A 72,089-nucleotide genomic window follows, 5' to 3' on the forward strand; every position below is an offset into this window, starting at 1 on the left:
GTGGTTTTCTTTCTGACAGGCTCTCCTGAGAGATGCAAAGACTGGACAGAGTGGAACCCCATAAGCAATCCCCAGGACAGAGAGCACAAGTAATATTACATTGCCTCACTTTTTTTTAAGTCAACCTAAGTCAAATTCTAAGCTCCAACCCCATGATGACTAGAAAAGTGCAATTCGGTCATCATGGAAGTTCCCCAATCTTGGGCCACACAAAAGTCACTGGATCTTAAATAGCACAGAACCTCCACGAGGCCCCACTGGCCGTGGGACATTGGGGGTTACAGAATAAAGTGGGGTCTCCATGGTCCCAGCACTTTGGGATATGGCACCTCCCTTGCTTCTCCCCCACTCATGGGCCTCAGAAAATCTCTGATGAACCGAAAGCTCTGTGCTTCCTAATGAGTGTGGCAGGCAGACGCCCCTTCTGAAGGGTTCTCCTGGCTTTGGCAGCTGCCCCTGGGGGTATGTGCTCCCCACTACTGCTGAAACTCATCAGCCTCCCACCTGCTCCCAGCCCAGGGTGGAGGACGTCTCACCTCCCCTCTCAACACTCTCAAAAGCACCCCGGCGCTCCCTTCCTCCTCTGGGAATATCTCATCTCGTCAGATGAGAAAGAGCTTCTGCTTCTTTCTCTCAGAAATTTCTCTCAGAAAATTTTGGGGAGGGTGGAAGTGACCCGAAAAAAGGAAGTAAAACTGAAATCGCAGAAAACTAAACCTGGGCCATTGAGCCCCACAAACAAGCAGGCGGTAAGCGTTGCCCTTGACTTCTTGGCCTGGGAACCGGGTAGGATGGAGTGTTCCTGATGGAGAAGTGATAGGAGCCACCGTGAAAGGTCGCAGCTCCGGGGGCACTGGCGAAGTGTGAGAACCGAGAAACAATCATGGGTGTTTCAGGGCAGCTCCCCTGTGTGCCGTCCCACCCATCCCTCCAGTGATTCTGGGGAGAGGTTCACATGGGTTGGAGTGGGAGGGGATTGAATGGAAGAGGGAAGATGAAACGAAAGAGTCATAATGCAAAAAGCATGGCAGGAATCTGCAAACACAAGCCATCCAGCTTGGAGCCGAAAACCCAACTGGATATTTGCAAGGGCCAGAGGGATGACCAGATCTCTGCCAGCAGGGGGCTCTGAGAAGGAAGACGGAAGCCCCGCCACAGAGCACAGGTTAATGTCCAGAGCCCGCCTGGAGCCAGAAGAAATCCCATTTCCCTGGGGCTGTGCAGAACCGTGCAACAGGCACGTCGGGGCCAAAGGCAAAGGGAGACGCCAAGGCACTGGATCAAGAGGACAAACACGTGTGTCACTCAGAGACTCTGCCAGGGAACTGGGGTCTCCGCATCCTGGGACCCTGCTGCGGGAGGTTCTGGAAGAGTCCACATCCAACTGCCATTCGCCAATGCAGACCGAGACTTCTGACTCTGCCCTGTCGATCTGGTATTCCTGAAAAAAACGTGGCACTCTCTGCTTTTCCAACACAAGTAAAAACCTCTTAATACGATAAGGAAACAGTTAATCTTCTTAAATGACAAAGTATGTCAGTCTGGTGCCGATGTGATTTGACTGAGATTGAACTTAAGCAAATGTTTATGGGAACAGGAAGCAACGATTAACAAATTCATTAATTCAATTACAGCACAGGGTAGCTCCTCAATAAATGTTTGTTGTCGCTGCTGCTGATGATAATTAAAATCCTGTTTATAGATGGGTTGTGATGTATAATCATTTCATAGCTATCTAAGTCCTTATGCCTTGATGAGAACTATCATTATGAGTAAATATTGACTAAGGCTGAGCCTCACACATGCCATTGAAATTCAAGTTTATAATCTCCCCCTAACCAACAGGAATGAACTAAGCTGGGCCAGTTTGGTGGCTGGTGAAAGATCAGACATGATCCTAAGTCAGTCTGTCTTGGAGTCCTTGTTCTCTATGCCACGGACAATCTGGGCTTGTGGGACAGAAATTTTACACGAGACTTCTGGTAGTTTTTCCTCACTTAGGGGCTTCGAGGATTTCTTGTGGTGAAGGTTCTCTCCCTGGTCCAACTCCTCCACAGAGCGCCAGGAGGGGGCTGTCAGGCCAAGAGCCCTGGACGTTTCCGCGGGCTGGGGGGACTTGGACGGCCACCCCCGGAATCTGCAGAGAGGGAAGGAGGACTAGAGGGAAGGAGGACTAGGAGTAGTAGGTGTTTCTTCAGGAGATGATCTCGTCCACAGCAGGACCCCAAAAATCAATTTCAGAAATGCCAGGCCAAATGGGTAAGAGCTTAGGTAGCTGGCTTCATTCCCTGAGGCTTTCATTCACACCCTTCCTGTCGCTGAGCACCAAGCTGCAGAACGCATGGGTGCAAATGGGGCTCCTTTAGGCGCACACGTCAACTATGTATTAATTTACTGGACAGAAATGATTTCCAGGACCCCACTGGTAAGGAACTTAAAACAGAGCAGGCGGCAACTTTAAGAATCAACAAACCCGAACCCACACTTACATTTTGCCCTTCGATGCCATCCAGCCCCGAAGAAGGAGCTGAGGTGTTGGCCCCCCTGAGTCCACCAGAAGGGAGTAGCAGCCTTTCCTCTGCCGAGAGCTTGGGGGCAGGGGGTTGGGCTCTTTTACGAGCATGAGTGAGATTAGTATGAAGGGGACAATAAATATTAATGTGCTTCTCTCCTCTGTGTTTCTGTACACACACCTTCTCTCATTTGGAAGTATTTATTGAAGGGAAGGGGTAGGGTAGAAAGCATCAGGGATTGTTCAAACAGAAATTCAAAGAGAAATGAAGTGTTTGTATTTAGCTTTTGGCATTCAAAAATGAGAAACACAATCGGTTGAAAATGGACTCGGCAGAGAGGAGAGAGAAAGAAAGCACGTTTTCTCAATTCCTTTAGTATATCAGGAGCTAAGCCTAAGGGCTCAGATCTTAAGATTTTTTCTCTCCCATAATGCAGATAAAATTTGCCTTCTGAGGGCGCCTGGGTCATTAAGCATCTGCCTTCAGCTCAGGTCATGATCCCAGGGTCGTGGGATCAAGCCCCGCATCAGGCTCCCTGCTTCTCCCTCTCCCACTCCCTCTGCTTGTATTCAAGTCAAATAAATAAATTAAATAAACAAATACATAAAGAAATAAAATCTTTAAAATAACATAATAAATAAATAAATGAATAAATAAAATCTTTAAAAAAAGAATTCGCCTTCTGCTTACGACCCTTTAGGCCATTACACTTTTTGCCCTAACGAAGAAAGGAAATGTCATAGAGGAAGACACACAGATGACAGATTCTGAGCCTCCAAGAAAAATTTAGAAGTTGCCTTTTCTAGGAGGGGATCATGAGAAGAGCCGAGAGAGGCCAAGAAAGCGAGTTCCAACATCGAGATTCTCATGGCCTACTCCTTGTCCTCAGGGTAAGGTAAAGCTTGTGAAATATCCAGAAAGGTCTGGGAGATCCAGCAAGCTCTGGGCTAGTGGCACATTCCCAGGGTGGAGGAGGGAGAGGCAGCCAACCTTCCCCTTGGCCCTGAGGAATGAATAATGCCTTCTGTGGAAATGATATGACGGGTCCCCTGACATCCCCCTTCCTGTGGGGGCGCATGGGGACTCGAGAGGAACTTCATGCCTCATGCAAGAATGCAGGGGGGACCAGCACATGTGGGTTAGTTGTGATAAAGCTCTGAGGTGAGGACATGAAGAGAAGGCGCAAATGGCCCAAACCAGTCGTGGACACGAGTACACCAGCCCCCCAAAAGCTGGATGCAAGCAACCATGCCTCCGGGGTCACCAACCAAACCAGAAGACAGGAAGGCCGGCCCTCTATCTTGGACAATAGTAGGGATACAGATGACCCCACTTCCAGGAGGGCATATGCCATCTGGAGGGGGAGCAGAGTCACAGATGGGAAATCTGAGAGACCCAAAGAGGCAGAGACTCACCTATCCATCAGACTAGGTCAATGGAATTTTCCTGAAAGGCGGGGTCCCCTGCCCTCCCTGAACTATCCAGCAGACTAGGGCTTGTGATAGATAAGAACAAGAAAGACGTTTTTTATTTTCTTTAGGCAGAGGCGAGTAGCAGGAGCAAATTCGCAACTTGGGTCAGGAACTTCAGGAAACGTCTAAATCGGTTACACGTATAATTGGAAGATTCTGCACCTCGGGAAGAGTCAATGTTACCGCTTCCAAGAACATAAAATTCCATTCTTTTCATTCATTTAAAAATAAAAATAGTATTTTGTATTGTGGTGTTGGTTCTAGAGTATATTATATGCTTAAGTGTAATCCAGACAGTTCTAAGTTTTGCACGTTCTCCCATTGATGAGCATAGGTGCCCGGACTTTTCTTCTCCTCCTCCTCCTTCATGCCATGTCTGGGGCACTCCCCTACATACTCTGGGGGCAGATCAGAACTCTCCCCATCCATCCAGGGATGAAATGGGAAAGGAATAATCGGCCACGTGATAAGGCAGGGCCACGGAGAGGAAAGGAGAACTTGGGGTCCCCATGGCAAGGGGATGAAGGGCGAAAACACCCTCAGAATGAGCATTTCCCCCCAAGGTCCAGGAGAAAGGGGGCCACGTAGGGCGCCGGAGGAGGAAGAATGAAGGCTGCCATATCCAGATGAGGCACAGACGGAGCCCTCAGAACAGGTTTGAGAAGCCGCTTCCTATTCTCTGGCCCAGGGAATTATGGGTTGCCGTGGGAATTCTGTGTCAGAGGCAAGGAGCTGTACTGCCATCTGTACATCCTACTGGAAACTCCTGTGGGGCTGGGGGGGGAGACTGGGAACAGTAAGACTGCAGAGTATGACATGTCCTGGGCGTGGCCATAGTGTCCCTCCTTCCAACATGAAGGGTGAGGTCACGAGGTTACACAACACCAGGTAGCCCTCCCAACACATTTAAAAAAATATTCATCTTATTGTTTTGTTGTCATTATCCTTTGGGGCAATTCTCATAGCTAAATCATATTAACTCCAACTTTCCATTCGAATCAGAAAAAAAAGTAGATCACACATAGATATTGTTGCTCAGAAGCAAAGTCATAACAACTTTGCAAGTTACCTTACACGAGACCCATTTGTGCATGGGGGTGGGTGTATTTATGATTACTGTGGTTTCCAAAAACTGACATATATTGAAGAAGAATGGGGGAGGTGGAGGGGGGATGTTGAGGGGGTGGAGACAGGCGGGGGCAGGGTGGGATGGAGAAGAACACATCAACACCTCCAGTTCCTGGAATAGTGTCCCCCAACTTGTCTGTGACACGTTTGACTGCAGGCAGGATTCCAAATGTTTGTGCCTGGACCCCTCATTCATTGTTTGATTTTCCTACCTCAGCTCAAACAAGTGTCTTCCCTCCTTTTTGTCTCGCTCCTGAATCTCTACCACAGAACAAAAATGTAGAGACACACCAGCAGTCCAATGGAGCACAGAGGGATTATTGCAAAGAATGATCTCGAGGTTCACTGGGGTTTTAAATGTTCATGGTTGTGAGCGAGCACTTAACTGCTATGAAGGTAAGTGGCTCTTGAGCAGACACGCTCTCCAAAAAAAAAAAAAAAAAAAAAAAAAAAATCCCTTTTCTGGTGCATGGGACGGAGTAGAAGACTAATCACCTAAATTGTGAGCTACGTAATTTTATTTCAGCATCAACTCCTTGCAGCCTGAAAATCTTGACAATTTAAAACTGCTCTTCAGAGAGAAGAGAGAGAGAGAAAGAGACAATGTTCTTCCCTTTAATCTGGTGAGAATAAGCAGGGAGTAAGGGTCTGAGAAACCCTGCGTTTTGTGCTGTGCTTTTGAAAAGAGAACAAAACACGATGTCCGGAGATAAATTGTCATTTTCTGAAGCTACCGTTTTCTTACGAATTCTTGAGGAAACGTTGCCACCTTCTGGACAAAAGAGCAATAAGCAGTCATCGCAACCTTGACATCAGCCTGTTTATAACCGAGTTTACTGGGTTAGTAAAGGATTTTGCTTTGGCTTGCTTTCTTTTCTGTCATTATGCCTGCACAACATTGATATACCAAAAAAAAAAAAAGTCCCTATAAAAGCACTAATCATATGCATAATAGAACAGAAAGCCCATTTCACCAATTAAGCAGATTCTTCAAAGGCAGAATTATCAATCACACTGACGAAGTTTACCAGATTTTTTTTTTTTTTTAATCTTGTTTCCAGACATCTTAACTCTTACAGGGCTTGGAGAGGGGTAGATAGATTCTCATCCAGATTTTCTTTTATTAATGCTTTTTTTATTAATGCTTTTTATCTTTGAAAAATGAGTTCAAGTCTGCCAGCTGAAGGGTCTTGAACTTGATTTTTTAAAATATATTTGCTTCTTTGAAGTCATCGGCAACATTCTGAGCATCAAAAAACTGAAATGCCAGTAGCCCTATCCTGATCAGTTGTAAAATATTCATGTCCCCTTTATCCTTTAAGGGGGCCCCCTTGCGTTGGTCAGTCTGACTAGCAAACATATTTACAATAAATAAGGCAGTTAAGGCCGGCTTGTTTGTTTATTCGAGCACCTGTGTATTTGGACCCTTGAAGAAAAGGGAAGAGCAAAGGAACCAGCGCACCGAGCGAGAATGCACCACCGCACCAAAGAGCTGGAAGTCGTCTTCGTGGTGCGGAGGTCTCTAAGGTGAAGTCCACCAGTCTAGGACATTTATTTCTCCGCTGAATGAGCGCAAGGTTGAGGACCCGCATACGGGCTCCTCTCCATCCTCTCCATCTGTAGGTCCCTGTCCTCCCTCATTCAGAACCCAGCAGGGAAGGCAGCGCCCGCCTTCTGAGAACTTTACTCTGGTCTATGAGGCCACGGTCCGTGGTGATTGGCCGCCCTGCGCACCTGCAGAAACCCGCGCGTATTTATACCAGGTGGGAACGTGTGCTGGGGCCGGCGCTCACTCCCTGCCCCGCGTCCCTGGAGCTGCGGGTGGATGGCCCTCTGTTTCCCTAACCCCGGGTGGAGAGGAGGTGGGAGGCCGCCAGGAACCCTGTCACCCCATCCCAAAGTGGCAGCTCTGTACCAGAAGGCCACCCTAATTTCCTCTATGCTCGTCCCCTGGCTGGAGGCAGCGGCAAGTTTCCCAGCATCTCTGTGAAGGAGGTAAGTGCACGGGAAGGAGGGGAGGCAAATTTCTTTGACCAAGTGCAGGCCGTTCTTTTTGTTGACCGCCAGACACTCGCTGAGATAACTACATCAGATATCACCTGTGAGGCCAGTGCTCAGATGGTGTGTCCCGACAGATTCCCTGGAGAATGGCAGGATGGTGCGCGGGGAGGGGCGTGGGGGGGTGGGGTGGGGGGTGCTGCTTAGCGCGTCGGCCTCCTTATAAATCTCAAATTACTAGCTGCGGCGCTGACTTGAAAAGCACACAACCTCAAAGGCCCACCACTAGCAGCCTTCCAGGGGATGCGGCCTCGCACGGGGGGTTTGAGTGACTGCTCGGAAAAGCACAAAGAGAAGGAAAAGGGGGAAATAGAAGAAAAAAAAATGTTCTTTTTAGAAATATTCTTGTTTTGAATTGGGAAGTCCCTGATGCAGAAACGTCTTTGGTGCTGCTGATTATCTGGACCCGCAAGTGCTAAATTGATTCACTGTCCTGCAGACACCCAGGGGCTGAATATCAGGGAACAAATGCATTAATCACGGCACAGCCTGTGTGCCAACGTGCATAAAGACCACTGCTCCCAGCAGCAGCCATTGCGTGAGCATTTCCACAGACCACACGCTCCGAAGTAGCTCTCTAAAGTCTCATTACTGAGTGTGTGGGTTTGTTGGGGGAGGGGGTGTGTGTGAACTTGACTTTCTCTGAAACCTGTATTTAGAAAGAAATGTATTTACATTCAGGCTTGTGTTTATTTAAAAAAAAAAAAAAAAAGACTCTTTGGACCAGAGTCATTACAGATGAAACAAACACACGGACATAGATACACACATACACACACACACACACACACACACACACACACGTGCGCGCGCACAAAAGCTTTCAGGCAGACACAGAAAATAATGTTTAGCAATTACGGTCCACAGCTGCTGCAGTTCCAATGTGCGCGTGCTACACAGGTGCGGCCATTATAACAATGAATAGCGCGCATTAAAGGTGCCATCCATAGGGGTAATAATACTAGGGTTGAAAAGGTATTTTCATTTGCAGCCTGATGTTCGGCAGAAAATAAAATAAGGCGTTTCATAGCCAGTCTGATGGCTCAGCAGCCACATGGGAGGCCCAAGCCTGAGATTAATCTAGGATTCTTATGTGTGTGTCTGACAGTGGGAATCTGGCAATGGTTACCTGGACAGCCCACCAGATCTTCTGTTCTTAAAAAATAAAAAAATTTTAAAAGGCTGCCAATTAGGGAAACTGAGGTACCTCACAGTTCATAGACGTAGCAGCATCAGCCAGTATGACTTCTATCCCTGCCTACTACCCCTAGTCTCTGAATACTAGAAATATTGCTGGGGAAGCAATATTATTAGAAAAACAAAATAGGGTTCCCGTAGGTGGGGGTAGTGTAATGGTTCCCACAGGGAAGGGAGTTTAAAGAAGGATCGCTTCCTCCTCCTCGGGCCTTGTGTCTGGATGGTGCCATCGCTGTGCTTACCTCCTGTCCTAAAAATGCCCTTCCCGGGGTCTGGCTTTGAAGGTGTGACCAGCCTTCTCTGCTCACCTCTCCCTTTAAAGGCCCAGCTGCTGACGGGCACGGTATCTCATTCCACTCACTGGCCAGAGCCGCTCCCATGGCTGAACTCTTCAGCCACAGTGGGAAAATGAATCTCGGTCAATCAACACGTTCCTGCAGGCTGACAGCAGAAAGAAGCTGGAGAAAGGGAGGGCTGGGATGGTGATGGGAGAGGGAGCTTTCAAATCAGAAGACAGGGGTGGCTGGGTGGCTCAGTCAGTTTAGCATCTGCCTCTGGCTCAGGTCATGACCCCAGGGTCCTGGAATCAAGTCTCACATCGGGCTCCCTGCTCGGTGGGGAGTCTGCTTCTCCCTCTCCCTCTGCTACTCCCCCTGTTTGTGTGTGCTCTCTGTCAGATAAATGAAGTCGTTAAAAAAAAAAAAATCAGAAGACAAAGAACCAGATCTCCATGCTCCCATGTGCCACCTCAGTGACCTCGAGCAAACTGCTTAAACTTGGAACCTCTGCAAAATGGGGGCGATGCTGTCTGCTGCAGAGGGTTGTACTGAGGTTCCGATGAGACCAAGTATATGAAAATGCTTGACACCGATCATGGAATGTGGCAGACATGAGGTATACGAGATAGAGATAATTTGAGTAGCTTCCGTTTATCTGTATTCCTCTTCCTGAGTGGGTCTGCCAAGAACTTCTAAGTAATTCTAGACAAGAATGTGGACCTCTGTGTGGTCTCTACATGTTTCTCAGTGCCATAGTCTACCTCAGACCAAAGCCAACTGTTAAAAACAAAACAACAACAAAAAAAACACTTTACGTTCAGTAGGATAATTATTTTCATATTGTCTACTTTTTTTTGGAAAGATTATTTATTTATTTGACAGAGAGAGATCACAAGTAAGCAGAGAGGAAGGGAAGCAGGCTCCCCGCCGAGCAGAGAGCCTGATGTGGGGCTCAGTTCCAGGACCCCGGGACCATGACCTGAGCCGAAGGCAGAGGCTTTAACCCACTGAGTCACCCAGGTGCCCCGATATTGTCTACTTTTAACAACGCTGAAAGCAGAAGAGAAATTATTGTGCTGTGGGGGTGAGATCTGAAAGCGGAGGTCCGTCAGACCCAGGTGGCCGTGGGTCTGGCTGCCGGGCCCCAGGCGTGCTTTCCCAGGGCCCGGGTGGAGAGCCACCCCCCAGCCTGGAAGTCCGGAAGCCGGCCTGGCACGGAGAGGCCCGGGGGGAGGCAGGGGGCACGCCGCCCTCGCCAGGCTGAAAGCCGTCCTAGGGAACGGCATAGGCCCCCGCTTACCAAGGAAGGTGGGAACACCACCTCTTTTTAGAGGCCTTAAAAGTGAGGAGAGGATTGAAATTAATTTGAAACTTCCCGGGAAGCCTGCATAATGAAAACAAAGCTCGATTGCCGCGCTGGCCGGCGCGCTCTGGATCTGGAAGGGCTCACCCCGCAGAGCCCCAGTCTGCGGAAGCCCGCCGGGGAGAAAAGCCACCACAGCGCCGGCGGGGCGGGGAGGAGGATGAGGAGGGTGGCGGCAGGCGGTGCATCAAGTCGTCCTCCGTCAGCTGGCGGGGACCGCGGGTCCTTGAGGCGCGCTCCCCTGGGGTATCAACCACGTGGCGGGAAGGGGCGCTACCCTAAACCCATTAAGGACCCCAGACTCCGTGTTTAAGAAGCAGAGTCAGAAAGCAAAGCTAAGCTCTATGAACACGTAATTATAAGACCAAGAGGGGTGTAGATGTAGACGGGGGGGCCCAGGAGAGGTTTTTAAGAGGAGGTGATACCCGGACTGAGGTACCTAGGAGGGGAGAGCTTTGAACCATACATGTACGCATGCGCACGCACGCACGCACACACAAGCGCGCAGTGGCTGCCAGACTCCAAGATGGCCGCCAGAGATCCCCACCTCCAGTATTCCCAACCTTGTGCCGTCCCTGCCCATACTCTGCTGGAACTGGTCCACGTGATCCGAAGAATATGGCGGAAGTAATGGTCCATGCCTTCTGAGATGAGTTTATAAAAGATATACAGCTTGGCTGTCTCAGGGTAGTCACCCGGGGGAGAGCCCGCTGTCGTGTCTGCAAGCAATCCTGTGCAGAGGAGCCCACACGCGACAGTCTGAGGTCTCGTGCGTCTGGGAACAAATCTTCAGCCCCAGTCAGCCTTCTGATGCCTGCAGCCTGGCTCGCATCCTCACTGTACCCTCATGCAGACCCTGAGCCAGAACCCTAAGCCAGGGTTCTGACCCTCTGAAACTGCGAGAAATGAATGTTTTTTTTTTTTTTAAGCTGCTAAGTTTCGAGCTAACTTGTTACATGGCAATAGATCGCTATTACACCTAATTACACGGAAAAAACACACATTATGATGTGTAAGAGCAAGTTCTAAAGAAAAACCTACACTGGATGGGACCCTACTTTTGATAGCGTATAGACTGGTCTGTTGCATTGATAATGAAGTTTCTTTTTTATTAATCTTTCAAATGAACCATGAAAGTAATTTTTTAAATCTAAATCTCCATGATAATATCAATTAAGGTTCATAAATAGCGTTAAAAAGCAGATCAGCAGAAGCATTTTACAACCACAGGCTAATGCTCCGCGGTATTGTTCAGCTACAGAGGAGGCCAGCTCTCTCCCTGGGCGGTGCCTCGGTTGCAGGTGGGAGGCCTGGGACAGAGCGGAAACCACTTTTTCAGTGGAGAATAGTCACCAGAAGAGCCAGGCAAAAATTGCTGGAGCCCGATGATTTCCAAGGCAACTTTTAGGAGCAGAGACACAGGGCAGACACCCAGAAATGTTCAGGTTATTTCAGAGAAGAAGGTGAGAAGGGGGAGGTGTTGGCAAAGGAGGAAAACAGACCTGTTCCAGGATTCCAGAGCTGGGAGAAAGGCAGCCCTTGCCTGCTGGCCTCAGCAAGAAGCACCAGAGGTCCCTGCAAGCTGTCACAGAGGGGCCCCTCAGGGCTGGTCTGAAGACAGTCCAGCTCGCCACCCTCTCCAACGTGGCTCCAAAGCTATGTTAGCCAACTCGCCTTTTCTACCACATGGGGCACTACGTCCCCTCATTGTCAGTTGGTTAAAATGATATTAAGTAAGGGTTACCTTGTCATCTTAATACCTTTTCTCCTGGAACACATTGGTCCTCTATTGAAGACTTTATATCTGGTATAAAAGTGATGTTTGGGGGATCTGGTTGGCTCAGTCGGTTAAGCGTTGGGCTATAGGTTTGGGCTTGGGTCATGATCTCAAGGTCATGGGATCAGGCCCTGCATTAGGCTCTATGCTCAGTGGGAAGTTTGCTGGAGGATTCCCTCTCCCTTTGCCCTTCCCCACAGTCATGCGTGCACACACCCTTGCTCCCTCAAATAAATCTTTAGAATCCAAGTTTCTACTAGTGCTGACATTTTTTTTTTTTAATGGTATTTAAGTTCATACCAGCTCTTCCATTTGGGGGAGGGGCAGAGAAAAGAGGTTCTTAAAGTGTATCAGCCACAGAGGTTTGAGAAAGTCTCCCCAGCAATGCCTCTAAGACAGGATGTTCTGGTCTCGGCATCGAGGTGACCATCCAAGCCCCAGTGCACTGAGAGTGGAACAAATTGCCTTCTCAGGGGGAGGGGGCTGATCCCACCCCTCTGCACTGCCTGAGCGAAGGTGCAGAAAAGTGAAGCCTCACTCTGGTCCCCATCTAAAAAGCCCATGCACCAGCGGACACCACAGCCTTTGATAGGGTTTTGAGTGTGATCATAAAAAGACAGTGTCCACCATCACAAAGGTGGTAAAGACATTAGTGATATGAATATTAAATCATGGGAATACACACCAGAAGACTTTATCAAGTTTTTAGCTACCATGCTTAGAAGAGAGCTGTGTTTATCAAATTAGCTTTCAATCCATCCTCAGCTTTTGCTGTAAAGACCAGGCACCCAACCCACTGTGTGTTCAGATTTAGAAATACCCATCTAATCCTTTCTCACTAAATAGAACTCTATTTTCTAGGTGTAAAGATCACATTTATTTTTGCTTGCGATAGATTATCGATCTCTGATTATGCCATCCTGCCTTCTCCAAGGACAGCCCTCAGTCCTCACAGTCCAAAGTGTACTCCCACCAAATGGCTGTTTTCCTTAAGGAGAGAAGCTCCTTTTGATCTGATACTCTCCATAAAAGAGCACAAATATTGTAAAACCTAGCTAAAACCACACACAACTTTGGCAACTACTAAAGTGACCACTACTGTCAACATGAAAGATCATTAAGAGAAGTCACAAACAGAAAAAGGAACTCCTTAGTAGTGACAGTTTATATTGGTTATGGATTTAATGACCACTTAAGTGAAAAAAATTCATGTATGTTTCCTTACAGTGGCTGTATGATTCTTTGTAGTCATTCTCTGAGATACACACTTGCATCATGTCCCTCAAAATGGACCACAGAACGAGAGAACTTTGTGTTCTTTTTTTTTTTTTCTGCCCAAGTGTGGATAGACTTCCAAATGATTTTACTCTTTAGAAATGCCTAAAAGGACTTTATATGAAGTGTAGTGATTCTGTTAAATGAAGAGGGACAAATTTTGCTTCATTCCATGTACAGGCCAGCTTCTGCCACTGGCCTCTCTCAAATGGCTTTGTTGTCATTTGGTGGTGATCAAGATTGTGGTGGGAAGAGGGGGTTTTCACCAGATTTGATGACTTCCAAATTGGGCTGACACTGAAAATTCAGCATGCTGACAGTACATTGCAATGTCTTTCTCGCCTACTCCTTTATTTCATTTGTATAAATATGCAGTTCTCACTATTACTGATAGGAATGTTTGGGATAAACCACAATACCTGTGGACTCTGCTAATGTGATGTGATGTCGGAGCTACTAGAATTCCTTTAAAAAACAAAACCCCAAAACTCTAGCTTTAGCGTGCTTTCAAATAGATTTAATCAACGGGTGGTGCAAATTGTCAGAAGCTGAAGGACATGGCTGGAATGAGCAAACTTTGCTTCTTGGATGCTGCCTGTTTCTGGGAGGAGGTGTGCAAACCAGGCTTGGGGCTGCTGGTGGGGAGGGCAGGGTCTTCTGACACTGTGTAGCCTCAAACACCTCCTTAAACTTGTCTATGCCATCACCTTCACTAGTGACCTGTTTAAGTCCTCAGGGGCACCTAGGACTTACTGCCTCTTTGTTGTAAGGTCCATTGCAGGTTATTAAACTTTCAGCTTACATGGTTGATGAAAATCCTTCCTATAAAGGACTTAGCAGTACCCTGACCTTTTTAGCATAAGCTGACCCTTTCTCCCTAGTTGAGCCCACTAGGGAGGTGGCATTTTTTCTTGGCCATTGGGACATACAGTCTGTGGGAACCTGTTTAGCCACTTAGGATTGGTTTGATTTATAGCCTTAGTGTGATAGGCTTACGGTTTTTAATTTAAAGATATTGGGAATTCACTAACATTTATTCTAAGGGGGATGAGGTTATTTACTTCCATACTTTTTACGATATCCTATATTTTAGCAGCTTCAAATGTAAGGTCTCAATTTCCCATGACTGTGGCAGATCAAGTTGTAAGTTTACGAATGAGCACAAAAATCTTGATGACAAAATATATCACTGGTGAATGAGAAAGAACATGGGCTTGAGAGTCTGGTAGACCTGAGTTAAAATTCCAGATCTCTCACGTATTGTTGCCTCCCCTCTATGGGCCTCTGCTTTCTCATCTATACAATAAGAGTGGAGGCTTTCTTTATACCTCCTGGGCTCTCCCCATGATGCTCCTTCTAATGAATGCTACTTCAGATGGGTTCTTGAGACCAGGGACGATTCGGGTATTTCTAGGGCAGGCCAGGCATCAAGTAAGGGTTCAAAATGTTTGACTGATTTGAATTAAGGTGCTGTGGGGCCACTGGGAGGCTGTGAGCTTATTTTCTCTCGATTTGAGTGCTGGTGACAGATTTTCCCACCAAGTGGACTTATGACAAATAGGACTCCATGCTCCCACCAGTAAAATAGAGAAAATGGCTCCAGAGAGGGTCCTCAGGACCGCCCAAAACTAATTCCAAATTTCTAGTGCCAGCCTGAACTGTTGGGTTGGTTTGTTTAGTTAAACCTCTGCCAAGTGTGCATTTAACACCCAGAAACAAATATATAAAGCAGTGACTACGTGTATCTGGACAGAAGCTCCATTCCTCTGCTAAAGGCATCACAATCAGAAGCAGGGAAGTTCATAGGGTCTTTGTCCTTACCAGTGTTCTCAGAACCCAAGATTTCTGTCTTGGTTTTAGCTTTCTGACCAACCCCTGTGGGACCAAGGGAAGTCTAGGTAATCTGGTCACTTCCCTTTGCGACAAGAGGCATCTCTGGGTCAGTGGATTAAAGATTATCACTCTCACTTTCAAAACAGAAACAAGCTGGGCCGTTGTGCAGTTAATTACCATGCCCAGAATCTCTTCCAGAAAAGGAAAATGGGCCCTGGGGCCTTGAGGATAAGGCAGCCATTTTAAAAAAGTAATTCTCAAATAATTAATACATTCACATTGTTTGAAAGCTCTAGATAGAGATAATAAAATATAAACAGACACTTCATCACGGGTGTAAGAAAGAAGAATGGCAAAGGACCTAAGAATGGCAAATAAGCTCCTCATAATCCACTAGGAAAATTCAAATTAAAACCACAATATTAAAATTGCTAAAATTTAAAAAATCGACCATACCAAGTACTGTTGAGGATGTGAAGCAACTGGAATGCTCATACATTATTGAGTACAGTCACTGTGGAAGAGAGTTTGGCAGTCTCTCATGAGCGTCTACATATCCTTGCCACATGACACAGCAACCCAACTTCCGGGTACGGACCCTACAGAAATGAAAACATGTTCCTACACGAACACATACATACATTTTTATAGCAGCTTCACTTACAATCACCAAAAGTGGAAATAACCAAAATGTCTTTCAACAGGGGAACAGATAAACTATGTGCTAGTAAAATAAGACCATCTCAGAAGATTATGTGCAATATTCCATTTATAAGACATTCTCAGAATGACGGAACTATGGCAGTCGATAACCGATTAGTAGTTGCCATTTGTTGGGGGCCCAAGGTGTACAGAGGGAATTTTGAAGGAGAATAAAACTATTCTGTAGTCTTAGTGTGGTGTGGTGGTAGTTTCATGATGATCTCATGTATTAAAATTCACAGACCGGGGTGCCTGGGTGGCTCAGTGGGTTAAGCCTCTGCCTTCGGCTCAGGTCATGATCTTAGGGTCCTGGGATCGAGCCCCGCATCGGGCTCTCTGCTTGGCAGGGAGCCTGCTTCCCCCTCTCTCTCTGCCTGCCTCTCCGCCTACTTGTGACCTCTTTCTGCCAAATAAATAAAATCCTTTAATAAAAAAAAAAAAAAATTCACAGACCCAGACATTTCTTGAGTCAACTTTAAGGTCTGTTAACTTTTAAGTACTATTTTTAAGTAAACCCCCCCCAAATTTTTTTTTAAATTTCTCTCTCTTTTTTTTCCCCCCCAAATTGAAGTATAGTTGAATGTTTCTCTTCTTTAACCTCTGCCTAATTCCACATCATTGCCTAGAGAGACCTGGTCCGAGAGAGCTTCCTGGAGGTGGTGAGTGGCTGGATGTGTTCCCATCTCAAAATCTTTATGCCTGCACAATCAGAAAATTTCTTTCCTCCCACTTTTAACACAGAAGGTGGTTTACAATACATTCTGTTCTAAACTTTGTGCTTTCACTTAATTTATCTCAAGGACTTTCTCATATCCGTGCATAGAGAACATTCTCTTTTTTATAACTGTATAATATTTTGTTGTATGGATGTACCATAATTTATTTATTCCCTTAATGGCAGACATCTGATTTGTTTCTACAATTTTACTACCAAAAACATTAATGCAAGGAATAATTTTGTGCATATATATACACACACACATATACATACACCTATATACACACATATATATGTATATACATGTGAAATTATATATATATATATAATTTATCCATGAATAAGTCCCCAAAATGCAATTGTTGAGTCAGAAGTATAAACGCATTCATAAATTTTAATAGAGGGTGCTAAATTGCCCTCTATAGAGGCTGTATGAATTTATACTCCCACCAGCGACATTGATAATCAGAGAAGCCATTTTTGAGAGCTAAGAACAAAGAGGAAATGAAAAACCATGGAACAAATTATATTTGGAAAAGTATTTGTTTCAGAAATTAAATGCTAGGTAACCTTTCCTTCAACAAACGTTATCGTGTCAACTGTATTCTTTAGCTGAGGGCTTACTTCAGACGAGATGCAGTAGAAAATGTAAGAAACAGCCCTATCCCTCAGTTTATAGTGTAGGAGAGCAACCAGACGCTCAGAAATACATTAAGAGTTGGGAGCACGTCCAGCCACGCACCACCTCCAGGAAGCTCTCTCGGACCAGGTCCCCTTGCTGTGTTGCTGTAGCAAAGTCTTTCAACCCATCATATTTCAAATTATTTTCCCCTTTTGAGAAGCTTCTCAAGTCAGGGGCCCATTAGTTTTCATCACCACATCTTTTGGGGAAACATCTCTGCTTATAAATAAGTGTAAATAATACCCAGTGCTGTAACCCCTGGCACAGTGCCTGGCATTTAGTAGAAAATCAATTATCCAGTCGCTACCCTGGATGGAGCTAGGAGGGGGGAATTTAAAAGCCTAGGATCCTGTCACAGCCATAACTAAGGTTTGGAGTTTGCAACCTCCAAATTACGCACCAAAATTTCATAATGTCAGTGAGCTGGTAAAGTTTCTGCTTGCCTATTGTTGCAACATCTCTCCCTCTCCCCCTTCCCCCAAAATGCAAAAATTTCAAGGGCCCCCAGAACCACTGGACAAACAAAATGCCACGTGACATGGAGATTTGTAAATGATAGCGATGGTCCCTGTTTTTCCAAATACAAGGAGGAACCTTTGTCTTTTTGTTCTATTTTTGCCATATTTTGTTCTTTTTGCCATTCCTGTGCAATCATACTGTTATTGCGCTTTTTTTTTTTTTTTACAAGATTAAGACTTCATAAAATCACAGTATTCTAGAACTGCACAGACCCTGGGAGCTCCCAGTTTCCTCCTCATCCTCAATACTGCTTCTATCTTAAAGAGATTCCTCTAGAACTGCTTCAAACGGTGCAAAATCTTACCTTTTCACTTAAGGACAATCTTGCAAATGCGTTGGCAGTTTTTCAGAACCTGGTTTCTGTTGGGGGGTGGGTAGTGATGGTGATGGTGGTGGTATGAGCTTTGGCAGTATCCGTATTGGCCCTTGATTCATAATCCTGCACTTTATTTGCCAAATGTAGACACAACCCAAATGCTAAAAGAGCCCAGCGGAAGGGGGCTGGTCCCCCCAGCATTGTGTGTTTTGCAGAGAGGAAATGAGTACCCACGAGGCCAGCTTTTTCCCCTCACCCTATCTCCTGAATGCAGTTTTTCCAATAATTTAATAACATTCACAGGGATATTAGATTAATTGGATTTTAATTCCAAATGACTGTGAAAGCAGAAAAATGAGTCACCAGCTCATACTAATGAGAAGATCTATTAAGGGCTCTTCTCTGATAGACACGTACAGCAGGGTTATAAATATTTCATATCCAATTAATTGAATTTTGCCCCCTATATATGACACTGCCCTGAAACATCAATCAACTCGGACCAGAGAAAGCACGAAGGGATGGAAGAAAAACCAAGAACTTCCTTGGAATAGCAACTACATGGCCACCAGCCTTCCCCACCCGCAGCCCCGGCAGGGCCCCCCCGCCCCCAGAGAACCCCTGCCATTCGCGCAGGGCCTGCAGAGAGGAGCTGGAAGCATTCACACCAACTGCAGCTGGTTCCATACGGCAGGGAAATTAATGTTAATTAATCAGACAGCAGTTTTATACAGGGCTATGTGCAGAAGGTTATTCGAGTCCTGCTGCAAATAGATTTATAGGTGTAATTGCCATGTTGAATGACCCTCTGTAAATAGGCTCATTAAACTGGCCATCAGTCAAAAAGTCTAATTGAAGCCACGCAGTCGCCTGCAATCGAGAACAGGCAGCTCTCGATAAACAGAGCTCACCCGTGGCAGCCTGCACTCTGGATGGTTTAGATAGGACTGCTGGCCATTCGTCAGGTGGTCTCCAGCTTCTCCTGCCTCCTGCAGCTCATCATCTCCGTGGGAAGGCAGAAGCACGTTTCCTGCGCAGGCTTCCCCTCTCTGCCTCCCCGTCTGCCACCGAGAGCCCATGGAAGTCTGGTAGGGTGAGCGAGCGCAGAGTGGGAACCCTGCGTGTGGCAGGCGAACAGAATTTTCTAAGCAGCATGAATGATCACCGTCTCCTGGTCCATCATCTTGCCAGAGCAGCCCTAGCTGGGCTGGGACGAGTGGTTGGGTGTGCACAGCCCCATTCCCCTCCATTCCCGCAGCCATTTACAAACTGCTTGTCAAATTCCTCTTCTTTCTTTTTACCATACTCTTGTATGAAGATTAAATACAAATTATTTTTCTCTGTAATGCAGAAAAAAAAAAAAACCAACCTGTTGGGAATCGGAAAGCTTTTGGGGGTGAACTGTGTGTATTTAAATCTTCTCTGTCGACATTCATTACAGCATTTTCTTTATGTAAAAGGGAAAATTAGAAATAACCTCAATGTCCATCAATAAGGGTCTGGGTATTCAAATTGTGATATTTATAGGCCATGAAATACTAAACAAATATTTTAAATGACTTTTAGGGAGATCCATATTTATTAATCCAGATAGCTAGCCATGATATGTTTGTGTGGCGAAAACAGACCACAGAGCATCAATAGCATGACCGTACATCATGTGTCTTTATCTGTGACTGAAGATGCTGAGAAAATGTAAATTATTTTTTCTTGGAGTTCATCTAGTCCCTTCCATCTCTCATTTAGTAGTTAGTGGGGTGAAAAGAAAAAAACAAATGTCCAATATTGATTGAACGCAGTCCAGTCTGATCATGTAAACAGTCCCTTTAGCCAACACTCTATCTCTTTTAGGAAACTTGTGTTTCTTGATAGCTCCCTGTGATAACTAATTTTAGGTGCCACCTTGACTGGGCCACAGGGTGCCCAGAGGTTTGGTGAAACATTCCGGGTGTGTCTGTGAGGGTGTTTTTGGATGAGATTTAGAGTTTGTACGTAGACTGGGCGAAGCAGATTGCCCTCCACCGTGTGGGTAGCCCTCATCCAGTACACGAAATGCCTGACTGGGACAAAAAGACTGAACAAGAAAATCTGCTCTCTCTCTGCCTGCCTTCAAGGAGGACACTCATCTTTCTCTTTCTCAGGCATGAGCTGAAGGCTGTGTGTTACAGTACTGGAAGGGTCGGGTCTCTCAAGGTCTTTTGAGTCTGTCTCTAACACCTTGCCCCCTTACCCCCCACCCATATCCTTAGCCAGCCCTGGTTGCTGCTGGTCTATTTCTCCATTTACCCAGAGCTCGATCTCCTCCTTAGCTGACTTGAGTCTTCACAGTCCTCAGACACCAGATCTCTGCAAAGGTCAACTGGTCTGCAGGCTCAGGACCCATCCCAGCCTCTGCAGCTCAGTCCTTCAACCCTCTTAGGAAAACTCCCAAAACAGGTTCTCTGGACTTCCATTCAGGGTCCACCTCACATGGGAATCCGGGGAATTAGGAAACAGACTCCTGTTATTATAGTACTATCGGTTACTGACTTTGTCTGTTAGTATGGTTGCTTGATGTATTTGGGTGCTCCCATACTGGGTGCATAAGTATTTACAATTGTTATATCTTCTTGTCGGATTTTTCCCTTTATGATTATGTAGTGTCCTTCTTACAAGTGGTAGCATCTCTTGTCGCAATCTTTGTTTTATTTATTTAAAGATTGACTTATTTTTAGAATTCACACAAGTGAGGGGAGGGGCAGAGGGAGAGGGAGACAGAGGATCTTCAGCAGACTCCCTTCTACCTGGGATCATGACCTGAGCTGAAATCAAGTCGGGTGCTCAACCAACTGAGCCACCCAGGCACCCTGCAGTCTTTGTTTTAAAGTCCATTATGCCTGATATAAGTACTGCTACCCCAGCTTTTTCTTTTTTTCGCTTTCATTTGCTTGGTATGTTTTTCCATCCCTTTACTTTCAGTCTGTGCTTTAGGTCTGAAAGGCATCTCTCATAGGCAGAATATAGATGGGTGCTGTTTTTCATCCACTGAGTCTCCCTCTGATTTTGTTGAGAGTATTTAGTCCATTTACATTTAAGATAATTACTAATAGGTATGTTCTTATTGCCATTTTGTTAATTCTTTACCAGTGTTTTTGTAGCTCTTCTCTGTTCCTTCTTGCTTCCTTTATGCCTTTCTTTACTGTTTTGATTGGATTACTTTCTCATTATTTTAATTACTTTTTTGATATCTATTACAGGCTTTTGATTTGCAGTTACCATTGGGTTCATATATAATATTTTATGTGTATTGCAGTCTATATTAAGTTGATGGTCACTTACATTGAACACATCCTGAAAGCACTAAATTTTTACTCCCTCTATGATTTTAAATATATACAACAACATATTTTATGTCTTTTTATCATATGTATTCCTTAACTGATTTTTTAAAAGAATTTATTTTTATTTATGTATTTATTTGAGAGAGAATATGAGCAGAGGCAGGAGCAGAGGGAGAGGGAGGAAAGAGAAAGAATCTCAAGCAGACTCCACACTAACTGTGGAGCCCGGCATGGGGCTCAGGGTCTCTACCCTGAGATCACAACCTGAGCTGTGGATCACAACTGAGATTTGGAAACTTAACGGATTCAGGGACACGGGCATCCTGCTTGACTGACTTTTGTAGATACAATTGATTTTACTACTTTTGTATTTTAACCTCCATACTGGCTGTATAAGTGATTAATCTACTACCTTTATTATATATCTGTTTTAACCTGTGAAACTTTTTTCCCTTTCATTATTCTTTCTTCTACTTATAACTTTTTCATTCAAGTTCAATAATTTCTTTTAAAATTTGTTGTAAAGATGGTTTAGTCGTGATGAATTCCTTAGCTTTTTTCTGGGAGACTCTGTCTCTCTGTTCTGAATGATAACCTTGCCAGGTAGAAATTTTTTCCTCCTTTCAGCACCTTGAATGTATCATGCCACTCCCTTTGGCTTGAAAATTTTCTGATAACCTTATGGGCTTTCCCTTGACTGTAACAGTTTTTTAATTGTTGCTTTCCAAATTTTCTTTTTTATCATATTTTTTGCCTTCTTAATTATTATGGATCTTGATATGGACCTCCTTGGGTATATCTTGTTTGGGGCTCACTGTGATTCCTTGACTTCAATTTTTCTTTCCTCAGATTTGGGAAGTTTTCAGCTATTGTTTCTTCAAATAAGACTTCTGCCCCCTTCTCTCTCTCTCTCTTTTCCTTCAGGGATCTCTATAATGCAAGTGTTAAACACGTAACGATGTCACTGAGTTCCCCTATCCTATTCTCATTTTTTATTTTTTCCTTTACTACTCAGCTTTATTGCTTTCCATTACCCTATTTTCCAGATTGCTGATCCATTTTCTGTATCTTCTAATCTGTCGTTGATTCCCTCTAGTGTGTATTTTTTATTTTAGTTATTTTCAGGTTTTACTGGCTCTTTTTTATATTTTCTCTCTGTTGACGTTCTCACAGAGATTATCCACTCTTTTCTCAAGTCCAGTGAGTACCTTGCTGACCATTACTTTTTTTTTTTTTAGTTATTTTTTTCATCATGTTAGGTGTACACTTTAATCCTCGTCATTTATTTTGCCCAACCCCACCCACATCTCCTCTGGTAAACTTCAGTTTGTTCAATTACTTTGAATTCTTTATCAGGCATATAGTTTATCTTCTTTCACTTTTAGCTTTTTTATTGTGATTTTTGTCTTATTCTTTCATTTGGGACATATTCATCTCATTTTATTTAAGTCTCTGCCTTTGTTTCTGTATATTAGATAGGTCGGGTCGTTCTCCTAGTCTTGAAAGAAGTGGCCTTTTGTAGAAGAGATTCTTTGGTGGCCTATAGCACAATCTCTCTCTATACTCACCAGAATCAGGCATTTCAGGGCTGTCTCCTGTGTAGGTTCCATGTGCCCTGCTGTAAGTCAGGCAGATTGAATGAGGTGAGTTTATGGTGGAACACTGGAGCAGGCCAGGCAGTGCTAGCTAAGTAGATGAAGATTGTTAGTGCTGCCCCCCACCCCAAGCATCCAGCTATCTGGGGACTAGGCTGGGGGAAAGAAGAAAAATGGAATCCACCAATACTTTTGTTCTAGGAGAAATTTCCTGAAGATTCCTCCCCTCCAGCACATGTTCTTAAATTAGTGAATAAACCTTCTCCATAGATACTCCAGGTGTATTTCAAACTGCTGCTTCTGTTCTGTGACTCTGGCCAAGTTATTTATTATGCTGGTTCTCTAAGGGTGGAAGTTCAATTTCCTATTATCCTCCAGCACTCCCAGAGTTAAGCTGGCTGATTTTTAAAGCTCCCAAAGATAATCCCCATTGATTTTCAAGACCTGTTATGGGGATGTGTCTTTCCATATCTTTCTACCTTCTGGTTAAATTTATTCTTAAATATTTTAATTTTAATGCTATTGTAAAGAGGATTCTTTTTTTCTTTGTTTTTCAGATAATTCAGTATTAGTGTATAAAAACTCTACTGATTTGTAGAAAATTTTGTGTTTTAGTTTTGTTTAATTTTGTCCTGCAACTTTACTGAATTTGTCAATTAGATCTTTTTTTTGGTGGAGACTTTAAGATCTTCTATATATAAAATTATGTCATCTGTAAGTAGGGAGTTTTAATTCCTCCTTTCCAACTCTAATGCCTTTTATTTCTTTTTCTTGCTTGATTGCTGTGGCTGGGACTTCCAGTACTATGTTGACTAGGGTGAGGGTGAGCTCATTTTTCTTCTTTTCTTTTCTTTTTTTTTTTCCATAAAGATTTTATTTATTTGACAGACTGAGATCACAAGTAGGCAGAGAGGCAGGCAGAGGGGGGGGGGAAGCAGGCTCCCTGCTGATCAGAGAGCCCGATGCGGGGCTCGATCCCAGGACCCTGGGATCATGACCTGAGCTGAAGGCAGAGGCTTTAACCCACTGAGCCACCCAGGTGCCCCACATTATCCATCTTTTTGATGACAGTCATTCTAAGAAATAAACAGATATCTCATTGTGATTTTGATTTGCAAATCGCTGATAAGTAATGTTGAATTGGTACAAGTGAGGTAATTGTTCCAGTACCTGTTGGCCTAGAAAACAACTCTATTTAATATTTCTGCCCATTTTTCACTTGGATTTTTTTTTCTTTTTTTGCTATGAGTATATGTCTTCTTTGTATATTTTAAATATTAGGGGTGCCTGGGTGGTTCAGTCAGTTAAGCATCTACCTTCAGCTCAGGTCATGATCTCAAGTTCCTGGGATCAGAGTCCCTGCTCACTGGGGAGTCTGCTTCTCCCTCTCCCTCTGCCCTTCCCTGACTTGTGCTTTCTCTTTCTCTCTCAAATAAATAAATGATTTTTTTAAAAATTTTTTTAAAGATTTTATTTGTCAGAGAGAGTGCGCGCGAGAGAGAGCAAGCACGCAAGGAGGCAGAGTGATAGGCAGAGGCAGAGAGAGAAGCAGGCCTCCCACCGAGCAAGGAGCCCGATGCGGGACTCAATCCCAGGTCACTGGGATCATGACCTGAGCCGAAGGCAGTAGCTTAACTTCACTGAACCACCCAGGAGTCCCTAAATGAATTTTTTTTTTAATAAAACATTTTGAATATTAAACCCTTATCAGATGAATGATTTGTAAATATTTCCTTCATTTAATACATTGCCCTTTCCTGCTTGAAGATGATTTCCATTGCTGTTCAAAAGCTTTTCTAGTTTGATGTAGTTCCAACTGTGTGTTTTTGCTTTTGATGTCTTTGATTTTAGTGTTCTAGAAGGAGTTCTAAGATTTCAAGTCTTATCTATAGGTCTTTAATTTTGAGTTGACTTCTTTGTATCATGATAGGCAGTTGTCTAATTTCATTCTTCAGCATGTGGCTGTCCAGTTCTTCCAGCCCCATTTTTTGAGGAGACTAACCTCAAAATTCTTCATTTCTTCAATTCTTCATTTCCTTGTCATCAATTTACTTGCCATGTATGAATGGACTTCTTTATGGGCTATCTATAGGTCTGATTTTATGTCAATATCATAATATTTTGATGAATATGCTTCTGTAATATAGTCCGAAATCAAGAAGTTTGATGCTTCCACTTTCTTCTTTCTCAAGACTGTTTTGGCTGATATTTTGGGTCTTTTGTGGATCCATACAAATTTTAGGATTGCTTGTTGTATTTCTGTGAAAAAGTTATTGGAATTTTGATAGGGATTGCATTGAATCTGTGGATCACTTTGGATTGTGTTGACATTTTAACAATATTCTCCCAATCCATGAACACAGAATATCTTACTATTTATTTGTGTCTTCAATTTTTTTTGTCATTAATTTCACAGTTTTCTTTTTTTTAAGATTTTATTTATTTATTTGACAGAGAGAGCACAAGCAGGAAGAGTAGCAGGCAGTGGGAGAGGGAGAAGCAGGCTCCCTGCTGAGCAAGGAGCCTGATATGGGACTCAATCTCAGGACTCGAGGATCATGACCTGAGCCGACGGCAGACATTTAGCAGACTGAGCCACCCAGATGCCCAAGTTCAGAGTTTTCATGTGTACAGATATTTAACTCTTTGGTTAAAATTGTTCCTAGGTATTTTTAAAATTTATTTTAAATGAAAATTTTTATTGAGATATAATTCACATATAACATTGTTTTCGAGTATACAATATAATTCAATATGTATGTATAGTGTGAAATAATCACAATAAATCTAGGTATTTATCACTCTGCGTAGTTATAATAATTTTTCTCATGATGAAATTTTAGGATCTCTTCACCATGATGTATGTACATTATATATCCTGTGACTTTTATAATAGGAAGTTTTTACCTTTTGAAATCCACCTATTATTCCCACTCCCAACCCCTACCTCTGACAACCACTAATTTGTTCTTTATTTCCATGAGTTTTTTTCAAGATTCCATATATTATTGAAATTACATGGTATTTGTATTTCTTTGAATTATTTCAGTTAGAATAATCCCCTCAAGATTCATTCATGTTCTTACAAATAGAGACTTCCTCCTGTTTCGTGGCTGAATAATATTTTATATGTGTGCATGTATAGATATATATGTGTGTATGAGTATATATATGTATGTACCACATTTTCTTTTCCACCCATCCTTGGATAGACACTTAGGTTGCTTTCTTGTCTTGGCTATTGTAAATAATGCTGTATTCAATATGCAAGTGCATTTATCTTTCAGAGTTAGTGGGGGTTTTGTTGTTGTTGTTGATAAATACTCAGAAGTAGAATTGCTACATTACATAGTTCTATTTCTTTGAGGAACCCTCACATCGATTTCCATAATGGCTGCACCAAATTAAATTTCTACCAGTAAGGCACAGTGTTTCCTTTGCCACATTTCTGCCAACACTAGTTCTTTCCTCTCTTTTTGATGATAGTCATTCTAACATGTATGAAATGCTATCTCACTGGGGATTTGATGCACATTTCCCTGATGATTAGTAAAGCAAACACATTTTAATGTGCTCATTGGCCATTTATATGTCTTCTTTAGGAAAATGCTTATTTGGTTTCTCTGCCCACGTTTATTCAGATTGTTTATGTTTTTGCTATTGAGTTGCTTGTGTTTTGTTTTTTCCCTTTGGATATTAACCCTTTATCAGACATGTTGTTTGCAGACTTTTCTCCTATTTTGTACATTGTTGATGGTTTCTTGTATTGTGCAGAAAATTTTTTAGTTTGGTGTAGCCCCAATTTTTTTTTTTTTTGTCTTGCTTTTTTGGTGTCAAATCAAATAATCATTACCAATGCTGATTAAAGAAGCTTACCCCCTAAAACTCCTTTTGTGAATATTTTGGTTTCAGGCCTTATATTCAGTCTTTAATAGATTGAGTTAATTTTTGTGTATAGTGTATAACAGCCAATCTTTTCCATGTGGCTGTCAAGTTTTCCCAGCACCATTTATTGAAGAGACTATCACTTCCCCATTGTGTATTCTTGACTTTCTGTCATAAGTTCATTGACTCTATATGAGTTAATTTTAAGGGCTCTCTATTCTGTCTCAATAACCCATGTATCTATCTTTATGTCAATACCATTTTCTTTTGATAAATGTAGTTTTGTAGCATAGTTTGAAATCTGGAAGTGTGCTGCCACTAACTTTGTTCTTAAGGTTGCTTTGTCTATTTGGGTTTTTTTGTTTGTTTTTTGCTCCATACAAATTGTATGTCTGTTCTATTTCTGTGAAAAATGCCACTGGAGCACTGATAGAGATTGCACTGAGTCTGTGTGTTGGTTTCAGTAATACACACATTTTCACAATATTATTTTAATTGATGAGCATAGAGGATCTTTCCATTTACTTGTGTTATCTTCAGTTTCACTAATGGCTTTTAGTAGTCAGTGTATTTTTTTTCACCTTGGTTAAAGTTAATACTAGTATTTTATTCTCTTTGATGTGATTGTAAATGGGAATGTTTTCTTAATTGTTCTCTGATCATTCATTATTACTGAATAGAAATGCAATTTTTCATATATAGATTTTGTATCCTGCAACTCTACTAAATATTTTAGTTCTAATAGGGTTTTCTTGGGTGGTGTATTTGGGTCCATATAGTTATCATGTCATCTGCAAATGGACAGTTTTACCAATTTGTGTGGCTTTTATTTCTTAGCTCATTGTTGCAGCTAGGCCTTCCTGTACTATGATGAAAAAAAGTGGTGAAAGTGGACATCCTTGTGTTCCTAATCTTAGAGGAAAAGTTTTTGTTTTTTCACCAGTAAGCAGGATGTTAGCTGTGGGTTTTCCCACATATAACCCTTACTATGTTGATGCATGTTCCCTATAAAGCCACCTTGTTCAGAGTTTTTATCAGGAACAGATGTTATATTTTTTCTCATGCTTTTTATGTACCTACTGAGAAGATCAAATAGATTTTATTCTTCCTCTTATTGGGATGTATCACATTAATTTGTGGATATTGAGCCATCCTTACATCACTGTAATAAAACAATTATGGTGAATGATTTTTCTAATGTTTAGTTTAATTTGGTTTACTAATATTTTATTGAGGATTTTGCATCTGTGTTTCCTCAGGGGTATTGGTCTGCAATTTTCTTAGTGTTTTTTTGTTTTCGTTTTTGTTTTGTCTGGTTTTGGTATCACAAGAATGCTGACTTCATAAAATAAGTTTAGAAATGTTTCCTCCTCCTCAATTTTTTGGGAAAGTTTTAAAACAGTTAATATTAATTCTTCTTTAAATATTTGGTAGAATTCACTACTAAAACAATCTGTTCCTGGACTATTATTTGTTGAGAGATATTTGACATATGGTTACCATTGATTCGTATACAACTTGTGTATAGCAGTCTATGTTAATGGTTGATGGTCACTTAAATTCCAACACATTCTAAAGAATAAATGACTCCTGCATTTGGTGTATATAGTATCATATTTTACATTTTCTTATTTTTGGTATCCCTTTATTGACTTTAGTAGGTATAACTGAATTTATTTCTTTTTGTTTTAACCACCACACCGACTCTATGAGTGATTATTCTCTAACATTTACTGTAGGTTTGGTAAAAGTGAAATTTATTCTTTCCATAATGTTCTAGTTATCACCTTATATTTTCCACTTTACAAAGTCTTTAAACATTTGTTATAAGGACCATTTTGTGGTGGTAAACTCCTTTATCTTTTGTCTGTAAAAATATTTATCTCTTTCCATTCCTAATGATAATCTTGCTGGGTAGAATATTCTTGGTTTTAGGTTTTTTCTTTCAGGACCTGAAATATATCCTGCCACTTTTTTCTGGTCTTCAAAGTTTCTGCTGAAATATGACCTAATAGCTTTATGGGGTTTCAGTTGTATGTAAGTGTTTTCTTTTCTCTTACTGCTTTTAAGATTTCTTTTTGTCTAATGTTTTTTCCATTTAATTATTACCTTATTGTGGACCTGCTTGAGTTTATCTTGCTGGAGAGCTCTACGATTCCTGAATTTGGATGTCTGTTACCTTCTCTAGATAGGGAAGTTTTCACTTGTTTTATCAAATAAATTTTCTGCCTTTTTGTCCTTTTTTCCTTTTGGGATTCCTATAATATGAATGCTATGATACTTGAAGATGATTAGAGGTACTTTAGTCTATTCTCATTATTTTTTTTCTTTTCCCTGTTCAGCTCGGTTGCTTTCCATTACCCTGTCTTCCATACTGCCAATCTGTTCTGCATCATCTAATCTCCTGTTGATTCCCTCTACTCTATTTTTCATTGCAGTTATTGTATTCCTCAGCTCTGAGTGGTTCTTTTTTATATTTCCTCTCTCTTTGTTGAAGTTCTCACTGAGTTCATACACCCTTTCAAACCCAGTGAGAATTTTTATGACCATTACTTTGAACTCTTTATCAAGCATATTACTTATCCCATTTTGTTTAACTTTTCCTGTGATTTGGTCTTGTTCTTTTATTTGGAACATATTTTGCTATGTCCTCATTTTGTCTAAGTGTCTGTGCACATGTGTTAAGTAAATCAACAACACTTCCTTGTCTTGGAAGTAGTGGCCTTATTTAAAGGGTCCTGTGGTGACCTGTAGCACAACACTCCTGGTCACCATAACCAGTTGCTCTAGGGATGTCCCCTGTGTAGGCTGCATGCACCTTCCTGTTGTGGTTAAGCTATAGTTGCTGTGATAAGACCGGTTAGTGGGGCTGGCCTTCATCCAGCTGACTGCAAGGACCTGTGTCCTCTTCTGGAGAACACTACTGAGCAGGAGCTCCCCACGCACCTGAGAGGCACTACTGCAGCTGCTACAGACAAGCTTATGGGGGAGGTTGGCCCTCAGCCTGGCTGGTTGTAATTAACTACTGCACTGCAGTAGGCACACTGAAGAGCAGGGTTTGCTTCCTGCATAGCCAGCAGAGAAACTTGTCTGCAGGAACTGTAGGAGCACTGGTGTGCTGGGTGATCTTTTCTTCTCCCCAGGCAGGAGTCACTTTGGAGTGGCACCAGTTCTGTCCAGAGCTGCCTACTAGGTTTAGTAGGATGGGAGCCTACTTTTAAGGGGTTCCTACAGGGTACATCCACAGGGGAACACAGAGGCAAGGGCATGTGGTACAAGCAAGATAAATGGAGATCGTTACAATCGGCTTCAACAAGTGTCTGGCTATTTAATCTGTGGGGGGGTGGGGGGAGGAATAGAAAAATGATACCGGTACTTTTATTACTGGAAAAATTTATAGTTCCCTGCCTGTGTGGCCCATGTGATAAATTAGTCAATAAGTCTCCTTTCTGTATACCCTAGGCACTTTTCAAACTGCTGCTTCTGTGCTGTGTCTCTCACAGTTATTTAGCTTGCTGGTTCTTCAAGGGAAGAGACTTGCTTTTCATGAGCCCTTTAGCTCTTCCAGAGTTAAACCCTCCTGACTTTCAAAGCCAAACATGGGGACTTGTCTTTCTACTGCAGGTCCCCAGGGCCAGGGGTGCCCAGTGTGGTGTCTGATGCCCCTGTTCTTCTGTGCTCATGATGTCTCTTCCATTTATGATTAGTCAATCTGGGAGTTGGCTACCTGTCCAGGGATCTGCCCCTCCTACCCTTTATGTGTCCTCTCTACAATTATCTGTAGAAGATCTGTTCTGACAGCCTTCAGATCATTTTCAGAGGGAGTTGTAATACATGTTGTTGCCTTGGTGTGTCTGTGGGATGAGGTGAGTTCAGGATTCTCTTACTCTGTGATTTTTCCCTCTCTCTCAGCTCTTCTTTAGATGTTTGGTAGAATTTACCTATGAAGCTGTCTGGTCCTAGACTTGTTTCTTGGGATTTTTTTTTTTTTAATTACTGATTCATTTCTGTTACTAGTATTCAGTCTGTTCATTTCTTTTATTTATTTTTTTTCCTGATGCAGCCTTGGAAGATTATATAATTCTAGAAATTTATCTATTAGTTACCTTGTGTGTTGGCATGTAATTTTTTTGTAGTATTCTCAGAATCATTTCTATTTCTGTGCTAGGTTGTAACTTCTGTTTCATTTCTCATTTTATTTGAGTTTTCTCTTTTTCTTTTGTTTATAATTTTCTTGGAAGTATAATTAACATAGTATTTTATTAGTTTTGGGTGTGCAACATATTCATTCAACATCCTAGACATTACCCAATGCTCACCTCAATAAATGCAGCCATCATCTTTCACCAAGCAATGTGATCACAATATTAGGGACTATATTCACTGTGTATTACTTTTCAATTAGTCTTTCATCTTCAATTTATTTTGTCATGGCTTTATAGTTTCCAGAATATAGATCTTTCACCACCCTTATTAAGTTTATTGCTGGGTGTTTTATTCTTTTTGGTGGAATTTTAAGTGGAATTATTTTCTTAATTTCCCTTCCTGCTGCTTTGTTTTTAGTGTATAGAGATGCAACACATTTCTTTATATTAGTTTTATTTCCTACAACTTTACTAAAGTTATTTACCACTTCTAATAATTTTTGATGGAATCTTTAGGGTTGTTTTTTTTTTTTTTAAAGATTTTTATTTATTTATTTGACAGAGAGAGATCACAAGTAGACAGAGAGGCAGGCAGAGAGAGGGAGGGAAGCAGGCTCCCCGCTGAGCAGAGAGCCCAATGCGGGACTGGATCCCAGGACCCTGAGATCATGACCTGAGCCGAAGGCAGCGGCTTAACCCACTGAGCCACCCAATACATATTATCCTGCAATCTGCAACTAGTGGTACTTGTACTTCTTCCTTATCAATTTGGATGTCTCTTATTTCTTGTCTGATTATTGCAGGAGGACTTCCTATAGTAGGCTGGTGTTAAGAGTTAAGTGGTAAAAGTACACCTAATTCCTAATTTTAGAGGAAAACTGTCCCATTTTTTGCCATTTAGTGTAATGTTAACTGTAAAGTTTTCATATATGTTCTTTATTATACTGAGGTTTGTTCGTTCCAAACCCACTTTGTTGAGAGCTTTTTTTTTTTTTTTAAGATTTTAATTATTTATTTGACAAAGGGAGATCACAAGTAGGCAGAGAAGCAGGCAGAGAGAGAGAGGAGGAAGCAGGCTCCCTGCTGAGCAGAGAGCCCGATGCAGGGCTCCATCCCAGGATCCTGGGATCATGACCTGAGCTGAAAGCAGAGGCCTTAACCCACTGAGCCACCCAGGTGGCCCGAGAACTTTTATTATGAATGGATGTTTTATTTTGTCAAATGCTTTTTCTTCATCTATTAAGATGATCATATCAAGGTTTTTTAATCCTTCCTCTTGTTAATTTTATGTATCACATTGATGGATTTGCAAGTTTTAAACCATACTTGAATTCCTGGAATAAATCCTACTTGATTGTGTTGAATAATTTTTTAATGTATTGTTGAAATTAGTTTGCTAATATTTTGTTCAGGTTTTTTGGGTCTATATTCTCAGATATTGGTCTATATATTTTTTGTTGTGTTTTTGTCTGGTTTTGGTAGGAGGGTAATACTGGCGTTGTAAAATGAATTTGGACTTTTTCTTCCACTTCTCTTTTTTGGATAGTTGAGAAGAATATGCATTAGTTCTTCTTTAAATATTTGGTATAATTCACTTGTGAAGCTATCTGATTTTAGACCTTTATTTTTAGGGGCTTTATTTTTTTTAATATTTATTTATTTGACAGAGATCACAGGTAGGCAGAGAAGCAGGCAGAGAGAGAGGAGGATGCAGGCTTCCCACTAAGCAGAGAGCCCGACACAGGGCTCGATCCCAGGACCCCAGGACCATGACCCGAGCTAAAGGTAGAGGCTTTAACCCACTGAGCCACCCAGGTGCCCCAAGGGGCTTTATTTTATAGTTGATTCTATTTCATTACTAGTAACTGGTCTGTTCAAATTTTTTCTATTTCTTCCTGGTTTAGTTTTGGAAGATTACATGTTTCTTGAAAGTTATGTTTCCTCAGGTTGGTCCAATCTGTTGGCACATAATTTTTCATAATATTCTCTTATAACCCTTTGTATTTCTTTGCTTGTTATTTCTCCTTTTTATTTCTGACTTTATTTGAACCCTCTCTTTTTTTTTTCTTGATGCATCTGACTAATGATGTATCAATTTTTAAAAAACAGCTCTTGGTTTTATTAATATTTTCTATTCTTTAGTTTCTATAATTTATTTCTGCTCTAATATTTATTATTTTTTCCTTCTATCTTTGGGATTTGTTCTTTTTCTAGTTCTGCTAGGTGTCAGTTTAGGTTGCTTGAGGTTTTTCTTATTTCTTAAGATAGGTCTGTATTGTTAAAAAGTTCTCTCTTGAAATGGTTTTTGCTATGTCCCACAGATTTTGAACTAATGCATTTCATTTTCTTTTGTCTCCTTTTTTTTTGGTTGAACCATTTATTGTTTAATAGCATGTGGTTCAGCCTCCATGTATATGTACTCTTTCCAATATTTTTCTTGTAACTGACTTCTACTTTCAAGCCATTCTGGTGAAAAAAGACTGTAGCCTCCACATTTGTGTTTTCAATTATTTTTTTTAAAGATTTTATTTATTTATTTGACAGCTAGAGATCACAAGTAGGCAGAGAGGCAGGCAGAGACAGGAAGGAAAGCAGGCTCCCCGCTGAGCAGAGAGCCCAATGCGGGACTGGATCCCAGGACCCTGAGATCAGGACCTGAGCTGAAGGCAGAGGCTTTAACCCACTGAGCCACACAGGTGCCCCCCCCCGCCTTTTTTTTTAAATAAAGATTTTTATTTATTTATTTGACCAGAGATCACAAGTGGGCAGAGAGGCAGGCAGAGAGAGTGGAAGGGAAACAGGCTTCCTGCCAAGCAGAGAGCCCAATGCGTGGCTCGATCCCAGGACCCTGAGATCACGACCTGAGCTGAGGCAGAGGCTTTAACCCACTGAGACACCCAGGCGCCCCAATTTTTTTTCTTGTAATTGATTTCTAGCTTTATAGCTTTGTAGTCAGATGACACACTTATATGATTTTAATGTTAAGCTTATTGGGTCTTGTTTTGCTGCCTAACATGTACACTTGGAAAGAATGCATATTCTGGTTTTGGATTCAATATTCTGTGTGTATCTGTTAGGACCATCTGATCTAGTATGTCATTTAAAGGCACTATTGGTTTTCTGATTGGATGATATATCCATTGATGTAAGTGGGGTGTGAGGGTCCCCCCCCCCATTACTGTATTACTGTCATTTTTTCCCTTTATGTGTGTTTATATTGGCTTTATATATTTTGTGCCCCTATGTTGGGTGTATAGACTTAAAATTGTTACATCATCTTGTTGGATTGATCCCTTTATCATTATGTAATACACTTCTTTGTCTCATGCTACATTCTTTGTTTTAAAGTTTATTTTGTCTGATATGTAAATACTACCACTTAAGTTTTGTTTTGTTTTTTGCTTCCATTTGCATGGTATATATTTGTCCAGACCTCACTTCAGTCTGTATTTGTCTAGATCTGAAGTGAGTCTCTTACAGGCAGCCTATAGATGGACTTTGTTTTCTATGCATGTTGTCACCCTGTGTCTTCTGATTGGAGCACTTAGTCCATTTACATTTAAACTAATTATTAATAGGTATGTATTTAGTGTCATTGTTTTCGTATTTTTTGGTCATTGTTGGTTCCTTTGTTTGTTTAATTCATTCCTTTTATTTACAACTTTTCATTTTAATACATTGTGTTTAAGTTTTTGTTTTTTGTATTTATTGTGTTAGTCACCATACAGTGCATCATTAGTCTTTGATGTAGTGTTCCATGATTCATTGTTTGTGCATGACACCCAGTGCTCCATGCAATACGTGCCCTCCTTAATACCCATCACTGGACTCACCCATCTCCCTACCCCCACCCCTTCTAAAACCCTCAGTTTTTTTCCCAGAGCCCATAGGCTGTCATGGTTCATCTCCCATCCTGATTTATTCCCCTTCATTTTTCCCTTCTCCTGATGTCCTCCATGATATTCCTTATGTTCCATAAATAAGTGAAACCATATGATAATTGACTATCTCTGACTTATATCATGTAGCATAATCTCCTCAGGTTCCATCCATGTCAGTATAAATGATAGGTATTCATCCTTTCTGATGGCTAATATTCCATTGTATATATAAACCACATCTTCTTTATCCATCCATCTGTTGAAGGACATCTCAATTCCTTCCACAGTTTGGCTATTGTGGACATTGCTGCTATGAACATTGGGATACAGGTGCCCCTTTGTTTCACTACATCTGTATCTGCGGGGTAAATATCCAATAGTACAATTGCTGATTTATAAGGTAGCTCTATTTTTAACTTCTTGAGGAAACTCTATACTGTTTTCCAGGGTGTCTGTACCAGCTTGCATGTCCACCAATGGTACAAGAAGGTCCCCCTTTCTCCACATCCTCACCAACATTTTGTTTCCTGTCTTGTTAATGTTAGCCATTCTAACTGGTGTAAGGTGGTGTCTCAGTGCAGTTTTGATTTGAATTTCCCTGATGCCAAGTGATGTGGAGCATTTTTTTATGTCTCTAATGTTGATTTGCAGGTCTTTTTTGGAGAAATGTATTCATGTCTTCTGCCCATTTCTTGCCTGGATTATTTGTTTTGGGGGTTGTGAGTTTGAGAAGTTTCCTTATAGATCTTGTATACCAGCCTTTTATCTGATATGTCGTTTGCAAATATGTTCTCCCATTCTGTGGGTTACGTCTTAGTTCTGTTGACTATTTCCTTTACTGTGCAGAAGCTTTTTATCATGATGAAGTCCCAATAGTTCATTTTTACATTTCCCTAGCCTTTGGAGACATGTCTAAAATAAGTTGCTGTGTCCAAAGTCAAAGAGATTGCTGCCTATGTTCTCTAGGATTTTGATGGATTCCTGTCTCACATTTAGGTCTTTCATCCATTTTCAGTTTATCTTGGTATATTGTGTAAGAGAGTGGTCCAGTTTCATTTTGCATGTGGCTGTCCAATTTTCCCAGTACGATTTATTGAAGACACTATCTTTTTTCCATTGAATATTCTTTTCTGCTTTGTTGAAGATTAGTTGACTGTAGAGTTGAGCATCCATTTCTGGGTTCTCTATTTTGTTTCAGTGATCTATGTGTCCATTTTTGTGCCAATAATCTGCTACTTTGATGATCACAGCTTTGTAATAGAGCTTGAAGTCAGACATTGTGATGTCTCCAGCTTTGGTTTCCTTTTTTAACATTTCCCTGGCTATTCAGGGTCTTTCTGATTCCACACAAATTTTAAGATTGTTTGTTTCAGTTCTGAGAAAAATGTTGATGGTATTTTGATAAAGAGTGCATTGAATGTGTGGATTGCTTTGGATAGCATGGACATTTTAACAATGTTTATTCTTCCAACCCATGATCATGGAATGTTTTTCCATCTCTTCGTGTCTTTCTCAATTTCTTTCATAAGTGTTCTATAGTTTTTAGAATACAGATCCTCTACCTCTTTGGTTAGGTTTATTCCTAGGTATCTTACGCTTTTGGGTGTAATTGTAAATGGGATCAATGCCTTAATTTCTCTTTCTTCTGCCTCATTGTTAGTATATAGAAGTGCAACTGATTGCTGTATATTGATTTTGTTTCCTATCACATCACTGAACTACAGTATGAGTTTTAGGAATTTGGGCTGGAGTCTTCTGGGTTTTCCATGTAAAGTACCCTGTCATCTGTGAAAAGTGTGAGTTTACCTTCTTCTTTGCCAACTTGAGTGGATTTTATGTCTTTTTGTTGCCTTATTGCTGAGGATAGGACTTCTAATGATATGTTGAACAATAGTGGTAAGAGTGGGCATTCCTGTCATGTTTCTGACCATAAGGGAAAACTGTCAGTTGTTCTCTATTGAGAACAATATTCTCTGTGGGCTTTTGTAGATAGATTTTATGATATTGAAGTATTCCTCTTTCCCTACACTGGGAAGAGTTTTAATCAGGAAAGGATGCTGTATTTTGTCAAATGCTTTTTCTGCATCAATTGAGAGGATCATATGGTTCTTGTCTCTTCTTTTATTAATGTGATCTATCACATTGATTGATTTGCAAATGTTGAATCACTCTTGCATCCCAGGAATAAATCCCGTTTGGTCCATGGTGAATAATCCTTTTAATGTATTATTGGATCCTATTGGCTAGTATCTTGATGAGTATTTTGGCATCCATGTTCATCAGAGATATTGGTCTGTAATTCTCCTTTTTGATGGGGTCTTTGTCTGGTTTGGGGATCAAGGTAATGCTGGCCTCATAGAGTGAGTTTGGAAATTTTCCTTCCATTTCTATTTTTTTGAACAGCTTCAGTAAAATTGGTATTATTTCTTTAAAAGTTTGGTAGAATTCCCCTTAAATGTTTAGGAGAAGCCATGTAGCCCTGGACTCTTCTGAGGGAGAAGGAGGTTTTTTATTATGGCTTCAATTTCCTTGCTGGTTATTGGTCTGTTCAGATATTCTATTTCTTCCTGTTCTAGTTTTGGTAGTTTATAAGTTTCCAGGAATGCATCCATTTCTCCCAGGTTGCTTAATTTGTTAACATATAGTTGCTTATAATATATCTTAAAATTGTCTGTATTTTCTTGGTGTTGGTCATGATCTCTCCTCTTTCATTCATGATTTTATTAAGTTGGGCCATTTTATCTATTAGATAAGTCTGGCTAGATGTTATCAGTCTAATTCTTTCAAGGAACCAGCCTCTAGTTTTGTTGAACTGTTCTACTGTGCTTCTGGTTTCTATTTCATTAGTTTCTGCTCTAATCTTTGTTATTTCTCTTCTACTTGGTTGAGGCTTTATTTCCTGTTCTTCCTCCAGTCCTTTAGGTGTAAAGTTAGCTTGTATATTTGAGATTTTTCTAATTTTTCAAGAGAAGCTTGTATTGCAATGTATTTCCCTCTTAGGACCACCTTTGCTGTATCCCAAATGTTTTGAACAGATGTGTTTTCATTCTCATTAGTTTCCATGAAGTTTCTAAATTCTTCTTTAATTTTCTGGGTGATCCATTCATTCTTTAACAGGATGCTCTTTAACCTCCAAGTGTTTGAGTTCCTTCCAAATTTCTTCTTGTGATTGAGTTCATGTTTCAAAGGACTGTGGTCTGAAAATATGCAGGGAATAATCGCAGTCTTTTGGTTTTCAGTTAAGATCTGATTTGTGATCTGACATGTGGTCTATTCTGGGAAAGTTCCTTTTGCACTCAAGAGGAATGAGTATTCTGTTGTTTTAGAATGAATGTTCTGAATATATCTGTAAAGGCCATTTGGCCCAGTGTGTCCTTCAAAGCCCTTGTTTCCTTGTTGATCTGCTTGGATGATCTGTCCACGGCTGTGAGTGAGGTGTTGAAGTCCCCTACTCTTAATGTATTATTATCAATGTGTTTCTTTAATTTGGTTATTAATTGATTTATATAATGAGCTACTCCCATATTGGAAGGATAAATATTTATAATTGTTAGATCTTCTTGTTGGATAGACCCTTTAAGTATGATATAGTGTCCCTCTTCATCTCTTACTACAGTCTTTGTTTTAAAATCTAATTTGTCTGATATGAGGATTGCTACCCCAGCTTTCTTTTGAGGTCCATTAGTGTGGCAAATATTTTTCCACCCCCCACTTTCAGTCTGGAGATGTCTTTGGGTCTAAAATGAGTCTGTTGTAGACAACATATGGATGGATCATGGTTTTTTTTCTTTTTTTTGTAATCAAATCTTTGTCTTTTTATTGGAGCATTTAGCCCATTTACACTCAGAGTAACTATTGAAAGATATGAATGTAGTGCCATTATATTACCTGAAAAGTCCCTGTTTCTGTAAATTGTCTATTTCTTTTTGGTTTATGTTACTCCTGGGCTCTCTCTTTACTTAATATTTCTTTCAGGGCTGGCTTGGTGGCCACATATTCTTTCAGTTTCTATTTTTCCTGGAAGCTCTTTACCTCTCCTTCCATTCTGAATGACTGTGCTGCTGGATAAAGTATTCTTGGCTCCATGTTTTTCTCATTTATTAGCCTAAATATATCATGCCAGCTCTTTCTGGCCTGCCAGGTTTCTGTGGATGGGTCTGATGTTAGTCTGATATTCCTCTCTCTATAGGTAAGGAGTCTCTTATCTTAAGCAGCTCCCACAATTCTCTTTTTCTCTAAAATTTGCAAGCTTCACTATTATATGTTGGCGTGTTGACCTGTTTTTATTGATTTTGGGAGGGGTCCTCTATGCCTTTTAGACATGAATGCTTGTTTCCTTCTCCAGATTATGGTGATGTTTGGTTTTGTTTGTATAATCTGCACATATAAGTGAGATTATACTGTATATGTGTATACGTGACTTATTTGACTCAACATAATGTCCTCAAAGTTCATCCATGTTTTCATAAAGGCCAGATTTCCTTCTTTCTGACCACATAATAGTGCATGTTTATGTATGTGTATGTGTATCTATGTGTATCATAACTGATTTATCTGTTTATCTGTTGATAAACACTTAGGTTGTTCCAGTGTCTTGGCTTTTATAAATAATGCTCCTATGAACATGGGAGTATAAATATATTCTCAACATATATTCAGATATATTCTCAGAAGTAGAATTCAGATATATTCAGATATATTCCCAGAAGTAGAATTGCAAAATCATATAGTAGGTCCATTTTTTATTTTTTGAGGAACTTTCATATTGTTTTCCATAGTGGCTGTACCAATTTATAATCCTACCAACAGTGCACAAGAATTCCTTTTTCTCCACATCCTCACCAGCATGTGATATCTAAGGTCTTTAATAATGGACATTCTAAGAGGCATGAGGTGATATCATTGTGGTTTTGATTTGCATTTCCCTATTGATTAGTGATTTTAAGCACCTTTGCATGTACCTTGTTGGCTATTCAATATCTTCTTTGGGAAAATACCTATTCAGGTTCTTTGCCTATTTGTAAATTGCATTATTTGTTATATTGCTATAGAATTGTATGTATTTATAGATATTAACCCCCTGATCAGATATATGCCTTGCAAAGATTTTCCCCATTCCATAAATATTTTTTTCATTGTTATTTCTTTTGCTGTACACCAGGTTTTTAGTTTGATGTAATTCCACTTGTTTATTATTTTGTTGCTTGTGCTTTGGATGTCATCAAAAAATCATTTCCAAGACCTATGTTAAGACCATTTTTTCCTGTTTTCTTCTAGGAGTTTTATGGAGTTTTATAATTTAAGTCTTTAATCCATCGTGAGTTAATTTTTGAGTAGTATAAGGGTTTTGTATAATTCTTTTAAATGTGACTATATAATTTTCCCAGCACCATTCAGAAGAAACTATCCTTTTCTATTGAGTGTTCTGGGCTCCCTTGTCAAATATTAGTTTACCATAGATGCATGGGCATATTTGTGGGTTCTCTATTATCTTCCATTGGACAATATTTAATATTATGGCAATACCATACTGTATTAAATACTATAAATTTATACTGTAGCCTGAAATCAGGATGTGTTATGCCTCCAGCTTTGTTCTTTCTCAGGATTCCTTTAGCTATTTGTGTCTTTTGTGATTCCATATACATTTTAGGATTTTTTTTTTTTCTACTTCTGTAAAAAAAAAAAAAAATCCCATTGGAATCCTGAGAGGGATCTCATTGACTAGAGATGGCTTTGGGTATTGTGCACATTTTAAGAAGATTAAATCTTCTAATCCATGAAAATAAATACCTCTTTATTTATGTCTTTGATTTTTTTTTTATCAGTGTTGTACTTTTCGGAATAGAGCTCCTTCTACCTCCTTGGTTATTCCTAAGTATTATATTATTTTTGATTATTTTTATATTTGATTATTATTATATATATATTATTTATATAGATATTATATTTTATTATTATTCCTAAGTATTATTTTTGATTATTATTATATTTGATTATTATTTTTTGATGCTATTGTAAATGGAAAGTTTTCCTTTATTTTTCAGAAAGTTTATTGTTAGTACATTAACTCTATTGCTTTATTTAACTTGTATATAAATTTTGTTAATTTTGTCATCCAGTTTCAACTGAATTTGTAAGTCTAACAATTTTTGTGGGGATTAGGATATTTCATATATAAAAACATGTCATTTATAAATAGAGACAATTTTACTTTTTCCTTTCCAATTCTGATGTCTTTTTTCCCCCCATTGTGGGAATGATCTAGCAAGGACTTCCAGTACTATACTGAATCAGAGTGGTGAGAGTGAACACTCCTCTCTTGTTGTATTCTTTATGGGGGGGGGGGGAAGGCTTTCATTTTTCTCACCACTGGCTGTGATATTTGCTGTGGAATAGTTGTATATGGCTTTTATTATGTTGAGCTGTGTTTCTTCTATATCTAATTTGTTAAGAACTTTTATCATAAGTGGTTTTGAATCTTATCAAGTATTTTTCCTTTGTCTCTTGCAATAAATACATGAATTTCTCTTTCACTTTGTTAATGTGATATATCATGTTGATTTTGTGCACGTTGAACCATTCTTGTCTCTCAGAGATAAATCCAGCTTGACCATAGTGAATGATCTTTTTAACATGCTGCTCAGGTAAGTAGTATTCACTATTGAATATTGGCCTGTAGTGTGCTTTATGTTTAGTGCCCTTATCAGAGTAATGCTGGTTTTGTAAAATGAGTTTGCAGGTTTTTCCTTCTGCATGATTTTTTGAAGGAGTTTGAAAAAGATTGGTGTTTATTCTTCTTTAAATAGCATATAAAATTCACCATTTTATTCTAGGCTCTTCATTGGGAGATTTTTAATTACTGATTCCATCTAATTACTATTAATGGTCTGTTCAGATTTTCTATTTTTTTTCCCTGATTCGGTCACAGAGGTTACATTTCTAAGAATTTTTTTTACAACGCTGAGAAAAGGATGTTTTATTATCTTAACTTGACCATACATTATAATTATTATTTATAAAAGTTATATACGTGCAACTGATTATCTTTAAAGTCTCAAAGAGCCAAATACAAATAAGGCACAGAAAATTAAATGAGTTTTAAAAAGTTCTGACACATTTCTTCCACACTTTATATGTAATTACTGGAAGAATCATTGCAATAATTACCCAAAGTAATACTAAAGGTAACAAAAGAGGTGTTTGGTCATAAATGTAAATTCAAATGTATAGTATATCTACAATAATAGATCAAAGTGTACCTGCAATTTCTAACAGTAATAAACATGTTAGTTTGCAATACTGTATTCTTCAATGAAATAAGCAAGCAGATCAAGGATAAAATGTTGGATAGTCTTATCAACCAGGCCACCTTTCAAGATAGTTTTTCAGGGTAGTGTTTTAGATGTGTAACTGAACTGTTTGTTATTATTCCAGAGCCAGTACTTTATTTGCAGAGTCTGCACATCAAAACATAACAAATAATTACACATCAGGATTGGTAGGAATACCAAGTATTATTTCACAACTGCCACTATGTGTTTCTTCTCTGACACTATTGCCATGATCCAGGCTTCCTATGTTTGAGACAATTCACCTCCTTTCATCAGCAAGCTTCCTTCATGGTCTGCTGTTCCTGGATCTGGCTGTAGATAGATTTTAGTAGATGTCGGTGATGAGCAATGCATTTTATATGAGGGTGATGTTGAAATTTCTCCTTCAACTTCTGGTGATAATCTTTGGCTGCTTTTTCTCGTGATGTAAGCACACCCAATTTTCCAGAAGCATTAGCTTTCCATAGACATATGTTCATTTCATCAGATCCACACATAATGTATTTGCTGTCAGAAGTCCATTTTACACAGATAACATGTTGCATTCTCTTTGTGTGATAGACTTCCCTGCTTCTATTGTCCACGGGAAAGATATGAATAGATTTATCAAAACTAGCAGACACAAAATTCTCCCAGTGGGAGAATAATCCACATCAAGCACCACAGGCACATGATCCTTATGTACCATTACAGGAGTGTCCAGCGCATGCTTATCAAATGTATACAAGTTGTAATCTTCATTCGCTGCAGTAAAAATGAAAGCTTGCATAGGGTTCCAAGAAATTGTGTTTGTTCTCATATCTAAGATGACTTTTTTCAGGGGAGTAGCTTGCCTCATGTCATATAGTACTATATTCCTGTCAGAAGCACAACTTCCCAAGAGAAATGTCTCAATTGGGTTAAACTTAACACCGCTTATACTGTCGAATCCCCAGGTCATCGAACATATAGGCCTTGTTCTTTGTTCATCCCAAATGTCTACTTGCTGTCCACATGTGGCAGAAATAGCTTCTTTCCAGTGATGATCAATTCCCATACATGCTGTCTTTCCTAATATTGTATGCAATGTTTCTTCCTCTTCTCCATAGCCCGGTCCACCCATTTTCCATTGCTTCACAGTTTTGTCATCACCAACAGTAAAAAAAAGAAGTCCTACAAAAGCGAGTACCTCTTCCTCATACAAAACCTTCATGTGCTTATATTGTACGGATACATTTCTGTTTAGTCAAGTTCCAAATCCTAACCTCTCCATCACATGCTCCAGAAAGAACAGTAGCCAGGCTCTTTGGATGCTTTGCCAAGCAACTGACTCCATCTCAGTGACCATCCAGAGAAGCAAGGAATGGTTTTGCAAATACCCCTTCCAGTTTGGTAGCATTTAAAACTCTTACATATTCTTGTGGGACCTCAAAAGGATGTAAGGTAGGATCATAGTTTCTTGGAACTCTTTGTAAGTCCAGCTTGGTTCTGCGGACATAGTTTTCTGGTTCTGGCTCAGCATTGTCACCTTCATTTGGGCTGCTAGTTGCCCCTGACCCCCCCAAGCCTTTCCTCCGAGTTCGGGTTACCACTGCCTCCTCCACATTTCTAAGAATTTTTCCATTTCTTTTAGGTTGTCCAGTTTGTTGGCATACCTTTGTTCATAGTGGATTTTTATTTCAGTTGAATCAGTTGTAATGTCTCCTGTTTCATTTTTAATTGTTAATTTTGGTCTTCTCTTTTCTAGTTGGTTTCACTAACATTTTGTCATTCTGTTTATCCTTTCAAAAATCAACTGGTTAATTTTTCTTGTTTTCCTGTATTTCATATTTTTCTGCTCTAATCTTTAACTTTTTGCTAACTTTGGCCTCAATTTGTCTTTTTTCTGGCTCCTTGAGGTATGGAGTTACTATGTTTGAGATCTTGTTTCTTAATGTAGGTGTTTATTGCTACAAACTTCATCTTAGAAACTTGTGCTGCATCCTGTTAGATTAGCTATATTTTGTTTCTATTTTGTTTTGCCTCAAGATATTTTTTAATGACGCTGTGATTTCCTCTCTGATCCATTGATTGTTTAGGGGAGTGTTTAATTTCCATGTACGTATGAATTTTTCACTTTTCCTTATGCTTTCAAATTTCATACCATTGTCGTCAGAGAAGGTACTTGGTATGAGTTAATCTTTTTAAATTTGTTAAGACTTGTTATGTGGCATAACATACAGTCTATCCTAAAAAGTATTCCATGTACACTAGAAAAAGTATGTATTCTGTTGGTGTCAGAGAAGGTTTTGTAAATGTCTCAGGTTCATTTTGTCTATAGTGTTGTTCACATCTGCTGTCACCTTATTGATTCTCTGTCTGGGTAATCTATGAATTATTGTGAAAGGGGTATAATAATTCCAAATTATTACAGTATTGGTGTTTCTTTCTCCTTTTAGCTCTTAGTTTTTGCTTTATATATTTAGCTGTCCCTTTGTTGGGTTCATAAATATTTACAATTGTCCTATATTCTTAATAGATTGATCTATGTATTATGACCTTCTTTGTTTCTTTTACGATTTTTAGTTTAAAGTCTATTCTGTCTGATATGTGTAGCTACCCCCTGTTTTATTGTTACCATTTGCTTGAAATCTCCATTTTCATCCCTTTACTCTCAGTATATATGTGCCTTTATGGCTAGAGTGAGTCTCTTGTAGGCAACATGTTTTTTTAAATCCATTCAGCCACATATATTGATGGATGAATTTAATCAATTTACACTTAAAGCAATTATTCATAGTTAAGAACTTACTGTTGCCTTTTTTTTCCTGGCCATTTTATAAATTCATTGTTCTTTGTTTAACATTTAGCTGTCATTATGATTTGATGTCTTTTGGTATCACTATGCTTTTACTACTTTATCATGTTACTTTGTGTAATCATTATAAATTTTTCCATTGTGGTTACTAAAATAAGTGACCCAAATTTCAATGTAGGGCATTTCCCCACAGATCCACCAAGTAATCCTTTGTGACATCAGCTGAGAATGCTACAACTTAATTACGACGTTTTCTACTTGGAGATCTTACAGGTTAAGAGTTCAGTCCCATGAAAATGTCCCCACTCCTCTTCAGATGCTAGTTGCAAATAGTAGGTCCCCATGCTTCCCATAAATGCTGTGTGACTTGGCCAAAAATAGGAAACTCCCATTACTTCCACTTCAGGTTTGCTTAATGTGCTAGAACAGCTCCCAGAATTTAGGAGAACACTTACATTTACCAGGTTACTAAGGGATAATTTAAAGGGTACAGATGAACAGCCAGAGCGAGATACAAAGGGTGAGGTCCTGGGGAATCCTAAGCACAAACGCTTCTGTGACTATTAACTTCATTTTCATACCTTCTCCCTTCTCAAGAGAAGAGAATAAGGAATAGGGGAAGAAGACTAAAATTCTTAGCTTCTAATCTTGGCTTTTAATTCCAGTGACCAGCCCTCAACCAGAAGTGATCCAGGAGCCCACCCAAAATTGACTCTATACAACAAAAGATGGGAAATAGCAAGGGTTTTAGGATCTTTGTGCCAATAACCAGGGGCAGACACCAATATGTTTTATTTCACAGTTACCATGAAGTTTATATAAAATAGCTTAACATTATAACACACTTTTTAAAAAATATTTTATTTATTTGACAGCAAGCAACAGAACACAAGCAGGGGGAGCAGCAGGCAGAGGGAGAGGGAGAAGTAGGTTCCTTGCTCAGTCGGCCCAATCCTAGAACCCTGGAATCACAACTGAGCTGAAGGCAAACAGTTAACCGACTGAGGCCACCCAGGTGCCCCTATAACACCCTATTTTAAACAATAACTTCAAAATTATTCCTAACCTTTAGAGTTCTCCTCCTCATATTTTACTGATGTTACAGGTCACAATGTTTTTATATTATATATCTTATAACAGATTATTGTAGTTGTGGTTATTTTTGCTACATTTGTTTTTTAACTTTACAACTAGAGTTGTAAGTGAATAACATGCTACCATTACCATATTACAGAATTTAATTACACACACACACACACACACACACACACACATAATATACATACATACATATATACCATTACCAGGAAGTTTTACACTACTGTCTTACGCTTTTATGATGTTATTGTCCTTTCATGTCTATTCCAAGAACTCATATCAGCAATTCTTTAGCAGTAAGGCATGTCTACTGGTCATAATTCCCTCAGGTTTGTTTTTGTTCAAGAAAGTCTTTACCTCTATTTCATTTTTGAAGAGAAGATTTGCAGGCATAGAATTTTTCATCGAAAGTTGCTTGCCTATCAATGTTTTTTGTTTTTTTTGCCTATCAATATTTTAAATATGTCATCCCATTCTCCCCTAGTCTGAAAAATTTTGTTGAGAAATCCAATAGTCCTATAGGAATTTCTGAATATAATTTCTTTTCTCTTGCTGCTTTCAAAATTCTTTGTTTTTGACTCTTGACAATTTATAGCATGGCCCAGTGTAGCCCTAATTGGATTAAACAAATCTGAGGTCCTTTAGGCCTCATGGATATGAAAGTTTATTTCTCCCAAGGATTTAGAAATTTTCAACTATTATTGCTTTAAAAATATGCTCTTTTTGTCCCCTTTTCTTCTGGAATTCCCACAATGAGAATATTGGCTTTTTAAAAAAATTCTGTCCTATAAGTCCCATAGACATTCTTTGCTCTTTTTCATATATTTTCTTTTCATTCCGGATAATTTCAAGTGTCTTATAGTTCATTGACTGTTTCCTCTAAATAGACATTTGAAGCTCTATATTGAATTCTTCAGTACTTTTTAGCTCTAGAATTTCTTTGTTTTTCTTTTCTTTTTTGAAATTCTCATTTTTAATGCCTTATTTTCCTTATTTTTGTGTTCTTTCAGTTCACTAAACTTCTTTAAAGGAATTAATTCTTTCTAATAGCTTGTAGATGCCCATTTCTTGGGATCAGTTATTCAAGCTTTATTAGTTTTCTTTGGTTGTGTTAAGTTTGCCAGATTTTTCGTGATCTTTGATTCCATACATTGTTATCTATGCATTACAAGAGTTGGTATCCTCTTCCAGACTTAACAGTTTTATTTTGGTAGAGATAGTTCAGCAGTCAGCTCAGCTTTGCTTGCTGGACATGTCTGATGGTAAAATGTTTAGCAGGTGAGGCTTGCTATTCAAGATTATTTTTGGGTGGGGCCACTGCCTGAGCTCTAAGATAAAGCAGGGTGTCCACTGGCTGAAAACAGTTGGATAGGACTGCTGGTTTGATTTCCTGCCCAAACAATTAGGATGAGCTTACCAGTCGCCTCTGTTTTTCATTAGATGGTCAGAACTAGGTACTATACTCGGTAGGAGGTGGGACTATGAATGAATTTCTTTTCCCTGGTGAGGCAGCAGAAGAGGCCCCAGAGCCTGCGTGGCTCATAGTTTGTAGACCTGAATATGTGTGCACTAAATTCCATGGCCAGATGGGGCCATTTGTCTTGATCTTTAGACAGTGAAAGGGATGGGCTGTGTGTGAATAGAGAATCCTGGAATATGGGGCTGAGGTTGAAGCACCTTCTTGAACCACAGAGACCAGACATGGGCTTTAGAAAGTAAAGAGAAACTACTACTTGATAACCACAGTTCCCTGCCCCAGGCAGGCATAGCACTGCATTGAGAGGTCTCCCCTGAACTTATTATGGTTCCTATAGTGAGAGAAGAGATCCTGTGTTGGACTACCAGCTCCCCCAGGATTGCAGGTCACTTATTAGGAGCCCCCACTCCAGTCTTGCCCCGGTGAGATTATGCAGGAATCTGTAGGTTTGGAACACAGGGAATGTTGTTGTTGTCTTTAAATTTTATTTTATTTAAACTTAGTTAATTACCATATAGTATATTATTAGTTTCAGAGGTAGAGTTCAGTGATTCATCAGTTGCATATAACCCCCTGTGCTCATTACATCCTGGGCTCTCCTTAATGCTGTTGTGATGGAGAATGGGCAAGGGCCTTGCAACTAACAGTACTTGGATCTTGTGTGCAAATATTTCATCAAAAATTTTAAATTGTTCTTGCTGTTGATAGTGGTGGTGGCTTCCTTTTTTGTGCAGAAGATGTTTAGTTTTGTGTAGTCTCACTTGTTTATGTTCATATTTGTTACTTTTGCTTTTTGGTGTCAAATTCAAATAATCATCATCAAGGCTGATGTCAAGGAGCACACCGCTTAAAACTCCTTCTAGGAGTTATGGTTTCAGTAGTTACATTCAATTTTTAATGAATTTTGAGTTGACTTTTGGGTATGGAGTATAATAACCATTCTTTTACATCTGGCTGTCCAGTTTTCTAAGCACAACATATTGAAGAGACTATCATTTCCCCAATGTATAGTTTTAAGTTTTTGTCATAAATACATTGACTATGTATTAAAGGGTTTATTTTAAACATCTGTACTCATTAATATATAGGTGTGGTTTTATGCCAATATCATATTCTTTTGATAAGTGTAATTTTGTAATGTAGTTTGAAATCAGGAAGTATGATGCCTCTAGCTTTGTTCTTTCTCTAGACTACTTTAGATTTTTTTTTTTTTTGGCTCTGTATAATTTTTAGGGCTGTTTCTTCTATTTCTGTGTAAAATGCCAGTGGAATTTTGATAAAGATTGCACTGAATCTATACATGGTTTTGGGTAATATGCACATTTTCACAATATTCTTCCAATCAATGAGCATAGAATATCTTTCCATTTATTTGTGAAATCTTCAATTTCTTTCATTAATGTCATTTAGTAGTCCATGTACAGGTATTTTACCTCCTTGGTTATATTTATTACTAGTTTTATATTCTCTTTGATACAAGTAGAAATGTTTTCTTAATTTCTCTGATGATGATGATTATATAGCAATCTAACCTTCTTGTGTACTGATTTTGTATTATGCAACTCTACTGAATTCATTTATAAGTTCTGGTTTTTGTGATCTGTATATAATATATCATCTGCAAATTGTGACAATTTTACTTCTTCCTTACAAATTTAGATGTCTTTTATTTCTTTTTCTTGTCTTGTTGGCACAGCAGGTACTTACAGTACTATGTTGGATAAAAGTGATGCCTGTCTTGTTCCTGATCTTAGAGGGAAACTAACTTTTTTTTTTTTTAAACCATCAGCAGTGGGTTTTTCATATATAGTCTTTATTTATGTTGAAGTATATTTCCTCAACACAATTTGTTGAAAGTTTTGATCACAAACAGATGTTGTGCTTTGTTGAATCCTTTTTCTGAACCTACTCAGATGATCATATGACATTTATTCTTCCTCTTGTTATTGTGATGTATCATGCTGATTGATTTGACCATATTAAACCATCCTTGCACAACTGAAATAAATCTTACTGGATCACAATGAATAATTTTTCTAAGGTATTCTTGAAATTGGTTTGCTAATATTTTTTTCCGTTTTATTTTATTTTATTTCTTTTCTGTGTTCCAAAATTCATTGTTTATACACCCCACCCAGTGCTGCATGCAATATGTGCCCTCCATAATACCCACCACCAGGCTCACCCAACCCCCTACCGCTCCCCCCTCCAAAACCCTCAGTTTATATTTCTCAGAGTCCATAGTCTCTCATGGTTTGTCTCCCTGCTCTGATTTCCCCTAACTCACTTCTCCTCTCCATCTCCCAATGTCCTCCATGTTATTCCTTAGGTTCCACAAGTAAGTGAAACCATATGATAATTGACTCTCTCTGCTTGACTTATTTCACTCAGCATAATCTCTTCCAGTCCTGTCCATGTTGATATAAAAGCTGGGTTGGTTTGCTAATATTTTTTGAGGTATTTTTGTTGAGGATATTCATAGCTATGTTTCATCAGAGATTTTGAACTACAATTTTCTTGTAGTTTCTTTGGTTTTGGATTACAGTAATTCTGACTTCATAAAATGCATTTGGAAGTATTTCTTTCTGTCTTTTTTGGATGAAAGAGTTTGAAAAGGATTATATTAATTTTTCTTTAAATATTTGGTAGCATTCACCAGTGAAACCATCTGTTACTAGACTATGGTCTGTAGGGAAGTTTTTATTACTGATTTATTCTCCCTAGTAGTAATTGGTCTGTTCAGATTTCCTATTTTTTCATGATTCAGTCTTGGTAGGTTAAATGTTTCTAGGAATTTATCCATTTTTTTTATGTTGTCTGATATATTGGCATATGATTGCTTGGAGTGTCTAATAAGCCTTCATATTTGTGTGGCATTGCCAGGGTTTTTTAAAATCATGAATAGATATTGAGTGTTTTTAATTGCATTTTTATGCATCTGTTAAAATGATCATAATTGTCCTCCTTTATTCCATAAGCATGTTGATTACACTAATTGGCTTTTGGATACCAGACCAAGCTGGCATTTCCAAAATAAACCAATAAGACCAAGATTTATTATCCTTTTTATGTATTTATAATTTACTTTGATATTTTGTTTAGGATTTTTGAAATTCAACTGGTGTTTTTCTTATAATGTTATATTTTGGTATCAAGATTATTTAGGCACTGGGAATTTTTAATTTCTTATTTTCTGAAGAGTTATAAATTGAGCATTAATTCTTTAAAGATTGCATCAGTGAGACTTCTGAGCCTAAAGTTTTCTTTATAAGAAGGTTTTAAATTATAAATCCAATTTATTTAATATAATTCTGATTTTTCCATTCTTGTGTCAGTTAAGGTCAGTCACCATTGACATTTTTGTGAAATGTGTCAGTTTTGTCTAACTTATTGCTATTTAAACCTGCTCATAATATACTTAAAACCTTTCAAATGTTTCCAGCAGGATCTATAATATAGTGTTGTCTCCTTTTGTAGTCCTAAGATTAGCTATTTGCAGTGTCTGCCTATTCTCTTTTAGTCAGAATATTCTAGATTTAATGGACTTATTTTTCCTTTTTTTTTTTTTAAGATTTTTTTTTTTTTATTTATTTGTCAGAGAGAGTGAGCACAGGCAGACAGAGAGGCAGGCAGAGGCAGAGGGAGAAGCAGGCTCCCCGCTGAGCAAGGAGCCCGATGCGGGACTCGATCCCAGGACTCTGGGATCATGACCTGAGCCGAAGGCAGCCGCTCAACCAACTGAGCCACCCAGGCGCCCCATTATTTTTCCTTTCTAAGAACAACTGTTAGCTTTATTGATTTCCTTTCTTGAATGTTTTTTGTTTTTGTTGTTACATTAGTTTTTTCCTCTTAGCTTTACTATTTCTTTCTATTTGGGAGAGGGACTTAATTATCTTATTCTAAGATAATTCATCTTGAGATAAATGCTTAGTTATTTTCAGATGTTGTTCTTTACTAGTATATTAATTTAAGGTTATAAACTTTAAGCATGGCTTTAACTGCATCTCATTGATCTATTTGATTAGTATCAATATCACTTTTGTATCTTTGTATGCATAGGCCTGATTCTATCACTTAAAAAGTAATATTGCATCTATTTTTATTTGCCTTATATCACAAGCCTTTAAACTATTTTAAGATATATGTTTACATTAATTTGATTAAAGTGGTAAGGAGGGCTACTTTCAACTTCCACTGAAGAGGACAGATGAAAAACTTACAGCTTTTGTTTTGTTTTCAATTTTATTAGTTTCAGGTGTGTAACATAGAGATTTGACAGTTATAGGAATCACATAATGCTAACCACAATAACTGCAATTAATATCAGCTATCATATAAAGTTATTATATTATTGACTATATTCCCTATGCTGTACTTTGATCACAGTGACTTACTTGTTTTATAACTGGAAGTTTGTACCTTTTAAAATCTTTTACCTATTTTGCCCCTTCTCCCACCCTTTATCTATTTGAGCCCTGGCAACCACAAGTTCCTTCTCTATATTTGGAGTTTGTTACTGTTTCTTTTGTTTCTTTTTTATTCAATTATGTTATTCCATATCTAAGTGAAATCATATGGGATTTGTCTTTTTCCAACTTATTTCACTTATTTCACTTAGTATAATCTTTTATTTTCACTTATTTCACTTAGTATATTTTCTAGGTCCATCCATGTTGTTCCAATGGTGGTATTTCATTATTTTCTATGTCTGAGTAATATTCTGTTGTGTATGTATACCACATCTTTATTCATATATCAATGGGTACTAGGGTTGCTTTCATATTTTGGCTATTGTAAACAAAGCTCAATAAACATAGGAGTGTATCTGTCTTTTCAAATTAGTGTTTTTATTATCTTCAGGTAAATACCCAGCAGTGGATGTATTAGATTGCATGCTATTTCTATTTTCAATTTTTTGAAGAAACTCCATAGAGTTTTCCATAGTGTCTGTACAAGTTTGCATTCCTATAAACAGTGCACATCCTTGTCAATACTTATCTTTCTTTTTTCTGTGCTAGCTGTTCTCACCTGTGAAATGATATATCATTGTGATTTTGATTTGCACTTTCCCATCTTTTCATTTGTTGAGCATCTTTTCATTTGTTGGCAATCTGTATGCTTTCTTTGTAAAAATGTTAATTCAGGTCCTCCGCCCGTTTTTATTTATTTTTTTTGAAGATTTTATTTATTTACTTGACAGAGATCACAAGTAGGCATAGAGGCAGGCAGAGAGAGAGAGGGGGAAGCAGGATCCCTGCTGAGCAGAGAGCCCTATGCAGGACTCGATTCCAGGACCCTGGGATCATGACCTGAGCTGAAGGCAGAGGCTTTAACCCACTGAGCCACCCAGATGCCCCCTCCGCCTGTTTTTAAATTGCCTTTTGGTGTTGAGTTGTATGATTGCATTTCTTGATATATTTTGGATATTAACACCTTATGAGATAGATTATTTGCAAATAAGCTCTCATTCAATAGGTTGTATTTTCATTTTGTTGGTGGTTCTACTGTGCAAAAACTGATTAGCTTAATCCAGTCCCAATTGTTCATTTTTGCATTTATTTATTTACTTATTGCCCTCACCTAGATACACAGATCCAAAAACATGTCGCTAAGGCCAATGTCCAAGGGATTATTGCCCATGTTTTCTTTTGTGAGTTTTAGGGCTTCAGGTCTTACGTTTAAGTCCTTCATCCATTTTGAGTTTGTTTTTGTGCATGGTGTAAAGAGTCCAGTTTCATTTTCTTGCATGCATTTGTCCAATTTTCCCAACATCATCAAAATACTGTTTTTCCCCCATATTATATTCTTGCCTCTTTTGTTGTAAATTAATTAAACATATAAGTGTGGATTTGTTTCTGGGATCTCTATTCTGTTCTATTGATCTATGTGTTCATTTCTTAGTAGTATCAAACTGGTTTGATTCCTGTAGCTTTGTAGTACAGAATAAAATATAGGAGTAGATTATCTCTAGCTTCATTCCACTTTTTCAAGATGGTTTTGGCTATTTTTGTCATTCCATAGAGATTTTAGGGTTATTTGTTCTAGGTCTGTGAACAATACCATTGGTGTTATCAAAGAGATTGCATTGTTTCTGTAGATTCCTTTGGGTAGTGGGGACATCTTAACAATATTAATTCTTCCGATGCATGCAAGTATATTTTTTCCATTTAATTTGTGTCATCTTAAATTTATTTCTTCAGGGGCGCCTAGGTGGCTCAGTGGGTTAAAGCCTCTGCCTTCAGCTCAGGTCATGATCTCAGGGTCCTGGGATCAAGCCCGGCATTGGGCTTTCTCCTCCACAGGGAGTCTCTTTCCTCCTCTCTCTCTCTCTGCCTGCCTCTCTGCCTGCTTGTGATCTCTGTCTGTCCAATAAATAAATAAAATCTTTAAATTTACTTCTTCAATGTCTTCAATTTTCAGAGTACAGATCTTTTGCTTTTTGGCTAAAAGTATTCCTAGGTATTTTTTCCCCCTTCAAAATGCCATTTTTATTGGGATTTTTTCCCTAGTTTCTCTTTCACTAGTTTTTATTACTATATAGAAATAAAACATTTTTGTATTTTGATTTTATATACTGCAACTTTACTGAATTCATCTATTACTTCTAATAGAGTTTTAATGAAGTCTTTATGGTTTTCTACATATAGTATCATGTACCCATAAAGAATGTCAGTTTTATTTTGCTACCAATTTGAATACATTTTATTTCTTGTTTGATTGCTGTGGCCAGAACATCCAGTACTATGTTGACTATAAGTGGTGAGAGTGAGCATCTTTGTCTTCCTCTTAAATCTTAGAAGATCATATTTCAGATTTTCACCATTGAGTATGATGTTCGCTGTGGGTGACCTTTATTATGTTGAGGTGTGTTTCCTTTAAAACCACTTTATTGAGAGTTTTTATCATGAATTGATTTATATTTTATTAAATGCTTTTTCCTCATCTAATCATATGATTTTTATCCTTCCTCTTGTCAATGCGATGCATCACACTAATTGAGTTGTAGATATTGAATTATTTTTGTTTCTCTGGAATAAATCCCACTTGATCACTTGGTATCATATTTATATTTATTTCTTTTAGGTATAATCCTTTAAATGTATTGTTGAATTCAGTTGGTTAATATTTTAATGAGGACTTTTGCATCTAAGTTCATCAGGGATTTTGCCCTATAATTTTCTTTTTTGTAGTGTCTTTGGTTTAGAGATCAGGGTAATGCTGGATTCATGGAATTAGTTGGGAATTTTTCTTTCCTATTCTATTTTTTAAAATAACTTAAGAATAATAGATAACTCTTCTTCAAGTTTTTGGTAGAACTTCTGTGAACCTAACTGTTGCTGCACTTTTTATTTTGGTGAGGTTTTTTATTATTATTACCGATTCATTTTCCTGATCAGAAATGATCTGTTCACATTTTCTATTTCTTCCTTATTCACTTTTAGAAGAATGTATGTTTCTTGGAATTTATCCATATCTAGGTTGTCCAACTTGTTGGCATATGATTTTTATCATATTCTTGTATAATTCTTTGTATTTCTGTTGGTCACTATTTCTTTTTCATTTTTTTTTTAATTTGAGTCCTCTTTTTTTTCTTGATGAGTCTGGCTAAGGTTTATCAATTTTGTTCATCTTTTCAAAGAACTCTTTTGTTTCATTGATCATTGCTATTGTTTTTAGTGTCTATTTCATTTATTTCCACTCTACTATATATTATTTCTCTCCTTTTACTAAATTTGGGCTTTGTTCATTCTTCTATTTCTAGCTCCTTTAGGTGTGGAGTTAGGTTCTTCATTAGAGATTTTTTTTTTTTCCTGCTTCTTATGGTAGGCCTGTATTGTTATAAACTTCTCTTTATGTACCAACCCTCTCAGAACTGCTTTCACTGCATCCCAGAGCTTTTGGACCATTGTGTTTTCATTTTCATTTGTCTCCATGTGTTTCTTAATTTCTTCTTTTATTTCCTGGTTTACTCATTCATTGTTTAGTAGCATGTTATTTAGCTTCCACATATTTGTGTTCTTAGCAGACTTTTTCTTGTGGTTAATGTCTAGTTTCATAGTGTTGTGGTCAGAAAATATGCATGATATGATTTCCATCTTTCTTAATTTGTTGACACTTGTTTTGTGGCCCACTATGTGATCTGTTCTGGAGAATGTTCCATGTGCACTTGAAAGGAATGTGTATTCAGCTGTTTTGGGATAGAACATTCTGAATATATTTATTAGATCCATCTGGTCCAATGTATCATTCAAGACCACTGTTTATATATTGATTTTCTAATTGGGTGATTTGTTTATTGAGGCAAGTGAGTTGTTAAGGTCCCTACTATTGTTGTATTACTATTGATTTAGTATGATGTTAATTAGCATACATTTCTTTCTACTGAAATAGCTTCTTTAAGCATTTATTGTAAAGCATGAGGTAGTGAATTCCTTCAGCTTTTGTTTGTTTAGGAAAGTTTTGATCTCTCTTACATTTATGAAAGACAGCATCCCTGGGTATAGTATTTTCAGTTGATGATTTTTTTCCACAATATTTTGAATATGTAATCCTTCTGGTCTGAAAAGTTTCTGTGAAAAATCTGTGTATAGCCTTTTGGGGGTTCTATTTAATATCTCTTTTCTCTTGCTGGTTTCACAACTCTTTCTTCATTATTGATTTTTGATAAATTAATAATACTGTGGCTCTCTGTAGCTCTATTCATCTTATTTGGGGTTCTTTGGGCCTCTTGTGTCTGGATATCTATTTCCTGAGGATTATATACTTTCAGCCATTATTGATTTAAATATACTTTCTCTTCTCTGTCATTTTCTTCTGGAATTCTCATATTGCAAGTGTTTTTCTTTACATTCTGTCCCATAAGTTCTGTCAAGTCTGCTTTTGGAGCATTCTACTGAATTCTTCAGTTATTGTATTTTTAACCCTAAGATTTCTGTTTGTTTTAATTTTTATGGTTTCTATTTCTTTCTTGAACTTCTTGTTTTGTTGAGGCATTGATTGCCTGACTTCATTTAGTTGTCTGTACATGTTGCTCACAAGAACTCTGTAACAGGATTATCCACATTCTTTGACCATCCTTAGATCTCCACATTTTGAGGGTCTGTTATTAGAGATTAATTTCCTTTGATGATTTCATTTTTACCTGATTTTTTTTTCATATCCTCAATTTCTTCCGTTGGTGTTTATGCATTTGAGTAAAAGGTATATTCTTTGAAAATTGTAGCTTTGTTTTCACAGAGACCATTCTTCTCCAGTCAACTTAGTTTGCATTTCTAGATGTGCCTTCTGGTAGTGTTCTTGGGCAAGAGGAGTGTGTTATTAAGTTATATATTTGAGCAAAGCAACTGTTCAATCTCTGAGATCAGGCATGGGAAAGGGGGAATATGCCACTAATTTAGAACTGCTATTGAGGACTGCTAGCTCAGTTTCCTACCCAAGCAAAGCTGTAAGATCATTTTTAAAGTTGCCCAGATTTCTCATCAGCCTTAATTTATGGTCAGGACTCTGGATATTTTACTCAGCCATACATGGAGCCATGAATTATCTTCCCTGACATAGTAGGACAGCAAGAGAGGTTCCAATATCCACACAGCTCATTGTTTGGGAACCTGAGACAGACAAAATTGTTCAATAAGTATCCTGGTCAGGTGAGGCCCCCTGTTTTGCTCTAAAAACAGGAACTTCCACTGTGCTTTCTGTTCAAGTTCCACTGTATGCATCTTTATTTGATGGGTGATGCAGCTTCTCAAATACTCTGTAATGTTCCCTAGTAAGATGGCCTTCAGTTTGTATTCAGAAACCAGTGGGGCTATGAACTTGTTTTCCTATCTGGGTGCAGCAGGAGAAGCAGCTCTTGAGCCACTAAGGCTCTTTCGGATCTTAAACCCATGCCCCAAGTTCCCTGGCTGAATAGGGCCATCGGCTTGGCTCTGAGGGTGATCAGTTCTTCCCACATGTCTCTTGGCTCAAGCATTGCCAGGTCATATAGCAGCTTCCAGGTGTTCCCAATAGCCCTTCTGTCAGATAGAGCTAGAAGCCATGCTCTGCAGCAGATGAGGCAAGGACTTAATTCTCCTGCCTGAGTGAGACTGGGAGGGCCCTCTTCAGGTAAGTTTTAAATTTCCCAAATAGGCTTTCTCTTTGGTTTGGAGCTGGGAGCCATGCTTACTCCGTAGTGGGAGTGACTATTATTTGGCTTTTCTACCTGAGAATGAGAAGTCAATGCTCTAAGATTGGCAAAACTCCTTGTATAAGGACGTGAATAAGGCAGACCTCTACCCCACAAAGTTCCCTGCTCAGACTGTGCCACTGACTTGGTTCTGTACATGAGCAATGACCTATTTTTAGACTAATAATAGGGTCTGTATATTGGAACAGGGTTTGCCAATCTGAGTGCTGGCATTTGCAAGCCCCTCCCCTTCTCAATCAGAAATTCCCTGTGGTTGAACATAGCAGATTCCTCTGCTATTCCCAGGGACAAAACCAGAATAGTGGCTCCCATGAAATGACCCACAATACTAGGGGTATGTATGTAACCCCTGGGCTCACTTTTCCTACTGGAGGAACCATAGACTCAGGGGAAACCTCTTGTCATGGTTCTGCACTGGCCTGGGGGAGTGTCAATGCAGTCAGCTTTTAGCCATTTTTCTTATCACTTTAATGCAGTCTGTCTTGGTCTTATCGTGCTGGAGTTGCTTCAGCTTCACACCCACGTTCTAAGATTCTCTCAGTAGTGTCCTCTCCATGAATAGCTGTTAGTTGTTTTTCTTGTGAGGGGGAATGTTGCCATCTTTGTGACATCACTCCTGGAACTACTTCTGTGCCCACAGTTGGTTTGTACAGCCTTGCATTATTGTGTTGTTTTTTGACATAATTTGGTGAACTTGTGTGGTGACAAATTAGTGTTGGTTGGTTTGGTTTTATTGGATTTAAATAATTGAATGTTTCTGAAACTAAAATTATATATATTATAAATTATATTTATAGGAACCTTTGCTTTTAAACTGACCTATGTGGCTTTATAATTTTCTTATTTAAATTCAATTAGCCAACATATAGCACATCATTAGTTTCAGATGCAGTGTTCAATAATTTTATTATATTAAATTTTTTTTTAAGTCTTATTTATTTATTTGACAGAGAGGGATCACACAAGTAGGCAGAGAGGCAGGCAGAGAGAAGGGGAGAAGCAGGCTCCCAGCCCAGCAGAGCGCCCGATGTGGGGCTCGATCCCAGGACCCTGAGATCATGACCTGAGCTGAAAGCAGAGGCTTAACCAACTGAGCCACCCAGACACCTCTATTATATTAAATTTTAACATAGATATAAGTGTATAAAACATTGCAGCTCAACTATAATAAACATTTGTAAAACCTCCATCTCAATCAAGAAATAGAGCATTGTTGGCACTCTAGAAGGATCCTAATGCCCCATCCCTATTTCACAAAAGTACCATGACTTTTAATAATATGCTTTAAGTTTTCCTTGTTTTTTAACTTCATGTAAAAAAGGATCCTATAATAAATATTAATTTGTGTTTAGCTGTTTTTATTTTGCTTCCTGTTTATTAGTATTAAATTACTTTTGTATCTAAACCTTGTATTTCATGACTTTACCAAGCATTTTTTTTATCTTAAAATGTACCTATGTATTTACCACTGCCTTTACTGTTTATAACATTACAGCATTTGCATTGAATAAAAGATTTAGTTCTTTTATTTCTTTGTTTTGCCTTATTGCATCAACTAGGAATTCCAGTATGTATTTTCTTATTTCTAATTTCAATAGGAAAGACTTCAGTATTTCATTACCAAGTGAAAGAATTGCTATGGTTTTTTGTATGTGTTGATTAGATAAAGAAAACTTCTTCCTATTGTTAATTTTCCAAAGCGTTTTTTGATTGGGGTAGGGTGCTAGAGTGAAATACATTATTTTATTCAGTTTTATTGAGCTATAATTCACATATAACATTGTATTGATTTAAGGTATATAATGTGATTAGATATATGTATATATTTTTAAATGATGGCTTCATTAGGTCTAGTTGAATCCAACACCTCATGTATTTACAATTTTTTTCTTGTGATGCAAACTTATAAGATTATTTCTCTTAATTTGGAAATGTAGAATGCACTATTATTAACCACCGTCACCATGTTGTCTACTACATTCCCAGAACTTATTTATCTCATAACTGGAAATTTTTTATCTTTTGGCCACTTTTGCCCCATCACTCAACCACACACATCTGGCAAACAACGATCTGTTTTCTGTCTCTATGAGTTTGGCTTTTTTAGAATCTACTTATAAGTGAGATTATACAATACATATTTGTCTTTCTATCTTATTGCACATAGCATAACACCCCCAAGATCCATCCAGAATGGTGTGATTTCCCTTTTTATATGCCTGAAAAATATTCTACTGTGTGTGTGTGTGTATGTGTGTGTGTGTGTATATAATATACCATCTTCATCCATTCATTTCTCAATAACACTTAGGTTTTCTATATGGCTTGGCAGTTGTAAATAATGTTGCAATAAATATGGGGATGCAGATATATACCATATCTTATATATATACCATAACTTATGGTAGCTCTATTTTAATTTTTTGAAGAACTTCCACACTGTTTTCCATAATGTTCGAATCAATTTATGTTCCCACTTATGGTGCACAAGGGTTCCCAGGGGTTCCCTTTTCTCCACATTCACAACACTTGCTAGCTATCTTTTTGATGACCGCAATTCTAACAGGTAAACATATATCTCATTGTGATTTTGATTGCATTTCCCTAATGACAAGCAATGTTGAGCACTTGTTCAAGTACTTGTTGGCCTTGAAAAAGAGTCTATTTCAAATTCCTTTGCCTATGTATTTGCTATTGAGTTTATTGAGTATATGACTTCTTTATATATCTTGAATACTAAGCCCTTATAAGATATATGATTTATAAACATATTCTCTAATTCAATAGGTTGATTTTACCTTTTCTTGATGATTTATTTTGTGGTGCAGAATCACTGTAGTTTAATGTAGTCCCACTTGTTCCCTTTTGCTTTTTCATTGCCTTTGGTTTTGGTGTTCTACAATGGTTTTCCAGTTTCAGGTCTTTTATTCAAGTCTTTAATAAATTTTAAGTTAATTTTTGTGTATGGTGATAGAAAGGGTTCCAATTTAATTATTTTGCATGAGGCTGTCAAGTTTTTCCAGCATTGTTTATTGAAGTAACTGTCCTTTCACTACTATGTTTTTGGAAACTTTATCATAAATTTAATGACCAAATATGCAGAAGTTTATTTGTGGGCTCTTTTCTGTTTTATTAATCTATGTGTCTTTTTTTATAACAATGCCATACCATTTTGACAAGTACAGTTTTGCATGTACTTTGGTTTTTTGTTTTGTTTTATAATGTTCAGTTATATAGTATATATATATACTATATAACTATATGTTCAGCATATAGTACATCATTAGTTTTTGAGATAGGGTTCAGCAATTCATTAGTTGTGTATAACACCCAGTGCTCATCACCACACATGTCCTCCTTAATACCCATCACCTTGTTACCCAATTCTCCCCATCCCTTTCCCTCTTATAACCCTCAGTTTGGTTTCAGGAGTCCAGAATCTCTCATGGTTTGTTTCCCTTTCTGATTTCTTCCCACTCAGTTTTTCCTCCATTCCCCTGTTGTCCTCCACGCTGTTCCTTATATTCCCCATATAAGTGATACCATACAATAATTGTCTTTCTCTGCTTGATTTATTTCACTTAGCATAATCCCCTCCAGTTCCATCCATGTCGATGCAAATGGTAGGTATTCATCCTTTCTGATGGCTGACTAATATACCATTTTATATATATGTAACACATCTTCTTTATCCATTCATCTGTTGAAGAGCATCTCAGCTCCTTCCACAGTTTGGCTATTGTGGACATTCCTGCTATGAACATTGGGATGCATGTGCCCCTTCTTTTCACTTCATCTGTGTCTTGGGGAAAATACCTAGTTGTGCAATTGCTGTGTCATAGGGTAGCTCTATTTTTAACCTCTTGAGGAACTTCCATACTGTTTTCCAGAGGGGCTATACCAGCTTGCATTTCTACCAACAGTATAGGAGGGCTTCCCTTTCTCCATATCTTTGCCAACATTTGTTGTTTCCTGTCTTGTTAATTTTTGACATTGGGATTTCATCAAGATAAAAAGCTTTTGCACAACAAAGGAAAGAGTCAACAAAACTAAGAGGCAACCCATGGAATGGGAGAAGATATTTGCGAATGACATTACAGATAAAGGGCTGGTATCAGAGATCTATAAAGGACTTCTCAAACTCAACACCCAAAATACAAATAATCCAGCCAAGAAATGGGCAGAAGACATGAACAGACAGTTCTTCAAAGAAGACATAAAAATGGTGAACAGACACTGAAAAAATGTTCAACATCACTAGCCATCAGGGAAGTACAAACCAAAACCATAATGAGATACCACCTTATACTCATTTCAAACATTTTTTGCAAAGTCAGGTCTATAGTGTCCAAACAATTGGGTAGAAAATTAGCCAGATATGCAAAGAATCCATAAAGATTCAGGATCCAGCCCAGTTTTATAAGTAAACAACATACATTCAAGAATAACTCATCAGAACTAGAATCTAACACCCATAAATGTGTGTTGCTGAAAAATCATGTTTTAAAATAACCCCATTTCCATCAAAGATAGCCAAATTAAGACGGATTTGTTTGTAAAATAAGTTCAGTTTTAACAAACTTGGCCTAATTTCTACATAAATGCATAAAGAACAGTGTTTGACCATACAGGTTCTTCTAAATGTTCTTTGCTGGAACTTTTTTTTTTTTTTTTTTTTTTAAGATTTTATTTATTTATCCGACAGAGAGAGATCACAGGTAGGCAGAGAGGCAGGCAGAGAGAGAGAGAGGGAAGCAGGCTCTCTGCTGAGCAGAAAGCCCGATGCGGGACTCGATCCAAGGACCCTAGGACCATGACCTGAGCCGAAGGCAGCGGCTTAACCCACTGAGCCACCCAGGCGCCCCTGGAACTTTTTATAAGGAATGTCAGATTGAGCTTTTATCAGCCTTTTGGGGCTAAGAAGCCATGCCAAATACTTGCCATCAGTTTTAACTTCAATATCTACAAATTTCTTCTTGAAGTCCCCAAAATATCCTGAGATTCCTGAGCCTTCCTTACTTGTTAGGTTTCCTGGGTATCCTATAAGCAAAGTACAAGGCTGATTCTTTTTTTTCAAGGGGTTATATTGGCTCCATAAAGTCAACTTTAGTTCCTTTAGTCTGGTCATATCTGAGCCTATGCAAATCTATCTCAATTATGACATTCCAGTCAAAGCCCTGGTAATATGACCAATGTTTCCAATGGTGTTCTGTTACAAAGAGTACAGATTCTTATTAAATCTATTGCGTAATTATAATTGCCATGAAAGAAAGAATACTCGCTGAGAGTTTCTGATTTCTGTAGGAATGAGGTAGGGAGAACAAGATAAATGTTTTTTTTTTAATCCAAAGGAGCAAATATTAGAGAACCAGCAATGTTTCAAACAAGAGTCATAAAATCTAAAATCATCTTCAATTCAGTTAGTCTTATGTTACTAATTCCTGTTCTGTTTGAATGCAGTTTGTCCATTAGTTCCAGAAATTCTAATCCAGCTTAGTAACATGATCTTAAGGGCATCAGAAACTTGTATTCATCTAAAATCCTCCCCATAAATCTCCTTGAAGACATTCCAAGAACATTAGAACAATAACTTTAAATGACAAAAGACTAAAAAATGGCCATGATTTGGGGCACCTGGGCGGCTCAGTCATTTAAGCATCTGCCTCTTGATTTTGGCTAAGGTCATGATCTCAAGGTTGTGAGATTGAGCCCCGCAGCAGCCTCCAGGATGGGCATGGAGTCTGCTTAAGATTCTCTCTCTCCCTCTCCCTCTGACCCACCCTCCTGCCCTTCTTTAAAAAAATAGCTAAAGATCTAATGAGTGTTCATTTTAATGCAGTTGACAAGGAAAATTTTATTATTTCTGTGACACAACACGTCAGTAATTAGAATTACAAGTCATGATGTTATTCCAGGACATATCAAAATCTTAAGGGTTTTCTGTAATTTCTACAGAAGTTATAGCATTTATCTAAACAATATAATCTAATGAGGTTTGTTATCATTTATTTGACAATGTCTCCCATGTAACTTAACATGCCAAATGAACAAACCTAATTAGTCAAAAAGACTTCATTTAAACTTTGAACTTTGAGAAGTTTGTTAAAAATATTAGAAAGTTTTAAAGCACATACCTAAATAACATCACAGATCATTATAAAAGGACTCTTTTTAACCAAAGCAGAGATAAGAGCTTCTAAAGGCTCGTCACATAGTTGTTATCAAATCTTAGATCTTCTAGTATTGAGAAGATTTAACTTTAAGTAATTGAGGGCCTGCGAAAGACAAACCATTAGAAACTGTTTTTCCAGGCAGATAAAAACCTTTAATTACAATGTTCTATCAAGAGCAGACCAAACAATTCAAAAAACAACAACAACAAAAATGTGTCATCTTAAAGAAAAACCAAATTCTAATCTTATACTATCATACATTAGATATTAAAATTCATTCATTATGTAACTGAACCAACTTGAGTTTGCCTCTTGGCATGTCACAGAAATTATACCACATGATTTGCTCCACAAAGAAAACTTTATTTGGAAGAAATAAGGAGATCACTGGGGATAACTGCCAAAGCCATGACTCCTGACAGTGAATGGGTACTTTTATTTAGGCTTAGGGTGAATATTTAAATAGGGAAGCCTTGTCATCCTATGTAGAGGCTAACATAAGGTTGCCCATGTGCCTTAAGGAACCATGACTCTATGTACATTGTACATTATGTAAATGAGGCTGAGAGTCCTCCTTGGGTGCGGATTTTAGTATTATAATGAGGTAAAAGCAATTGTTGGTCATTCCAGGGGTCATTCCCTGGTCCATCTGTGCAGGCACAAGATGTGGGGTTTAACTTAAAAGGTCTGGACGGTCTGGGCCCTATGGGAGATCTTGTCAGGGAAATTGCTATCACCAGAGGGGTGGTTTCAGGTGTCATTTGCCTGAGTTAAGAGGTAAACTGGAAAGAAGAGGTAAAGGAAAAAAATATAAGACGAAGTTTAGTGAGCACAAGCAGATGGTAGGCAGTAAAGGTCAGACCTTGGGGCCTAGCTGGTGGCAATTCCAAGCTTAGTTCTGCCCATTCATAAAATTCTTTTCCAAAGATTCTTTTCTCTGGGTGCCTGGGTGGCTCAGTGGGTTAAAGCCTCTGCCTTCGGCTCAGGTCATGATCCCAGGGTCCTGGGATCGAGCACCCGCAGTGGGCTCTCTGCTCAGCAGGGAGCCTGCTTCCCTTCCTCTCTCTCTGCCTCCCTCTCTGCCTACTTGTGATCTCTCTCTGTCTGTCAAATAAATAAATAAAATCTTAAAAAAAAAAAAAAAGACCCTTTTCTCACAGACTTTCTGCAACTCTTTCATTTAGATTGTTTTAAGGTTTCCCTCTGTGTAAACAACTACTCTTAGGACAAAATTCCATTCTTTTCCCTCAACAAATTGTATCTCCATTCCTCATCCTTTCTTACCAAAAACATACATCTTATTCTCTTTGCATACAGATTTGGTTTCCTTGCTGTTTCTAATAGTTTAACTGTATTTATTAGAACTTTTAGTGCTTACAAGACTTACATTTTTGTGAAAACTAAATAGTAAGCAATTGGAAACTGTAATACCAGAATTTTCTAGATTGACAAATTTATGAATACATTTCCTAATTTCTAGAAATGTGTCTTTCCATAGTACAATCTTTCGATAAAACATAAAACATGTTTACTCACAGATCCAAATTTTTCTTTCATTTCTCTGTAATACAAAAGTATATAAACCTATGTTAGTAATCAATGTTTAGTATTTCATCTTATTTGGAAAAGACTTCAATATCCAATGAATTCAACACAATTTATCATTTAACCTAGCAAAACTTAAAAGATTTTGGAGGTTATTTACAAGTTTAGCTAAAAACCTTTTTTTTGAATATTTAAAATTATTTATTTTATCATTATGCACAATGAAGGAAAGCATTATAGAGAGCAGAGTTCTTTCCCACCATAAAATTATTTACACCCATTTATTTAGCTAGAAACACTAGCTAAAAGAGGTACTGGTATATTCCATTTGTAATAATTTCTCTACAGCAAATAATTGTCTTACCTAAAAACCTTTTTATCTATTCAACCTATTTGTTAAACCAACAAAGTCAAACTTAAATTTATCAGAGATTATCCAAGATCACATGAGCCTGAACAAAAATTTGGGGTAGTTTCTATCCTTCTGAATTTTAGAACACTCAGTCCTTGCAAGTGCTTGCCTTCAACTACATAGATCTCATTTACAAATTAATTTTAGCAATACGGTCAGAGGTAGAAAAGTATCTCACAGCTACAACATAGATATATGGTCACACATAGGGACAGATGTAAGGACCTTATAGTTACTAATACTTGTAGAGATTTTCAAGCTTTGTATTTGTCCTTGGAATTAATCCTGAGATTGTACTAGAGTTTGGGCACAAGAGCTTTTTATCAGTGTGCATTTTAAAAAAGTACCCTTCCCTTTCACCTCCGCCCTTTTTTCTACCTTCAGCCTCAGGTGACTGTGGACTGTGTTCGCATTTCAAAGACAAGATTAAGAGACAGAAGGAATGCAAAATTTTCTAAGAAGGGCTTTGGTTTCATAACATCAATAATTTACAAGCCATTTAAAATAAATAAGGGAAGCTTTGGGATCAGTAAAGGAATAGGTAAACTGAAATACTGCATTTCTAGCTTTGTAAAGTTTTGTTAAGAAAAAGAAAGTCGCTTTCAGTTCCTCAAAGTACTGGGTTGCAACACAAATGACACAGGCTGATCTACACATCTGATTACATCTTCCTCAATCTGCTTCTTTCCCTAGGGGTACATCCTCTTAGTTTCATTTTATTTTATTTTAGAGAGTGAGATCAAAAGTAGGGTGAGGGGCAGAGGGAGAAGCAGGCTCTCTGCTGAGCAGGGAGCCAGATGCAGGGCTCAATCCCAGGACTTGATCCTGGAATCCTGGGACCCTGGGATCACGACCTGAGCCAAAGGCAGACACTTACCCAGCTGAGCCACCCAGGCACCCTACATCGTCTTAGTTTCCTGTGTGAATAGTACCCTGCCCGTATTTTTAGAAGATTCCAAATACCAATCAAAAATACACATCCCACTCAAATTATTTAGTTTAATAGCCAGCTTTCTCAAGTTGAATGTGCAAATGCAATAATTACATATTGTAAAGGATCTTCATTTAAGCCATTTGCATGTTAAAATCATCTTCACTATAATCTTCTTAAACCTTTCTTTTGATCTCCTTTACCTGGAGCTTTCTAGGCTCCACTCTTACAAGTATTTACTCCCTTAGGGCATTTATCAAAGGGGCCTTTCTCTTCAAACCCTTCCCCTGAGTGCTCCTTTAGTCTTTGCAATTAACAAGACAGGAACACCAATTGTTGTGGCAAAGCTGCCCTCATTCCTCAGCCAGCCTCTTGGGGTGCTGAACGAGTATTCAAGGTGACCACTTCACCTCTCAGGTCCATAGCCACCAAGCAGAATGTTCCTAGTCTTGAACCTCTGGTGGCCAACTGCCCAGAGCTGCTGTTGCCAACTGCTTCACTCCAGCTCTCAGCTCATGTAGGAACACAAACCACGTGTCCCTTATGGGTCACCAACATTTGTAACTGACCTCAAAGGGATTGCGGCTTGGGGTGCTTTCAGCTGAACATGACCAAATGAAATGTTGAAAGGAAAGAATTTTTTGTTACTTGTTACCAGCAAGAAGACAAGGCGATAGCTCTCAAAGCCTGGTCTCTTGTAATTCCTTTTTTATGGCATCTCATAATGCACAGAGCAATGACTGAGTTATTGTTGCAATAGCTTATTCACTTGCTTTTTTCCATTTCCTTTTCTCCATCATTTTGTGTGGAATATCTCACAGTCTGTTAGGAATATTTGAGTTGCCCCCATATGCATGCAGTTGTCCCAAATGCTCAAAACACCTGGCCACATTTCCCCACATGGTGGTGGCTGGTCATTCTGATTTCCCCCATCAACAATGGGATTTCCTCCATGGATGACAGTATTTCCCCCAGCTGGCCCTTTTAGCCATGCTTGTTTCACTTTGGGTCTCCTGTCTTGGTTCACCAATTGTTAAAAGATGGAGGAGTGGCTGTGAATTATCCTTCAAACTGAGAAGGTATTTGAGACTCAAAATTGAAGCAGGCAATTCTATATGTTTTAGTTTTATTCAGGGTAACTTCCTTACAAGGAGGATCAGGTGGACAGTGATCCAGAGCTGTGCAGCTATTCTCTGCAAAGTCCTGACCTTAGTCTACGGATCTTATAGAGCAAGGGGATGCACAGGAGGGCACTGTAGTGAAATCAAGGGGTTTGCATGCATTTAACTGACAGCTAACCTTTAATTAGATCTTGTGGTGCCATTTGTGCATCAGGAAGGAGAGATACTATGTTATTTTTAACAAACTTATGGAGGGCCAAAGCAAGCCTTCACCCATTCCAGCCTTGGCAGGCATTTCTATAGTATGTGTATTAATCTCCAATGGGCCTGGATCGCATAAACCCAACAGAGGTCATTGAGTTGACATAAAAATATAAGAAGGTCAAAGATGGAGTCAGTATTGTCAGCACACCTACATAAATAAATTCATATGGTATTTGTCTTTCTATGTCTGAATTTTGTCACTTAGCCGAATACCATCTATTTTGGGGGGTTTGCTGGTATTGAATTTTGTAAGTTCTTTCTATATTTTGGATATTAACCCCTTATGGAATATATCATTTGTAAGTATCCTCCCATTCAGTAGGGTGCCTTTCCTTTTGTTGATGGTTTCCTTTGCTGTGCAAAAGCTTTTGATTTGCTGTAGTCCCAAAAGTTTAATTTTGCTTATGGCTCCCTTGCCTGAGGAGACCTATCTAGAAAAATGTCACTAAAGTTGATGTCGAAAACATCCAAGCCTATGTTTTCTCTGGGAGTTTTATGGCTTCAGGTCTCACTTTTCTGTCCTTAATCAATTTTGAGTTCATTTTTGTGTATGGTGTGAGAAAATGGTCCAGTTTAATTCTTTTGCATGTAGCTGTCCAGTTTTCCAAGCACCATTTAATAATTTCCCATTGTATATTCTTACCTCCTTTGTATTAGATTAATTGACCATATAAGTAAGAGTTTTCTTGGACTCTCTGTTCTGTTCCATTAATCTGTGTCCATTTTTATGCCAGCATCATATATTTTGACTACTACAGCTTTGTAGTATATCTTAAAATCTGGGATAATGATACCTCTAGCTTTGTCTTCTTTCTCAAGATTGCTTGACCTTTCAGAGTCTTTGTGATTTCATACAAATTTTAGATTATCTGTGCTAGTTCTGGGAGAAATGCTGTGGGGATTTTGATATGGACTGCATTGAATCTGAAGAGTTCTTTGGGTAGTATGGATATTTTAATATCTTTTCTTTCAATCCATGAACATGGAATATCTTTCCATTTTTTGTGTCATCATCTATTTCTTTTATCAGTGTCTTACAATTTTCAGAGTACATGTCTTTCACCTCTTTGGTTACATTTATTTCTAGTGTTTTATTCTTTTTGGTGCAATAGTAAATAGAATTGTTTTCTTAATTTCTCTTTGTGCCACTTTGTTATTAGTGTTTGGAAATGCAACAGATTTCTGTACATTAATTTTCTATTCTGCAACTTTACTAAATTCATTTACCAGTTCTAACAGTTTTCCAGTGGAGTTTTTGGGGTTTTCTTTGTGTAGTATCATGTCATCTCCAAATAGTGAAAGTTTTACTTCTTCCTTGCCAGTTTGGATTCCTTTTATTTATTTCTCTTGCGTGATTTGCAGCTAGAACTTCCAGTATTATGTTAGTAAAAGTAGCAAGTGAACATTTTTGTCTTGTTCTTGATCTTAGCGGAAAAGATCTGTTTTTTCCCCATTCACTATGATTTTCGCTCTGGTTTTTAATATAAAGCCTTTATTTTGTTGAGGTATGGCCTCTCTAAACCCACTTTATTGAGAGTTTTTAATCATGAATGGATATACTATTTTGTCAAATGTTTTTCTGCAACTATTGAGATGATCATATGGTTTTTATCCTTTCTCTTTTTAATGTAATACAGTACATTGATCAATTTGCAAATATTGCATCCCTATAATAAATTCTACTTGATGGTAAATGATGGTCTAATGTTTTTTGGTATTGGGTTTTCTAATATTTTGTTGGGAAATTAGGCATCTATGTTTATCAGATATTGCCCTATAGTTTTCTTTTTTGTGTGGGTGTTTAGTTTTTTATCAGAGTTATGCTGACCTCATAGAATGAATTTTGAATTTTTCTTTCCTCTTCTATATTTTGGAATAGTTTGAGAAGAATAGGTATTAATTCTTCTTTAAATATTTGTGGAATACATCTATGAAGCCATCTGGTCCTGGACTTTGGTTTGATTGGAATTTTTTGGTCACCCATTCAATTTCATGACTAGTAACTACTCTGTTCAAATTTTCTACTTCTCCCTGATTCAGTTTTGGATGATTATATGTTTCTAGGAATTTATCCATTTCTTTTATATTGTCCAATTTGTTGGCATATAATTTTTCAGAGTTTTCTCTTATAATCCCCTATGTTTCGTTGTTGTTGGTTGCTATTTCTCTCCCTTCATTTCTTATTTTACTTCAGTCCTCTCTCTTTTTCTTGATGAATCTGGTTAAAGGTTTATCAATTTTTATTTATCTTTTTATCTTTTTAGAGAACCAGTTCTTGGTTTCATTGATCTGTTTTATTGGCTTTAGTCTGTATTTCATTTATTTCTACTTTAATATTTAGTATTTCCTTTATTCTACTACCTGTGGGCTTTAGTTTTTCTTCTTTTTCTAATTCTTTTAAATGTGAGGTTAAATTGTTAATTTGAGATTTCTCTTTCTTGAGGTCAGCCTGTATCACTTAAAATCCCATCTTGTATCTGCTTTTGGTACATCTCAAAGACTTTGAACCATTATATTTATCTCCATTTTTAAATTTTTTATTTGATTTCTTGGCTTACCCTCTTATTTTTTTAGTAGCATATTGTTTTGTTTCCTTGTATTTGTGTTTTGTTTTTTTCAGATTTTTTCTTGTAACTTATTTCTACTTTCATGCCATTGTGGTCAGAAGAGATGCTTGATAATTCAACAAATGTATTAAGACTTGTTTTTGGCCTAATGTGATCTATCCTGGAGAATGTTCCATGTGAACTTGAAAAGAATTTGTATTCTGCTATTTTTTATGAAATATTCTGTATATATCATTTAGGTCCCTCTGGTCTATGTCATTCAAGGCCCTTTTTCTTAATTTTCTGTGTGGATGATTTCTCCATTGATGTAGGTACATTATTAAAGTCACATTTTATTATTGGATTATGCAAATTTCTTTCTTTATGTCCATTATTTGCTTCAGTATATTTAGGTACCCCTAAGTGGGATGCATAAATATTTATAATTGTTATATTCTTTGTTGGTTGATCCTCTTATCATTATGCAGTGCCCTTCCTCATCTCTTGCTACAGTCTTTGTTTTAAAGTCTATTTTGTCTAATATAAGTACTGATACTCTGACTTGTTGCTCTTGCTTCCATTTGCATGGTCATTTTTTTCCAGCCCCTCACTTTCAGTCTGTATGTGTCTTTAGGACTGAATTGAGTCCCTTGTAGTCAGCATGTTGGTGAGTCTTGTGTTTTATGTATTACACTGTGTCTTTTGATTGGGCAGCATTTAATACATTTATATTTAAAAGTAATTATTTTTTAAATTTTATTTTATTTTTTCAGTGTTCCAAGATTCATTGTTATGCAACACACCCCATGTTCCATGCAATACGAGCCCTCCTAAAAGTAATTATTGATAGGTATAAATGTATTGCCGGTTTTTAGTTGTTTTCTGGTTGTTTTTGTAGTTTTATAGTTTTTCTCTGTTTCTTCTTTTTTCCTCTATTCCCTTGTAGTTTGATAACTTTCTTTAGTGTTATGCTTGTATTCCTTTCTCTTTACTTTTTGTATGTCTATTTTAGGTTTATGGTATATTAGGTTGATATACCATATTATTTTAATATACCATATTATATTTTAATATACCATATTATATTAGGTTAATATGTATTTAATATGTAACATATTATGCATATAGTTGTCTATGCTGAGTTGATGGTTGTTTAATTTTGAACACATTCTAAAACACTAAATTTTCACTTTCACTTCCATATTTTATGTATAATATATCATATTTTACATCTTTTTATTTCATGTATCTCTAGGCTTATTTTTGTAGACATAATTGATTTTACTACTTTTGTGTTCTAACCTTCATACTGGCTTCATAATTGATTAAACTACTACCTTTACTATTTGTTTGCTTCTATCTGTGAAATATTTTAATTTCATGACTTTCTTCTAATTATTGCCTTTTGTTTCCACTCATAGAATTCCTTTTAACATTTCTTGTAATGCTTGTTTAGTGGTAATGAACTTGTACCCTTTTTTCCCCCCCATTTGGTCTGGAAAACTCTTTCTCTCTCCTATTCTGAATGAAAATCTGGCTGGGTATTCTTGGTTGCAGCTTTTTTCC

At 38.4% G+C, this 72,089-nt stretch overlaps 1 pseudogene across 1 annotated transcript; it reads right to left on the reverse strand.

The window, feature by feature from the left end:
* Window positions 1–42,174: 42,174 nt before the first annotated feature.
* On the reverse strand, window positions 42,175–43,468 carry LOC308344200 (DDB1- and CUL4-associated factor 13-like; annotated as a pseudogene). The gene is made up of 2 exons: window positions 43,437–43,468; window positions 42,175–43,127 (listed from the first exon to the last, which is right to left on the reverse strand). The product of its transcript is annotated as a DDB1- and CUL4-associated factor 13-like (transcript).
* Between the last annotated feature and the right edge of the window lie 28,621 nt (window positions 43,469–72,089).

Source organism: Martes martes, assembly GCF_963455335.1.
Source record: "Martes martes genome assembly, chromosome: 6".
Classification (NCBI taxonomy): Eukaryota; Metazoa; Chordata; class Mammalia; order Carnivora; family Mustelidae; genus Martes; species Martes martes.